The following is a 72,089-nucleotide window of genomic DNA, read 5'->3' on the forward strand; positions in this document are numbered from 1 at the left end:
AATAAAGTAAACATTCAAAAACCAAAACTAAATTCACATATATGTTTAGACAAAGAAAAGCAAACAAAATGTGCAAACCTCACAAGAGAAAACACTCCATGCTTTCTTGATTCTGTAGATGTGTCCTTTTGATGTGGATGTATGCTCAAGATGCTCAAAAGCTGCTTCAATGGAGGTGGGTAATGGAAAATTAGTAGCTTTGTGAGCTCTCAATTTGGCATTATAAGGGTAAGATTGATGGCTTTGATTCTCAAAATAGCATGGTAACTTTAGCTCAAAGATTGTTGATGAAATGGCTTGGGAGTTGATTCGATTTATAGGCTAAGGGCTTGAGGGATAGAGGGCTAAGATGCAAGGATGGAGAGATGGTTAAGGAGGGCTAAGATGCACTCAAAGGGGAGCACATGGATTGTGCTTGTTTAGCACCAATGGGAAGGTGACACTTGTAAGAAGGAGGATGAGTGTGAGAGGGTAGGGTAAGGGGTTGGTTAAAGGCATGATGAGTGGGGTTGAGTATGTAAGAGAGATGTAAAAGGAATGAGTGTGAAAGAGGGAAGAGTGTGGAAGATGGATGTAAGAGTCATGAGTGGGCTTGTAAGAGTCTTTTATAGTTTGTAAGAGCACTCATGACTTGGTGGTTGAGATTTTTGAGGGGAGACTTTGATTTGGTTTAGGAAAGTCTTAAACTTATTTAGGGAATGTGACAACATCAGGGGGTGGATTAGGCTTGGGTTTAGGATTAGATTAAGGATGTTAGAGATGTGCAAGTGGATGGCATTAATGAGGGTGGGTGAGTTAGTGGCTAAGCTAGGTTAGTATGGGTGGATGGGGTGGATTAGGCTAAATGGAGGATTAGAGATAAGTTAGGGGATTTTAGATTTGAGGATTTTATTTATCAAATAGATTTATTTAATAAATGGGGATTTTTGGAATTAGATAGGAGAAAAAGATTTAATTGATAAATAATAGGTTATTTGATTTATCAATTAGGACTATAGATGATTAATTAAATTAATCAGCTAGGGATGGCAAAGGATTAATTGAATAGGAATTTAATTAATGATACCTTTAGAGATAACTAAATAGGATTACCAAAGCAGTGTAACCAAATTTAGGTGTCTACATTTTGCCCCTCTTTGACATAGTGTTGAGACAACACTATTTCAAAGAAGTTCGAATGAAGACGACATGAGGAAGATGTTTTAGCAACAAGGTTGCCCCAGTCTCAGATAAGAAGAGGAGAGACTAGACTTAGACTTAGATGATGCCCCCTCAAGAAGGTGGCGAGGAGAGAAATGAGGCTCAACGACTTCTTGAAAAGTACAAGAATCTGAGATGAGCAAGGAGACTCAGATTGGCTAAGAGAAGGGGTTGAATTAGCTCAAACTCTCACTATGGGAGAATGATAAAGGGAAATTAGAGGCACAATAGTAAAGCAAGCTTAAGACTTTCTAAGATTGGGGGGAGGATGGAGGAGCGGAGTGCTATAAAAGGAATCCATGGAGGAGGGGAGGGATGATGGGATGATAAAGCTGATGCAACAAGATTTCAAAGAGTTAGATTGGCAGAAGATGGGTTTCGGAGATCCCTAGGACTAGGATTGTGGATCTCGAAAGATGAGGCTTGGTGGATTGATTTGATTGGTGGATCCCTAAGACTAGGATTGTGGATCCCTAAAGGTAAGCGTGAGGAGTGATTCAAAGAGATACTGATGCATAAGCTAAGGTAGGAGCAAAAGATGTAGGATATGGATGGGAGATAATGGAGATGAAGGGAATCCATTGAAGCTTTTTGAACGGGGGGATACTTCAAAGAGAAGTACCACCATGTAGTTGAGCACTAGATTTGCTATAGGACTGTTGGTTAATTGCCAAGGTTACCAAGAACATCAAGGCCTTTTCACCAACCGTCTAGAGGACTGACAAATTGACTCGAAACAAACACACAAGGATTGCCCCAGTATCACACATGAATCCTAGAGGAAGCAATGTGGAAATGATACTAGGTAACCCACAAGCAGAAAAAAAAAAAACAAGCAAAAGACATGATCAAGACCTTACACTCTAATTTTCATGACCCAAAAGGGAAGATCCCAAATGAAAAGAAAGAAAAAATCCAAAAGAGAACTGTTTGCCAACAAGACGGGTAGGAAAAGGTACTAAAAGACCAAGATCAGACATGAGAAAAGCTATATCCTACAAGGACCTATCGGAGAGAACCTAAGATGGTGGATTGGGATGAGTGATGCGTCTGGCAAGCTGAACTAAGAAGGATAACACTTTGGTGACAGGAAATCTAGCTAAAGGATGCATTGGAATAGCTAACCAAGGTGTGCGATGTGTGCAAGATGTTGACCAAGGATGAACTGACATGAAAGCTAGATAGATACAATGGTACTAAGCTAAAGAGGATGTACAAGCTGACAGACCAAGATATGTTACAAATGTACAAGTTTGTTTATGTTTTGGTTTTTGTGAGATGGAAATGTTTGTGAAGGATGGGATGTCTATAATAGTTGATAGGTGGATAGGTAGATGGTTTGCGAAAAGCTTAAGTGAAAATGGGGTTCTTTGTGTGTGCACGTGATAGGATACAAGCTTATTTACAAGCTAGAATTTGGTACAAGCTTTGGACAAGATTTGGATATACAAGGTATGGTACAAGATTTACAAGGTATAATACAAGTTTTGGTACAAGATTTACAAGCTAAGGTACAAGATTTACAAGCTGTACAAGAGGTATTTACAAGCTCCATTAGATTTTGGATATTTGGTTGGAACACCAGGGGAACAAGCAGGTGTGTTATGGGATGGTGGATGGATGGATGAGGGATAGGATAGTGATAGATAATGGATTAGTCTTAGTACACAAGGCACCTAAATTACCAGGTTTTCACCAAGGTACCTATCCAAGGCGCTTGAATTGCCAAGTTTTCACCATTGGATGCTTATTTCTCTTTACTATTTTTTTTTTGTATTTTTCAAAAGCTGGGTATACCAAGGATCTTCAAGCATAGAACTTCTTGAGATGAATGATGTTAGTGGGATCATTCAAGAGTTCTCCTTTCGGTGTAGATAACTGATAGGCTCTAGAGCTAAAGGAGGCGGTAACCACATAGGGACCAAGCCATGTAGGTTCAAACTTGCCTTTCTTTTCTCGATCTACTTGGACTTTCATGTTTTCTTTGAGGACCATGTCACCTGGCTGAAAGTGTCATGGGATGACCTTCTCTTTGAAATTCCTTTTGAGACAAGTTTGGTAGACTGTGAGATGGTCATAGGCTTGTTGTCTCTTCTCGTCTAAGAGATCTAGCTGGGTGAGCCGAGCTACTCTGTATTCTTCATCTGATATTTGCCCTCACAAATATATGCGTAGTGAGGGAAGTTCAACTTCTATAGGTAATATCACTTCGACACCATAGACTAGGGAGTATGGAGTTGTTCCTGTGGATGTATGAAAGGAGGTTCAATAGGCCCATAGAGCTAGATTTATTTGTAGGTGCCAATCATGGTCGGAATCATTGACAACTTTCTTTAGGATTTTGAGGAGGGTTTTGTTAGTTGCCTCTGCCTGGCCGTTACCTTGTGGGAAATATGGGTTGGAAAAGTGGTGATGGATGCAGAGAGAAGTGCATAATTCTTCCATGTTGAGATTTTCAAAGTTACCTCTGTGGTCAGTGAAGATGGTGGATGGGATGCCGAAGCAAAAAATAATGTGGTACAAGATGAACTTGGAGACCTGAACTCCTGTAGCTGAGACTAGGGGGACTGCTTCCACCCATTTAGTGAAATAGTCTATAGCTGTTATTATCCATTTATGTCCATCAGATGAGAGAGGCGTGATAGTTCCAACTAGATCAAGGCCCCAACAAGTGAAAGGCTAACGTGGTGCAATAGGCTGTAGATCCTGTGTTGGAGCGTGCACAAGATTTGCATGCTGTTGACATGGGAGACACTTCTTGACAAAGTCATAGGAGTCTTCTTCAATGGTAGGCCAATAGTAGCCTACTCTAAGGATTTGTTGTGCTAGGACAATACCACTCATGTGGGCACTGCAAAGTCCAGAGTGTACTTCTTTTAATGCCATCGCGGCCTCATTTTCATCTAAACATCGAGAGAGAGTATCGTGATAACCCTGACGATATAGGGTATTGGCTATGATAATATAGCGGGATGATTTTTGGATGAGGTTATGGCGTTGGGTACATGTGAGGTGAGGGGATATGATACCGTCGTTAAGGTAAGTGTGAATTTCATGGTACCAAGGGGATTGGGGACCAACCAAGATACAAAAATGGTTTGAATCCTCATTTGCATAGGCAGGTGTGAGGAGCTGCTCGACTAAAAACTCATATTGCGTAGCTTCTTGGGGAATTTCCAAGAGCGAGCTGATAGTGGCCATGGTGTCTGCTGCCTTGTTCTGCATTTGAGGCACTTGTGTAAACTGAAGCTTTGTAAAATGTTGGGTCAGTTGATCAACTAGCTCTTTGTAGGGTAATAGCTTTTCATCTTTGGTTTGATATTCATTTAGGACTTGCTTGATGATGAGCTGAGAATTGCCAAATATTTGTAACTCAGTGATGTTCCATTTGGATGCTATCTTTAATCCTACTATGAGAGCCTCATACTCTGCTATATTGTTGGTACTAGGGAATTGTAGCTTGAAGGCTTTTGGAATATAATCTCCTTGAGGTGTGACCAGCAATATTCCTGCCCCTAATCCATGAGATGTGTATGAACCATCAAAATAAAGCTTCCATGGGGGCTGTTCTTCAATTAGGCAGATATGCTCATCTAGAAATTTAGTGAGCAAAGGATATGCATCTACTAGAGGTGCATCAGATAGGTGATCTGCTATAGCTTTCCCTTTGATTGCCTTTCTATCCACATAATGGATGTCAAATTCACTTAGTACCATAACCCATTTTGCTAGACAACCTATGAGTGCTATTCTAGAGAGCATATACTTGAGAGGATCAATTTTGGAGACTAGTTGGATGGTATGACTTAGCATGTAGTGGCGAAGCTTTTGAGTTGAGAAAACAACTGCCAAACAAGCTTTTTCCATAGGAGTGTAATTGAGCTCATAACCAACTAGGGTTCTAATGATATAGTAGATGGCTCTTTCTCTGCTATAATCATCAAGCTGTGCTAGAAGTGACCCTAGAGCAGTAGGCATTGATAATATGTACAAAATCAAGGGACAACCAAGAACTGGTGGAATCAGGATAGGGGGATTGGTGAGATACTGCTTGAGCTGGTCGAAGCTGCACTGACATAAAGGATCCCACTTGAAGTTCTCATCCTTCTTTAGTAAATGTGAAAATGGTGTACACTTATTTGCAAGCTGGGAGATGAAGCGGCAGACAGATTGAAGCTTTCCCTGAAGAGAGCAAAGTTGTCGCAGTGTCTGTGGAGGAGGCATGTCTAAGATAGCCTTGACCTTTTTGGGGTCAATCTCTATACCTCGTTTAGAAACTATGAAGCCTAGAAGCTTGCCAGATGTGACCCCAAATACACACTTATTGGGATTTAGCATAAGATGATATTGGGCTAACCTATTAAAGACTTTCTCTAGGTCAGCAAGATGATCCATGAAGGTGTGAGATTTGACTAGGATATCATCTACATAATCTTCCAAAATGTTATGGATAAGATCATGGAAAATGGCTATCATAGCTCTTTGATAGGTAGCCCTAGCATTCTTTAGGCCAAAAGGCATCATGGTGTAGCAAAGGGTTCCCCAAGGGGTAGTGAATGCTATCTTATGCTGATCCTCTTCTACAATCTTGATCTGATTATAGCCAGAAAACCCATCCATAAGGGACAAAATCTCATGTCCAGCTATAAGATCTACAATCATATCTATGTTGGGTAAGGGAAAATCATCTTTCGGGCAAGCTTTGTTTAGATCTCTAAAATCAGTGCAGATTTTGATGTCACCGGAAGGCTTAGTGACAGGGACCATGTTGGAGATCCACTCTGAGTATTCAATAGGTGGGATAACCTTGGCAGCTAACATTCTTTCTAATTTAGCTTTGACCAGTAATGCCACCTTGGGGTGCATTTTTTTAAGCTTTTATCTGATGGGCTTGATCTTTGGATCAACTGCAAGATGGTGAACTACAAGCTTTGGATCCAACCCTAGCATTTTCTGGTATGACCATGCAAATTGGCCAATGTTCTCTCTTAAGACCTCAAAGAGGAGATCAACTTGGTCTTGTGATAGGGATGCAACAATATGAACAAGTCTAGGGATCTCTGAAGAAACGATGTTGACTTCTCTAGTATCCTCTATTAGAATAGATGACACCTCTAGTTGATTATCTTGAGGAGGCAATACTAAATCCTCATGTTTTTCTTGTGGCTCTAGATTCACCCAACAAGGTTCTCTTTGCTGCCTTAGCTAGTCCCGAATTCACCTTAGTTCCAGTTTTGGGTGTATCGAAACTAGGTTGGAGATTTTCTCCAAAATACCCCTTGGGATCTAGCTTATAGATATAGGTAGAATCTAGCTTTGTCTCCTTGTGAGGTGTTTCAGCTCCCATGAATCTTAGAAGCACTTCCTCTGATGCGAACTCATCAATGTGTATGATGCTTGGTTGGTCCCAATCTATGAGTTGTGGATGAGTGAGTGGTAGGTCAATGAGATGGATGGATAGTTCTCAGAGAATAGAGTCCCCTAGGAAGATTTGGTCTGGGATACCATCGTAGGCTCTCTTTTCAACTTCCTCAGGAATGTCTTCAATTTCGACAAGGTTGCGGTGGATGTTCGAAAAAGCATGACCGTTCTTGTTGGTGCCCCCAGTTGTGGGTATGCCAAAGCCAAGACCTGACTTCATTTCCCATTTATGTGCTTCAATGGGACATTGCATGCCCCTTTCTTCTGGTCCTAGTCCACCACCTTGATAGTTCCATTTTTCAATGATGAGCTTATGTTCTTGGGGATACTTCTGGCTGAAGTGATCAAGGTGTGCTTGATTTCTTGGAGGTGCATCCTTATGTAATCAATTGTTGATATCTAGAGTGAGCTCCTCATGAAGAGGGGTTTTTGAGGATACAAAGGTTGTTGGGCCAAACTTTTTGTATCGAGGAGGTGGAATCTCCTTAGCTTTGTGATATGTCGGTCTTCCATGGGTATGTGGATCAAGTGAGATTGCTCTGACAGCAAGCACATCTGACAGACTATATTCTCCATAGCCTTTTCTTTTAATCTTTACGACAGATAGGGTGGAGGTGAGGATGGTTTTTGCATCATTGCAAGTGTGAGATGAGCTGGCAATGGTTGTACCGATGTCTATTCTAGGGCAATGATTTGTATACAAGGCTTCAATCGCATTGCAGTAAGAAAAGGGTTTTGGATCGGCATGGATGGTTACCTCAGTGCCCTGATGTGGAAATTTGATGCACTGATGGTAGGTGGATGGAACGACCTTCATAGTGTGAATCCATGGGCGACTGAGGAGAATGTTAAATGGTAGGTTTAGATCAATAACATGGCAAACCGTCTCTTGGATGATCGGCCCAACCTTGATTGGTAGAAAAATAGTTCCTTCTGTGGTTCTTTCCAAGTTGTCATAAGCTTCGATGGTGATAACCTCACTAATCATATCTGCCTCATTATACCCAACTTGTTTTATGAATTTTAGGGTGCAAATATTCAAGGCTGATCCATTATCTATCATTACTCTTTTCATGGCGAAATTGGATACCATGATGGCTATGCGAAGTAGAAGGGTGTGATCTGGCTCAACCATGGGTATGTCGATGGGTTTGAAAGATAGAGCACATGAGGATGAAAGGTGTCCAAAAAGATTACGAAAATCGGTTGCATTGATATCAGAAGGGACACGGGATTCTATGAGGGCACTATCAAGGATGTCTTTGTACACAGGACTAGTGTGGAGAAGGTCTAAAATGGAGATTTGGGCTGGCATGTTCCCAAGGTGTTCCAAGATATTGTACTGGCTTTTTGATGGAGCTGATGGTGCTGATGAAACTGGTGGGCCTGCGATGTTAAATTGCGCTCTTCGAGTGGTGACTGCACACTCATTATCTGGTCCTCAGATATTGATAACATTGATAGAAGGCTCTTTCTTAGATATACAACCTATAAGGCTACCATAGTCTATATAGGATGACGTGTGGTCATTGTTCTTCCCATGCTGTTGGTTTGGATGGCAGTTGTTGGTGTTGTTTTAGATAGGTGCTTTTCCAGGATTTTGGTTGTTGTGTGGAGGAAAAGCATTTTGATAAATTTTTAAGCCTACACTGGGAGAGGTTTGGGCACCAACAGTGATTTCTTTCTGATCAATGAGGTCCTGCACATAATCCTTTAGTTTCATGCATCTGAGGGTGGTGTGACCATTTACCCTATGGAAATTGCAATACTCAGTTTCCTTGTACCATGGAGCTTTGGATTGGCTTGGATCAATTTGTTGGGTAGGAGGAAATTTGATGAGATTTTCCTTAGCCAATTTCTCAAAAATGACATCCAATGGCTCACCAAGGGGCGTATAGTTTTTAGGTGTAGGTTGGAATCTGGGTTTTTGCCCTGCAGCTACATTGATGGCATTATCTTGATTGTTAGACCATTGAAAGCTGGGTCTTGTATTGTGGTTTTGATAGCTTTGGTTATTCTATTGTTGGTAATTGATAGCTTGTTGGTTATTTGTTTGATATGGTGTTTTAGACTGGTTTTGAGAAGGACCAAGAATATTCATATGTCTGGTGTCAATAACCCCATCTGTTGCAACATGCTTGTTTTTGTTCCAATACCTAGACTTGTCATTGGAATGTGATTGATTTTTGTTGGCCTCTTTGTAAATCTTGACCACACCATCTTTAATGAGTCCTTGCTCAAGGATCATTCCTTTCTCTTTGATATCCTTATAGGTTTGCAGACAGTTCATGGTCATGTGGTGAGCCAAACTGGGATGGGCATTATCAATAAACATTTCCACCACATGGCATTCTGGCAAGGTGCAGGATATGCGGGTGGTAAGGGTTTTCCATCTTTGTAGGTATTTGGCAAGGCTTTCTCCACCTTTTTGCTTGGTGTGGACAAGATCAACTATTGATAGCTCTGTTTCAACAAGATGGGCATATTGGGCTATGAATGCCTCATATAATTCAGCAAAGTTTTTAATTGTGCCATAGGGGATTCTGTAAAACCATTCAAGAGCTGGTCCAGCCAAGCTTTTGGGAAAAAGGCGCAAGAGGAAGACATCATTGTATGCCACGTCCTGGCAGTGCATGTAAAATTCTTTGATATGTGTGACAGGGTCTCCATTTCCTCTGAATTTGTCAAATTTGGGTACCTCAAAGTGTTTGGGAAATGGTGTCATGGTAATGGCTCTGTCAAAAGGGTAAGGACACACATTCTCAAACTTGAATGTCTTTGGATCATTCCCTTCTTGGATGGCTTTCAGAGCTGTCTTCATTTGCTCCCATTCTGAATTGATAGGTGATGGCTGGGGTGCTCCCAATGTAGGAGTACCTTGAGGTAGGCATGCGCTAGATGGGGCCACTGAATATGGATGGTTGTGAGGGATTTGCTGATAGGGATTGTACATTGTTTGGGAAGCCACATGGTGGATGACAGGTTTCTGAGGGGGAGGTGGCGCATATTGCTGCATGTGCTGTGAGGCTTGCTGTTGATATGGGATTTGAGGTTTGGGATTGAGGAACATAAGCTGGCTGTGGGTTAAATGGATTGCTTTGTGGGGGTAAGGTATAAGATGGTTGTGAGGCTTGGGGAAGAGATTGGGGGGCTTTTGGGGTTTGACCAATATATGTGGGTTGTGCCCCCATTTGGGATGGTATCTGCAAATAATTAGTGGCTGGTTGGGGTGGTGGATTACCTCCCAGGAGTGGCATTGAAAAGTAGTTGGTAATAGGGGGTAATGGATTAGTTGGTGGTGGAGGTGGTGGGAATTGAAAGCTTGGGAATGGAACTGATGAGGTTTGATAGCTTTGTGGCTGGATTTGGAAGCTTGGTAGAGTGGTGGAGGGAGCTGGGGTCACTTGTGAGCTTGGCAGAAAATTGGCAGTAGCTTGTGGGATTTGATAGCTTTGTGGAGTGAGGGTAGTAGCTTGTGGATTTGCGGCTGATGGTATTGAGCTCCCAAGACCTAATGGAAATGATGGGATTGTGCTTTGGGTTGTGGTGAACAAGCTGGGGGTGATGAAAGGTTGATTACTTGGCCCCATGGGTTGCATCCTTGTTGTATATTGCTGAGTTTGGCCAAAGATGCTAGCACTAATTTGGGAGATGGGTGGATTTGGAAGGCTGGGTTGGGGAGTAGCAGCAACAATAGTGAAGGGAGTGAACGGTGAGGTGTTTTGGGTAAAGGGGGTTTGGAGTGGAGAGGTATGAACCAAAGATGGAGTGGTGGTGGCTAGGTTGGCTTGCGGCAAGGAGATTTCAACTTGGGTGGATGATGGTATGTTTGGGTCTGTTGGATCATATGGATTGGCTGGAGGCTCTTCTTTTGGCATATATTGAGGATAATTTGGATCATTAGAGCCTACGGGTGGTGGAAACTGCCCAAAAAATGGGTGAGATTGATGCAGGAGCATCCAGAGGTATAAGGGCAATCCTGTGTCACCCAAAAAAATGTACTTAGACTTAGTTTCTATTTTATGTCTTTACATTTTTGGATACCCATTTGGCTCAAATAAAGGTTCCAACTCTCATAGTTCAACTATCAGTGCATTTAAAAATACCGAAAAAATAGGAGCATGCAATTTGACCATCATTTTGGTGATCTAGAAGGTGTGACTTGGCCAGATGAATGTAATCAAGATTTAGAGCATTCCAAAAAAAGAATCAGGTCAAAAGGCCCCACGGTTTGAAAGTTATTGCAGTTTTTCGGGTTTTGGAGACCCCCTAAGAATGCTTCAAAGTCAGGTTTGGGGCATTAAATGACCTCAAAAAGGGTCGAAAAATGGGGGACGAGCAAATCTTGTCCATAGGGCTATAGAGCGCTTCGAGAGCTTTCCAAAAATGTAAACGGTTCGTCAATCGGAGTTACAGTTCAAAAGTTATGCCTCCCGGAAGTTCGGCTACCATTTCTAGATTCTTCTAGAATTGCACCGACTTCTAACACAACTTCCGGAACCTTCTATTTTGTCGGTGGATGCCTACTAGCACTTTCTAGAATGTACTCCTAGTCCTTAACCCTCTGGGGTCTATTTAAGGAGATTTCTAGCATTGTAAAAGGCAGTTCGGATTGGAGCTTGAGAGGAGGTGCTAAAAGGAGAAATATTCTCCAGATTTATGCTATTTAAGCCCGTAGGGCATGTTTTGAGTTTATTTTCTCTGTACTATTTGTACCAGCTTATATTGTCAGTTAATATAATTTCCCCTTTCTATTGTGACTATTCTTGTTGTTGGGTTGTGTCTCCATCAAGTGGTATCAGAGCGGGTTTTCCTGAGTGTGTAGACAGAGCGCCGATTGTGAGGCAGTTTGCACTAGGACTGTGTGGTTGTGGGTTCGAGTTAGAAGATGCCTCCACGAAGAGAGCGTGGTGGAAGGGCCAGAGCTGTTGATCTTGAAGAGGTTAGAGCCCTCCAGAGACAGGTACAAGCATTGCAAGAGGAGCTTCGTAGAGGAGCAAATATTGCCGCAGATGACAATAGTGAGGATGACAATGAAGAGGAAGTAATGGAAGTTGATGGGGAAGTTCTGAATCCTGTAGAGGAAAGGCTTTTTAGGGCCATTTCTAGGTTTGGGAAAAGACCTACAATTGAAGTGGGTATATTTTCAGGAAATTTGAAACCAGATGAGTTGATCGATTGGATCAATGAACTGGACGAATACTTTGAGTATGAGGATATAAGGGACCCAGATAGGGTTAAGTTTGCAAAGGTCAAACTAAAAGGCCATGCCAAAATCTGGTGGCAAGAGATTCAACTGGAAAGACTTAGAAGAGGAAAGGAGAAGATCACAAGATGGGATCGCATGGTGGACAAATTGAAGAAGCAGTTCATTCCTGTGGACTACGAGCTTGATCTGTTTAAGAAGATGCATGGGTTAAAGCAAGCAGGAAGATCAGTCCAAGAATATACAGAGGAGTTTTACCGACTCCTGATTAGAGCGGGGCATGCAGAAGCAAATAAGGAGAAGGTTGCTCGTTATATCAGTGGGTTGCGACCTAGCATCCAGGAGGAATTAAGTCTGGTAAGAATGACCAGTGTTGAAGAAGCATACCAGTTTGCCCTACAAGTTGAAGAGAAGTTGAGTAAAAGGTTTGAAGGAAGACAAAGAGGGCGTGGCCAAGGAGGAAGGGGAAGCGGTAGATCATCTGGAGGCCGCAATGAAACTCAAAAGAAAAATGAAGATGAGAATACTAGCAGGAACCAGAGGAATGAGGGTTTCAACCGCTCCTGCGATCAAGACTTTGGAAATCAAAGAGGAAGAGGTAGAGGACGTGGGCAAGGAAGAGGAGGCCTCCGTGGTACCTGTTTCCATTGCAATGAAGAAGGTCATCGTGCCTTTGAATGCCCTCAATGACAAGGAAGGATAGATAGGAGAGCTGAGGGCCAAGCTAGGGTTGCTCATGTGGATGAGGATGCACAATCAACACATTCAGAGGATGCAAAAAGAGGAGAGACCTTGGTAAATGAAAGAGTCCTACTAAGTGGTGAAAATGAACCAGGACAATTGAGGAGTTTGTTCCATACCAGATGCAAGTGTGAGGATAAATGTTGTGATGTGATCATGGATGGTGGTAGCACTGATAACTTGGTATCCGAAGAGATGGTCTCTAAGCTAAAGCTCAAGAGGGAGAAACATCCCCAGCCCTATCGGATTTCTTGGGTAAAAGATGATCATAAGGTCCTGGTAAGTGAACAATGTTTAGTAAAATTCAAAATTGGGAGTTACCATGATGAAGTTCTCTGTGATGTTATTTCGATGGATGTTTGCCATCTATTGTTGGGTAGACCATGGCAGTTTGATAGACATGCAATACATGATGGACATGCAAACACATACTCTCTGATAAAGGATGGAGTTCGCCACAAATTGAAGCCCATGAAAAAGGAAGGTGAAAAGTTATGTAGCAGTGCTAGGATTTGTCTTGTTGATGGAAGGAAGTTTTTAGATGGCATGAAACATTAGCGCATGTGCTATGCTTTGATTCCTAGAAAAGATAAAGAAGGTAGTAGTGAAATACCATTTGAAGTTTCAGATTTACTAGGAGAATTTGGAGATATTATCTCTGATAATGTTCCAGATGGATTGCCACCAGTAAGGCAAATCAGTCATCAAATAGATCTGATTCCAGGAGCTAGTTTTCCTAACAAGGCTGCTCACAAGATGACTCCTACTGAAACAGAGGAGCTAAATAGACAGGTTCAGGAGCTGTTGAGGAAGGGCTTGATTCGAGAGAGCCTGAGTCCATGTGCAGTACCTACAGTACTTGCACCAAAGAGGAATGGAGAGTGGAGGATGTGTATAGATTCTCGAGCTATAAATAGGATAACCATCAAGTACCGGTTTCCTTTACCAAGGATGGATGATCTTATGGACTGCTTGAGTGGAGCTCAGTACTTCACAAAGATAGATCTGAAGAGTGGCTATCATCAGATACGGATTCGAGAAGGAGATGAGTGGAAAATAGCCTTCAAGACCAAGGAGGGTCTTTATGAGTGGTTAGTCATGCCGTTTGGATTGACGAACACCCCAAGCACCTTCATGCGGCTCATGAATGAGGTACTTAAGAAGTTCTTGGGAAAATTTGTTACTGTCTATTTGGATGATATTTTAATTGTCAGCAAGACTTTGGAAGAACATTTACTTCATATTCGTAGTATCCTTTAAAGGCTAAGGGAAGAGAAAATGTTAATTAATCTAAAGAAGTGTGTCTTTGCAAAAAGGGAGTTAGTCTATTTGGGATTTGTTATATCACCTGAAGGTCTCAAAATGGATCCAGAGAAGGTAAAAGCCATCTTGGAATGGCCTACTCCAAGGTCTGCTACTGAGGTAAGATCATTTCATGGTCTGGTTAGTTTTTACAGAAAGTTTATTAAGAATTTCAGTGGCATATGTGCACCTCTAACTGATACAATAAGAGGGGATAGAAAAGAGTTCAAATGGACTACATCAGCTGCGAGAAGTTTTGAATTGCTGAAGAAGAAGGTGACTGAACAGCCTGTGTTGGCACTTCCAGATTTTAGAAAAGTATTCCAGGTGGATTGTGATGCTAGTGGTAGCGCTATTGGGGCTGTATTAAGCCAAGAAGGTAAGCCTATTGCATATTTTAGTGAAAAATTGAATGATGCAAAGAAGAAGTATTCTGTTTATGATCAAGAATTCTATGCAATAGTTCAGGCCTTAAAGAAATGGAGGCATTATTTATTGCCAAAGGAATTTGTTTTGTATACTGATCATCAGGCATTACAGTACCTAAATAGCCAAGGTAAATTGAATCAAAGGCATATGAAGTGGGTAGAATTTTTGCAGAGTTATACATTTGTGTTAAAGCATAGAAGTGGAAAATCTAACAGGGTTGCAGATGCATTAAGTAGGAGGCAGTTGTTGCTTACAACAATGCAGGTTGAAGTAGTTGGGTTTGATGAACTCAAGAATTTGTACCCCGAGGATTCTGATTTTGCTGAAGCATGGAAAGCTTGTAAAGAACCTGTGGCTGTAGATAGAACCAAGTGGTTAGACTATTTGATTCAGGATGGCATGTTGTTCAAAGGTAGTCAATTGTGCATTCCAAGGAGTTCCATGAGGGAAAATCTGATTAAGGAGAAACACAGTGGAGGGATGGCAGGACATTTTGGTCGGGATAAGACCATTGCCATTCTTAGAGAACATTATTTTTGGCCTCAAATTACACAGGATGTGAAGAAGTTTGTATAGAGTTGCCAGGTTTGTCAAGTTGCCAAGGGGTTTAGTCAAAATACTGGCCTATATCAGCCATTACCTGTTCCATCAAGGCCATGGGAGGACATAAGTATGGATTTTGTTCTTGGATTACCAAGGACACAAAGGGGTAATGACTCAGTATTCGTGGTGGTTGATAGGTTCTCCAAAATGGCACATTTCATTCCATGCCACAAAACTCATGATGCTGTCCATATTGCAGACTTGTTTTTCAAAGAGGTGGTAAGACTACATGGTCTTCCAAGGAGTATAGTTTCTGACCGAGATACTAAATTTGTGGGGTATTTCTGGAGGACATTGTGGAAGAAGTTGAGAACAGACTTGAAATTCAGTTCCACGCATCACCCACAAACTGATGGCCAAACAGAAGTGGTAAATAGAAGTCTGGGCAATTTGCTGAGATGTTTAGTTGGAGATAAGCCCAAGGGATGGGATTTGATTCTACCACAGGCAGAGTTTGCTTATAATAACTCTGTAAATAGGAGTACTGGAAAATCACCATTTCAAATTGTATATGGAAATAGCCCAAGGACTGCACCAGAATTGAGGAAGATAGAACAAGGGGAGAGAACAAATGCTGAAGCTGAGGATTTTGCTGAACACATCAAGTGTCTACATGAGGAGGTCCAAGCACACATTATCAAGATGAATCAAGAGTATAAAGCTAGGGCTGATCAAAGGAGAAGACATAAGGAATTCCAAGTAGGGGATCTTGTCATGGTGCACTTACGAAAAGAAAGATTTCCAGTTGGTACTTACAACAAGCTGAAAATGAAGAAATTTGGCCCCTGCAAGGTTTTGAAGAAACATAACTCAGGAAATGCATATGAGGTGGAGCTGCCAGATGGTATTCACATTTCTCCCATTTTCAACATTGCAGATTTAACAGAGTATCATGATGATGGTGCAGATGAGGAGCTGGTTTTAGAGCCATGCCCAATTCCTGCTTCTAAGAAGGAGGAGATAGAAGACATTCTAGATCATCGTGTGGGTAGGAGTACCAGAAACAGGCAGTATGAAGAGTATTTGATCAAATGGAAAGGATGACCGATCGAAGAATCAACTTGGATTTCAGCAGCTGAGGTTTCCCATTTGGGATTTCCTCTACCATCCATAAAGTGACAGGGTCACTTTTCAATCTACCCTGGGTGTCTGATGCAGGAGCATCCAGAGGTATAAGGGCAATCCTGTGTCACCCAAAAAAATGTACTTAGACTTAGTTTCTATTTTATGTCTTTACATTTTTGGATACCCATTTGGCTCAAATAAAGGTTCCAACTCTCATAGTTCAACTATCAGTGCATTTAAAAATCCTGAAAAAATAGGAGCATGCAATTTGACCATCATTTTGGTGACCTAGAAGGTGTGACTTGGCCAAATGAATGTAATCGAGATTTAGAGCATTCCAGAAAAAGAATCAGGTCAAAAGGCCCCACGGTTTGAAAGTTATTGTAGTTTTTCGGGTTTTGGAGACCCCCTAAGAATGCTTCAAAGTCAGGTTTGGGGCATTAAATGACCTTGAAAAGGGTCGAAAAATGGGGGACAAGCAAAGCTTGTCCATAGGGCTATAGAGTGCTTCGAGAGCTTTCCGAAAATGTAAACGGTTCGTCAATCGGAGTTACGGTTCAAAAGTTATGCCTCCCGGAAGTTCGGCTACTGTTTCTGGATTCTTCTAGAATTGCGCCGACTTCTAACACAGCTTTCGGAACCTTCTATTTTGTCGGTGGATGCCTACTAGCACTTTCTAGAATGTACTCCTAGTCCTTAACCCTCCGAGGTCTATTTAAGGAGATTTTTGGCATTGTAAAAGGCAGTTCGGATTGGAGCTTGAGAGGAGGTGCTAAAAGGAGAAATATTCTCCAGATTTATGCTATTGTAAGCCCGCAGGGCATGTTTTGAGTTTATTTTCTCTGTACTGTTTGTACCAGCTTATATTGTCAGTTAATATAATTTCCCCTTTCTATTGTGACTATTCTGGTTGTTGGGTTGTGTCTCCATCAGAGATGGATCTGATAATGGAGGGGGTCTTCCAAAGTCAAAGGTTCCTACATTGTCCCTTCGAAAATTAGCCATGATTGTTTCTTTGTTCTTGTCTATAATGGCATTTACCAATACTGCATTTCCTGGTTGGTTCATGAAAGCTTCAATGTTAGTAGGTGATGGAATAGATTTCTCTGGGCTAAAGGATGGCCGAATGCTCAAGGGGGGTGAGGCTATTCGATCCAAATGATAGGGCTCCATTGTTTCTTTCTTCTTGGCTAAGCGAGTGACGGGTGGGATGAAAATGCTCCTAGGGATGAGATGCAACAAATGCTGGTGGATGCAAAAGGGGGGAAGGGTTTTCTATGAAAATGATTTCCTAGGTTGAGTCAAAGCTATATGATAAAACCTAAGGAGGATTGGGTTGGGGATTCTAACTTCAAAGATATGTTGCCAAAGCACGAAAGGTCTGCTATCCTATGTGCAAGCTTGGTGGTGATTGTGTCAACTTAAGGATAGACTGATGATCCTTTAGGAAGAACACGAGATTGACCACTTGTGGATCCCAACCTTTAGCTCAAGGTGATGAGGGATAACAAGTGACAAAGCTAGATTACCCTAGACAAAGCTCTGTCAAAGGGATAACCTTGGTGAGATTGGTGGATTTGAAAGATTTTAGGAATGGAAAACTTTTGGCAAGGTGACAACAATTTTGAAGGCTTGGATGCAAATGTTTTTGGATTGCTAGCTAGATGGTTTGATTCTAAATGAGATGGATGAGCTAATAATGCTTAAGGGGATAACCTAAGATGGTTGGCTTTTGTAAAAAGATGACTCTAAAGTGAAGCTTATCCAAGAAGATGTGGGGAAACAAGGGTGTCTAATTATAGAAATCATACCTAGTGGGTAAGGCATAAGCGGGATTGACTCTTGGATGTTGGCTAAATTTGATGGTGCGCTCTAACTAGGCCTCTTGAAGTGCTTCATCGGCAGCTTTGTCCTTTTCTTTGTGGAGTTTGGCAACTCGCGGGCTTGGTGTTATTTCTTTTCTCTTGGCTGAAAGTTCTTGGTCTGCCAGAGATGGCTTGATTTTGACTTTGTGAAACTTCTATTTGGGTTTGGGTTGTTTTGACATAAATTCCTGAATTTGCTTGGCTTTGGGAGATTCTAGTTGTTTTGCTTCACCTTCTTCAACTTTTAAAATAGGCAGTGACTACGCTAAGTGTGCCCTAAGCTAGGATTGACCAAGTTTGGCAAACATTCATTCAACAAGTAAAATAAAATCAAGCAATAGATAGGAACACCCAGATAGAAGTTTTTGGTTCTTAGAATGTGATACTTGCGCCAAGGAGTGTGTATGTTCTACAAATGTTTCAATCAGTCACTCCAAACACATTAACACCCTAAATGGTTTTCTGCAAGGCTAACAGTTGGTTTAGCTAGGGCGTCCTCGATATATGCAAGGTACGTGATGCCCAAATCCATAGATGAGATCAAAAAGATGTCACACAGCCGAGAGGAGCGGTAACCTACTTCTCCTCTTTCACTTCTCAAGGGTATAAAGTTCCTTGAGGCTTAGCTCGAGTGACAAAATCTTGATCTCAAGAGAGGTGTCTTTTGATTCACCTCCCGATTTTTATACTCCACCGGAATGCTAGAGTTGAGGTCATCCAAGGGGTGATGAAATCCCCAAGCATGCCTCCTAAAAAGAAACAAAGTTTTGGATCGTAATCTTATGCGCCCAAGATGGCCTCGAAAGATGACAAGGGGAGAGAAGACTTGGATGACCTTGGGCTAAAAAAAACGCTTGTTCTTTTACCAACTGACTCTTATGTGTGCTAATCTAGAATTTGCAAGCACTCATGTTTAAGAGATAATGTTCAATTCCAACTTGAAGTGCCAAAAAAAGTAAATCGATTGAAGAATGCAAACAAGAAGAAGAGTTAGGGTTAACAAAAGAAAACTCACGCGCTCGGAGGCCCTCCACGTCAAGTATTGATTAATTTTCTTTAAGGCATTCAAGATTGAGTGTGAGTTTGTTTTAAGCCCAAAACAAAAGTGTGTGAGATTTGATTTCAAGCGCGCGCTTGGAGGCTCTCCACGTCAATTGTTGTTCAATTTTAGTGCCCAAACTTGAAGTGTGATCGATTTAATCTAGAGTTTTGGTCATTTAAGAATTTTGATAAAGTTAAAGCAAACGTTCAAAGACCAAGTGAGTTAGTTAGATTGTGGAACATTTAACACCTTTTTCAAGTAGACCCATCCCCATAAATGGTGCTGAGATTGCAACCAATGGTTGAATTGATGGGTGATTAGAAAAGAGCTGAGTCCAAGGAACTACTCAAATTGATTTTTGAAAATTTGTATTTAACTTAACAAAGTTTCTTAATTGTCCAAAAATCAAACTTTGCCTAAGTTGCATGCAAAAGAGAGATTTGTTTGTTCTTTTTAATGCACCAAAAATTGAAGTGTGAGATATTGCTTTGATTCATTAATCCTTTGCATTCAAGATTGAGTTTTTTTGTTTTAAGCATGCATTCCAAGGAAAATTGATTTTAATCCATGGTATTCAAGAGTGTGTTTTGAGCAACATTCATTCAATGGAAAATGTGTTTAAGCATTCAAGTTCATTTTAGCAACATGCATTCAAAGACAAATGATTAAACATTCAAGTTCATTTTAGCAACATGCATTCAAAGACAAATGATTAAACATTCAAGTCCATTTTTTAGCAACATGAGAACCTGCAAGAAACATGGTTAGTGGTTTCATATGTGCTCCAACCTGCAATGAGACAAAAAAAGCAATTTAGTTAGTCACCCAAAATCTTCAAAAATGAAAGCTTAACTATGGGAAAAAAATTTTTAACTGCAGAGAGGCTGATCTGCGGAGATGCTAATCTATGGAGACGCTAATCTACTGAGATGATGACGGCAACAAAGATGACAGTTTAGGTTGCGGAGATGACAGAGTAGTCGAAAAAGGTGTTGATCTGCGGAGACGACAGTCCAGGATGTGTAGACGACAGTCGGAGATGCCAAACTACGCAGATGACAATTTGGTTGCAGAGATGACAGAGTAGTTGGCAGAGACGACAGTTTGCAGGCACATACGCCAAACTGTGGAGACGAAACTGCGCGAAAAAAGAGAGCTGAAAAATGCGGATTTTTTCTAGAATTTAAAAAAAAAAAAAAAATTTGTTATTTTTGGATTTTTTGAGGGTATATCTTCTTCCTAAGTGCGTTCTTTAACCTGCAAAAATAAGAAAAACACCCTACAACTCACTCAAACAACAAGAAACATTAGATTGTTAGAAAAACAACATATAGATAGAAATTGATGATTAAATGACCCATAGTGGGGTCCCACCGGGCGTGCCAAAATGTAGAACAAGATTTAATATGCAAAGAACATTAACAAATAAAGTAAACATTCACAAACCAAAACTAAATTCACATATATGTTTAGACAAAGAAAAGCAAACAAAAAGTGCAAACCTCACAAGAGAAAACACTCCATGCTTTCTTGATTCTGTAGATGTGTCCTTTTGATGTGGATGTATGCTCAAGATGCTCAAAAGCTGCTTCAATGGAGGTGGGTAATGGAAAATTGGTAGCTTTGTGAGCTCTCAATTTGGCATTATAAGGGTAATATTGATGGCTTTGGTTCTCAAAATAGCATGGTAACTTTAGCTCAAAGATTGTTGATGAAATAGCTTGGGAGGGGATTCAATTTATAGGCTAAGGGCTTGAGGGATGGAGGGCTAAGATGCAAGGATGGAGAGATGGTTAAGGAGGGCTAAGATGCACTCAAAGGGAGCACATGGATTGTGCTTGTTTAGCACCAATGGGAAGGTGACACTTGTCAGAAGGAGGATGAGTGTGAGAGGGTAGGGTAAGGGGTTGGTTAAAGGCATGATGAGTGGGGTTGAGTATGTAAGAGAGATGTAAGAGGAATGAGTGTGGAAGAGGGAAGAGTGTGGAAGATGGATGTAAGAGTCATGAGTGGGCTTGTAAGAGTCTTTTATAGTTTGTAAGAGCACTCATGACTTGGTGGTTGGGATTTTTGAGGGGAGACTTTGATTTGGTTTAGGAAAGTCTTAAACTTGTTTAGGGAATGTGACAACATTAGGGGTGGATTAGGCTTGGGTTTAGTATTAGATTAAGGATGTTAGAGATGTGCAAGTGGATGGCATTAATGAGGGTGGGTGAGTTAGTGGCTAAGCTAGGTTAGTATGGGTGGATGCGGTGGATTAGGCTAAATGGAGGATTAGGGATAAATTAGGGGATTTTAGATTTGAGGATTTTATTTATCAAATAGATTTATTTAATAAATGGGGATTTTTGGAATTAGATAGGAGAAAAAGATTTAATTGATAAATAATAGGTTATTTGATTTATCAATTAGGACTATAGATGATTAATTAAATTAATCAGCTAGGGATGGTAAAGGATTAATTAAATAGGAATTTAATTAATGATGCCTTTAGAGATAACTAAATAGGATTACCAAAGCGGTGTAATCAAATTTAGGTGTCTACACAAAGAATTTTGAAGATGAGATTATAATAACTAATATAGAGGGTAATAAGAGAACGATGGAAATAAGCGAAGTAGAAATGGTACTCTTAGATAGAGAAGCCAAATCAAAAGGAATGCAGATGAACACTCAAAGAGAATTTCCTTTAGAAAATTCTAAAGCCATACTTTTAAATGACAAAAAATACAAATCATAGATAATAAAATCTATAGATAAAGGCAATGAAGTAAAGTCAAAAGAAGGAATATTTAGTGATAAAGATCTTCATAAATAAAAGAGAAGAAGCCAATCTTCAGGAAATTAAGTTTGATTCAAGAAATGAAGAAAACGAAGAATTATTTAACGGAAAAAGTTGGTTAATTGAAAGAATTATGGAAATGGATAAGGAATATTATGTAGACAAGGATGCAAAGATTAATACATAAAATCTCAATCCTATTAATATTAAGGGTACCGGTGAGCCAAAGTCAGATACAGTTGTAAGGATAGGAGAAGATATCCAACTAATCTCAATACTTTCAAAAGACCAATATAAATGTTGAAAATAGATTAATACAAGTATGAGAATATGTTTCAATAATTTTTTTGTCATTGGTGTCTAACCTGCTATGTTGGTAAGATAATTTCTTAAATGGTTTGAGTATTATCATTTGTTTGGTTGATAAAGAGCTAGGATTTGATCAAATAAGATAAAAAGAACACCTAGAGGAAAGGTTGAGTTATGATAAAGAAAAGAAGTGCAAAGACCAGTTAAGACATTGATATTATAGTGTATTGATTATCTACTTAAGGTTGCAAAGGTTGGATACATTGACAATGTCTAGAAGAACAAGTAAGAAAAATAGAGTCTACCAAGCTTGACTAAGTAGATGGTAGGTGCCGAGAAAAGTTAGTGAAAACTGAGCAAAAAATCAATTGGAGTTGAGAAAAGTGAAATTTCAATGTATGCTAACTGATACAATGTAAGCCGATTATAGTTTAGTTGATGCTAAGTACCAATAAACTTTAGTCTGTGCTAAGTAATTTGATAGTGGATGTTGTGCAATGAAGTATGTGCCAAGCATCATAAGAAAGTTAATATTGAGTGCCAACATTATGAGAAATATCATGAATTTGATGAATTTGAGCTGACAAGTTTGATTTTTTGAATTTTGTGAAGCATGTGGAAGATAAGTTTCATGAGTTGGTGGCATAGAGTTAATGATAAACCATTTTGAGGTGAATTCAAAGAGGATTTGGGAGAATTTTATAGAAGGGACTAAAACAAAAAGATGGGTAGATTCTTTGAGTCCTACCTAATCCTATCTCACCCTAAAATGGGCGATTAAGGATGAATGAAAAATGATCTAAGTTCTCTTAATAAGGGGATAAAAGGCATGAAATAGTGGTTGGCATGTGCAAGAACCCAAGTAAGAAAAGGAGTCTATGGTGTTGTTTCATATGTTGGAAAACTATAGAGTCTACATTTGGCATGCAAAGTAAAATGATTTAAGAGGATGAGTTCTTGAAGGGTGAACAAGCTATCAAATATGAAGTGAATGAAGCCAAGTAGATTGGAAGACTAAAGTGAGATCTATAATCTGCAAACTAAGTTGTATTTCATTATCAGATCAAACCTTACTGTTACTCTCTAATAATTGTATCAGTTTAGGTAAAATCCTTTGGATTAAGGTTGACCTAACAGTCGTTTGTAAAAACTTTAATTGGATAAAATTCTAATGGAATGGCCTAATGTCCTCTAACAAAGCTCAATCATAATAGGGTGATTGAAATACTTTAACTAAGTCACATTTGATAATGCACATTATAACCTTTAACAAGGTTGGCCTTTCATAGGGCATCACTTCAGAAGAGCGAGAATGCATAGCATGTTACTAGTGGTTTTTTAAAAATTGGGTCTCCACATAAAATCATTGTGTCAAATGTGTTATCAAATCTATTATGTCTTAAGCTTATATTTCTATAAAGTTGATTTGATAGTAACCTATAAGTTTAAGAGTTTAATGATCTAATGCATGCATGCATGTTGAATATATTTTATGGATATGGGTTCATTAAGCAGTGAAAAGTTTTATTGGTACATCTGGACCTTGGATAACTTATCCCCCTCCCCCCCCCCCCCCCCTTCACTCTTAGTTACTCTAAAGAATTCCAATAATTGGTATAAGAGCATTCTACTTAAGAGGACTAGTTTGAAGGTACTAGAAGAAAAAGATCAAGATGTCAAAAAGAGAGCTACCCAAGCTTAATAGAGATAACTTTCCTACATTGAAAAGTTTGATGAAGCTACACCTAGGAATTCTCGGAGACCATGTACAATCTACCATCATCACTGAGCATGTTGATCCTGCTAGATGAAGGTCTAAAAAAGAAGAAAGAACATAATCAAGCAATGTTGGAGATTTCCTTTACCCTGTTGGTGTCTGAAACTACTGAGCAACAAAATGCTCAATACCATAATGATAATACTCAAATAATCCAAAGATTAGCCAATTCCTATAATCAATTACACAAGTAGATCATCTGGACCCAACTTCAATGAAACCAAGGATGGTTTCCTACTCTTTAGGCTCTACTAGACCAAGGTGTGTATACCCAGGGATAACTCTAATGCAAAATGATGTATTACAACTATCTTAGTTTCATTCTTATTTTCATCCTTTATCCTCATGCACATACATAGTTTACCAATTTTTTGAATGCTTTCAAGTCCATATGCATCCCCTATAAGCAAATCTGGTTCTAATTCTCCTAGAATTTACAAGTGTTTCTAGGAATGGTAGGTACCTATGACTCAAAAATCTAAATGTAGATGAGTGACGACTAGTATTACAACCTTGTACAAAATAGAATATGAATGATTTTGAATTTATAATAGTTTTAACATGTAGAGGTGGAATTGAACTGTACTGATTTATTGAAGCATTTACATAATTCATTGAATTAAAAGAAACAATATAACCAGTACACACCCAATCCAAAATGCATTCAATCAAATGAACATTATCCAAATGATCTCAAAATTGATAAAATCATGAAAAGGAGACAAAAATGATGACACAAATTTAGTGTAAATACCCCTTTGTATTATCCTTTTTGCTGACTAATACAACAACCAATAGGAACTCAATAAAGAACCCAAAAGATCATACTGGTTCTGGATTTCTATTTGTCATAAAAAAAGTACATCATTGAAAATAAAATCAAAACAACTACATATGACTAGACTAAATCTATTTTCTATTTGTCATCAGAAAAGTCTCATATTTGTACCAGTATTCCCTAACCATGCTAAAGCTTTATTTCTATGTTCAAGGATCCTTAATAACTCAGACAAAGGAACTTTGATAGTGATTTGTGATAACATTATAGTCATATCTATAAAAGAACCAGATGAGTTATCAATGACTATACTGATAAGTAGGAGATAATTTCCACAGCAAGTCAAATTATGATATTGCTATCAGGATTTAACTATGTAATTTTTGAGTCAAACTCATTGACCCATATTTCATGAGTAGTGATTCAACATGAATCCATCTCTCATGAGAATAAATGGAACACTTAGCACTCATTGGATCTAGGTGATGCTCATAGGGGTGAAGCACCGGGACTTCCCAGTTGGTCACCCATCCCAGTACTACTCCAGCCTGAGCGCGCTTAACTATAGAGTTTCCTCCATAGTTAAACCCAAAGCTTGCAACCCTATTTGAAAAACCTTCACCAAGTGTTGTGCCTTATGAACCATTCATCAGAAATCCCCTTAAGCTCATTAACTGATAATTAGGAGATAATTTCCACAGCAAGTCAAATTATGATATTGCTATCAGGATTTAACTGTGTGATTTTTGAGTCAAACTCATTGACCCATATTTCATGAGTAGTGATTCAAAATGAATCTATCTCTCATGAGAATAAATGGAACACTTAACACTCATTGGATCTAGGTAATGCTCATAGGGGTGAAGCACAAGGACTTCCCAGGAGGTCACCCATCCCAGTACTACTCTAGCCTAAGTGCGCTTAACTATAGAGTTTCCTCCATAGTTAAAACCAAAGCTTGCGAACCCATTTGAAAAACCTTCACCAAGTGTTGTGCCTTATGAACCATTCATTAGAAAGCCCCTTAATCTCATCAATTGATAAGTAGGAGATAATTTCCACAACAAGTCAAATTATGATATTGCTATCAGGATTTAACTGTGTGATTTTTGAGTCAAACTCATTGAGAGATAGATTCATGTTGAATCACTACTCATGAAATATGGGTCAATGAGTTTGATTCAAAAATGACTATACTTCATCTTATCATGATTCTTATAAAAAATACTTACCTCACCTTGGTGATTCTTATCACTTGTAATGATTGCTTTTGGTGTCTTCTCATCTAACTTCTTCAAAACACTATTTGGGGACTCACAAACTTTAGGATTATTTTCCTTGTTTGGTTCCCATTTTTTATTTGTAATCTTAATCTTCTTAGTAGGGATCTCTTTGGACTTCATAGGTTCCTTTTTTTTAGGATTAACTCCCTCTATAAACATGCTAGCCACCTTATCATTGCCTTCTCTTTTAGCAATGTTTCTAGTTTGTACTTGAGCTATCATGTTTGTAGTAATTTGGTCAATCTCTTCCCTAGAGGGCTTCCTTAAAGTGATTTATTCTTTGGAACTTACCATGTTACACACACTGTCTTCAACATCACTCTCGTCAAAGAACACTTGTTGTTGTACTTTATTTTAAAACTGCCTTTTCTCATTTACATCTCTGTCATGATCCTAACAGTTAGAATAATCATAATGTGATTCAAACATGTTACACACTACATACTCTTGGTCTTCTTGATGTTCTTGAATAATAATGTGATTCAAACATGTTACACCCTACATACTCTTGGTCTTCTTAATGTTCTTGAAATTTTTCTACTACATTCTGGTTTCCAGGGAAAGATAAAGCTACTACACAAGATTTAGGAGCATGGGGCAATTGACACACAAAACACCATATAGGTTCAGCAGTAATTTCAGGTTCATCTACTAAATTCACAAAATTTTTAGATAAGGAATTAGGGGTGACCTTGTTGTTAATATTCTTGGGGGAAGGGACATTAGGTTGACCATCTTTCCAAGCGGTAGTATAAGGGAAATTTTGCAACCTCTTTTGTTTATTGAAATTTGATTGATAAATGACCCTATTTTTAGTAGGATTCCTATCATTTTTTGCCTAAGGGATATTTAGCCTCTTTATAGCATTTAGAACTTGAGCTATCTCACTAGCCTCTTGCTTCTTCCCACCTACACCTTTGTTATCCTCCTTTCTATTTCCCTTACTTCCAAACAATCTAGGGTCATCTCTCTTACTTTCAAACCTTCCTAAAATTCTCAAATTATTTCCCACATTTATGACAATTCTGAAAGCATCTCTTAAAGTCCTAGGCTCTTTATCCCTAAGTTGGTATGCCATTTTACCATCAAAAGCATTCAAATAAGTAAAAAAGCATACCTTATCATCTAATCACATGGTCTGCATTAGCTTGTACATCTTCTTTTGGAATCTAATGTTAAATTTAGTGATAGATTCATTAGGTAACCTCTTAATATTATTGAATTCACTCAAAATGTAGCTTTGATTTTTCTTGTCACCATACTATTCCTTGAAATAGTATTCAATATCCTTCCAATCAACAATAGATAATTCAGGAAGTCTCTCAAACCATTCTCTAGAATCTTAAGTTAAGGACTGTACAAACAACTTCATAATAACATCCTTAGCCTCAACCTCAGAATCACTCATCATATCAAGAAAACTCCTCAAATGGTCTTCACAAGTTATAGCATTGTTCCCAGCAAATTTAGGCAACCTTTTTCTCATTTCTTGTGGAATAGGATTAGGGTAGCCATGAATTCCATCAAAACATATTTGCCTATAGCCTTCTAAATGGACAGGTCTTCTGTGTAAATCAAGCTTAGGATGATGGTCAATATCTTTCTCTGTGTTACCCACAATATTACTAGTGCTAGCATCACCAAAAAATTTGTTAAGATCTACTTTATTTGAAAATGAGGATAAAAAAGGGAGAGGTACATTAGCAGTATATTGATTTACATCATTAGATCCACCATCATCTTTAGGGATAGCTACAGATTTCTTTTTAGCATTCTCGAAGAATTTGATCTTATTGTTTATTTTAGCTATGGCTGCTTCATTTTCTGCAATCTCCAATTTCTTAACCCAGGCATCCTTTTCTTTTCTTCTCTTCTCCAACTCAATATCTAAAAGTGACATGGAATCATGGATTTGAACAATTTTTGCTAGTTCATTAATCTTAACACCAATCTCCATTTTTTTCCCCTTATCTTTAACCTCAATAGTATGCCCTATATCCTTTGCTTTGTTTTTGTTAGCTTCTAGAGCACTATATTTTTTAATCTGTTGTATTACAAGTTCTTCTAGGGTCAGTTTCTGAGTTCCCAACAACTTTTGTTCTTTTATTTTAAGCTATTCAACTTTACTTATAATCTCTAGTTGCCATGCCTTTGTTGCTATTTCATTTTTCTTCTTTAGGGTAGCAATTTTCCTAAGTAATGTCTATTTTTCTTCAAAGGCTTTTGTAATATTTTCCTCCCTTTCCTTTTGTAATTTTTTATTTATGGCTTCTTACTTAGCAAGTTGCATTCTCAGGACTTCAATCTCATGAGGATATGGGATAGTAAACTCAAAACTAGCAATATTTTCATCATTGAAACTATCAAGATCTAGATGTTTTTGTGATATGTCTCCTTGAGAATAGTCAAACAAGAAAAGGTTCATACTTTGTTGAAAAAGATTATTTCTATTCCTTTTGTCTAAACTGGGTGTATTATGTAGCTCTATAGTTTCTGGGCATATCACTTTGGGTGTGCTAAAAAAGTCATCATCATATAGTCCAGGATGGGATCTAGAACTTTGACAAGATGATTCCCTTTCCATAGTAAAAAAATGAACATTCTCTCCCCTTATTACTTGCTCTTGGGGATGGTCTTCTCTATGCAGTTGAGATCTTTTCACAGCCCAATTCTGTCTTCCCCTAGGAGGGAGATCAGTTTGTAATTTGATTCCTGGATTTTTCCTCACATTTGCTTGTGTGTTTCTATTGTTTTCCATGATTTTGAGAAAACAAATATTCTAAATAATGACACTGGCTAAAACCTTATGAGTCGCCACCCACCCTATCAGAATGGGAAATTTTTTTGAATGGATCATAATTCTTTCACTAAATTCCACAGACAAAATACAAATAACCCTCAAGATCACAGAAAGACTCTCAATAAAAACATCTACCTCAGACTCTACCCAAGGGAAACACATATCTTAAATGATACACTAGTTTATGACACATAAAGTGTTATTGCCCAGTAGAGTCACCATTTTGTTGGTGTCTGAAACTACTGAGCAACAAAATGCTCAATACCATAATGATAATACTCAAATTATCTAAAGATTAGCCAATTCCTATGATCAATTACACAAGTAGATCATCTGGACCCAATTTCAATGAAACTAGGGATGGTTTCCTACTCTTTAGGCTCTACTAGACCAAGGTGGGTGTACCTAGGGATAACTCTAATGCAAACTAATGTATTACAACTATCTTAGTTTCATTCTGATTTTTGTCCTTTATCCTCATGCACATACATAGTTTACCCATTTTTTGAATGCTTTCAAGTCCATATGCATCCCCTATAAGCAGATCTAGTTCTAATTCTCCTAGAATTTACAAGTGTTTCTTGGAATAGTAGCTACCTATTAGTGAAAAAACTAAATGTAAATGAGTGATGACCAGCATTACAACCTTGTACAATATAAAATATGAATGATTTTGAATTTATAATAGTTTTAACATGTAGAGGCAAAATTTATTCTCAATCATCAGCCTCCCCTCTTGCTACTATGTTGGCAATTAAGTCCTCTACAGGGATTGGCTTACTTGGAGGTAGGATGTATCCCTTAATATCCTTGACCTTATTGGTAATGTAGTTTTTAGGGTCATACATCCTATAGGGCCCATTAGAAAATTTGTACTGGCCTAGGTACTCACTCAACTCCTCATCTTCATTATTTCCTATCTCAAAATCTCCCACTTTAAAGGTTCTACAAACAAAAGTAGGCTTGTGCAAAGAAGGAGGGATCATTTCTTTATTCATCAATAAAAATTGCCAAAAGAATTCAATACTAGCCAACCTAGGGGGTAAATATTTAGGTAGAAGGTGAGGAGGTTGTGGGCATGCATAGACTCTCATCAGTGTGCACTCTTTGAATAAAAAGATGCTTCCTCAGTTATGATCTAATTTGGTTTTCTCACCTAAGAATGAGGGCCTAAGAAAAGTCTTCAAAATATTTGGTGCCCTAAAGATAGTATGGTCTAATTGGCTAATGATAACATAACTGAATAAATTGCAAAACACAATTGCATTTGAATAATGAAAGTTTTTATCCCAAATTCTAGTCCATAGTTGCACAAGTAACTCACCAAATTCATCAGAGGTTTGATCAATTGAGTCTGAGCTGATGTAACCAATGTTGTGATAAAGAATAAGGTGCATTAGCAGTGAGTAATGGTGAAACTTGAAATTCTTCATTTCTCCGTTCTTTGCACTGATAAGCTGATCATGCATGTTGTCAATGATAAAGGCTACATAGTCATACTCCTTTGTAAGGAAACTCAGGTGTGGAAACAACTTCCTACACTAATCTCATAGGAAAGTATGATGTAAATCCTATTAAAATCTTCTACACTTATGAGATTAGTGTAGGAAGCTGTTTCTGCACCTAAGTTTCCTTACAAGTGTTATCAGAGCTTGATCAACTTTTGATCCTAGTTGTTGGGTAGGGTTTTTTGAGATAATCTCAAGTTGAGTGGGAGTCTTGTGCAGAGCATCCTAAATCTTATTTGTAGATTGAGATGGTGAGTTCATCATATGGAAGAATGGAGGTGGAGAAATTTAATGGCACTAATTTCGATTTGTGGAAACTCAAGATGGAAGACATGTTGGAAGATTGTGACCTATGGGAAGTGACTACAAGTGCTACAAGACCAGCAACTATAGCTCAAGAAAATTGGGATATCAAAGACCATAAAGCTAAGGGTCTCATAAGACTCTGTTTAATCGATGCAGTCCTTCTAAATGTTCTAGATGAGAAAACCGCATTTAGTTTGTGGGAGAGACTTGGGGTTGTGTATCAGGCCAAATCTTTGGTGAACAAGTTGTTCCTGAGGAATAAGTTGTATTCTCTATGAATGGAGGAAGGTGGATCCTTAATGGATCATTTAAATGCATTTAATTTTCTAGCTGTATAGTTGACATCAGCTGGTTTCAAGTTAGAGGAGGAGGATCGTTGTTACACACTTTTGTGTTCTTTACCAGATTCATGGGACCATATTGTGATGGCTCTTGAAAGAAAATTAGTCACTTTCAAAATGGATGATGTGGTGTCTTCATTGCTATTAGAGGAGATGTGGAGAAAGGCTTCCATTTCAGAAAAAGAAGCCCTTGCTGTTCGTGGGAGATCCATGGAAAGAGGAAAAAAAAATGACAATAAGTCTGACAATAAGGGTAGATCCAAATCTCGTGGGAAGTCAAAGACTTCCAATAAGTCCAAGGAAAAATGTTGGAAATATGATAAGACTGGGCACTTCTGTAAAGACTATAAAGAGCCTAAGAAGAAGAAGAAAGCCTTAGATTCTAGTTCTAAAAAATCTCAAGAAGATGGCGATGCATTCATCATAGCTTTAGCAGCCCATGCATTTGATGATGTGTGGTTGGTTGACTCGGGTGCATCTTTTCACATGACCTCTCATCGAAACTGGTTCTCAAAATATGAATAGTTCGATGGTGGAAAGGTGTACTTGGGTGATGATTCTCACCTAAAGATAGTTGGATGTGGAAGGGTCACTATCAAATTTCTTTATGAACGAGTAAAGGGAATCAATGGAGTTATGCACATTCCAAGTTTGGCATGAAACCTATTATCTATAAGTATGTTGAATGATGTAGGTGTGCAAGTTTTTTTTTCTAAATATGGATGTAAGATGATGAGAGGAGCTATGGTGCTTGCTAAGGGTACTAGGAGAGGTACTTTGTTTCATCTTGATGCATACATTTCTCAGTGTAATAGTTCTTCTGTTTCAAAGAAGAGAGCAACTATCACTTCATCCCCACCATCTGAACGAGTAGTAAAGAAGACTGTGGTTAGTGGTTCTGATGGTAGTGCAACAGGTGTACCTAAGGGTGCAAACACTTTGGAAGGAAAGCTTCCTGTAGAAAATACAATGTTGTGGCATATGAGATTTGACCACATTGGTGAGACGGGTCTCAAAACCCTAAAAAATAAAAATCTCATTGAGGGGTTAAATGATTACAATCTTGAGTTTGACTTCTATGAACATTGTGTATATGGTAAACAAAATTGTGTTCAATTTTACTCTAGTTCTCACAAATCTTCTAATGTTTTTGATCTTATTCATTCTGATGTATTTGGTCCTATAAAAGTTCCTTCAATCTCTAAGTTTGTATTTTTTGTATCTTTCATAGATGATTATAGTAGAAGGACATGGATTTATTTCCTTAAAAGTAAGATACAAGTCTTTAGTCGATTCAAGGAATTTAAAGCCCTTGTAGAGAATCAGACTAGTAAGAAGATTAAGTGTGTGAGAACTGACAATGGTGGTGAGTTTTGCTCAGAAGAGTTTGAATAGTTCTATAAAGAACAAGGCATCAAGAGGCATGAGACAACTCCTTATACCCTGGAGCAAAATGGAGTTGCAGAGAGAATGAACAGGACACTGATTGAAAAGGCTAGGAGTATGCTTAGTGGAGCTAGTTTAGAACAAAGGTTTTGGGCCGAAGCTATGGCCACTGCTTGCTATCTAGTTAACAGATCTCCTACATCAGCCCTTGTTGGTAAGACACCCATGGAGGTGTGGTCTGGTAAGAAGCCTTCAATTAGACATCGTAATGTTTTTGGTTGTGAAGCTTATGCACATGTTCCAAAGGAGAAAACATCTAAGTTGGAAAACAAAGCTGTTAAATGTATTTTCATCAGGTACAGTGCTGGTGTGAAAGGATACAAGCTTTGGGATCCTGTGACTAGTAAGGTGTTGTATAGTAGAAATGTTATTTTTAGAGAGCTAACATCTTCTCCTATTGTGCTACAACCAAATGAAAAAGAAAAGGAAAAAGATGTTGTTCAGTTGCCTCCTACCCCTGAGAAGACTGAACAAAGAGACCATGTTGGGTCTAATGATGAGGAGAGCTCTAGCAGCTCTGATAGTTCAGAAGAAGAGGAAGAACAACCTCAACCTCAGCCCTTGAGGAGATCCATGAGAGAAAGAAAGCAACTAGAAAGGTTTGGTTATTCTATGTTAGATTCCAAATGTGCTTTTGCTTTGATTACTAACACTTATGAGCCTAGATCTATGAAAGAGGCTTTGGGCATGGAAGATGCAGGTTCTTGGATTGAGGCTATGGATGATGAGATGGCTTCATTAGAGAAAAACAAAACATGGGACCTTGTACCTTTTCCTAAAGGGAGAAAATCTGTTGGCTGTAAATGGGTGTTCAAGAAATTTTTTTGTGCAAATGGTAGTGTTGAAAGGTACAAAGCTAGATTGGTTGCAAAGGGGTATTCACAGGTAGAGGGAATAGATTATGGTGAAATATTCTCTCCTGTTGCAAAGTTGACATCCATTAGATTTCTGTTATCTCTTGATGCATCATATGATTTAGAGATAGAATAGATGGATGTGAAGACAACTTTCCTTCATGGTGCTTTGGAGGAAGAGATTTATATGTCACAACGTGAGCATTACATTGTTAAAGGTAAAGAATCCTTAGTTTGTAGATTAAAGAAATCTCTATATGGTTTGAAGCAATCTGCTAGGATGTGGTACCTTAAGTTTGATGCCTTTGTGTTGTCAATTGGATTTGTAAGATCGAAATCAGATCATTGTGTTTATTTTAAAATTGAAAATGATCACCTTCTTATTGTTGCATTATATGTTGATGATATGTTGCTGTTTGGGAAGGGTAAGGGTATGATTTCTAATTTTAAATCTCAGTTGTCAGCACAGTTTGAGATGAAAGATCTTGGGGCTGCTAGGTAAATCTTGGGTATGGAAATCAATAGAGACAGGTCTAACAGAAAACTTTGGTTGAGTCAGAGTAAGTATGTGAAGTTTGTGTTGGATAGGTTTAGCATGGCAGATTGTAGACCACTATGTGTTCCTATTCCTGTGAGAACAAAGTTACCTGTAGATGATTGTCCAAAATCTCCTAGTGAGGTGGAGGACATGAGTAGAGTACCTTATGCTAGTGCAGTTGGAAGTCTTATGTATGCTATGGTCTGTACTAGACTAGACATTGCCCAAGCAGTGGGAGTCCTGAGTCGATTTATGGCTAATCTTGGACAGATACATTGGGATGCAGTTAAGTGAGTATTTAGATATTTGAGGGGTACATCAGATTACTCCATATGTTATCATGGTAACTCTTCTGGATCTTTGCATTCAGTCTGTATTCATGGGTTTGTGGATTCAGATTGGGTAGGTGATATTGACCACAGGAGATCCACCAGTGCTTATGTGTTCACTATGTTTGGTGGTGCCATCAGTTGGATGAGAAAGCGACAACCTGTGTTTGCTTTGTCCACTATAGAAGCTGAGTACATGGCTGCTACTCATGCTAGTCAGAAAGCCATTTGGCTTAAGAGATTGTGTTCTGATGTTGGTGTTGATGAAGAACAGATTACTATTTGGTGTGACAGTCAGAGTGCTATTTGCCTTGCAAAGAATCCAACTTTCCATGCCAGAACGAAGCACATTGATGTGCAGTATCACTTTGTGAGAGATATGGTGGAAGATGGAAAGGTAAAATTGGAAAAGGTAGATATTGTGAAGAATGTTGCAGATGCATTAATGAAACCAATGGGCATTGAGAAGTTCAGATGGTGTTTAGAGTCTATGGGCCTTTCAGCCTATAGTGGTTAGTTCCTGTTATGTTCCTGTTGCTCTTACAAGGTGTTCAACAAGTGGGAGAATGTTAGGAATAAGGTGTCTCAACCTTGTATAATTCCTATTCTTATTATTTGTTTTATAAAATGTATTTCTTGCAAATAATGGTGATGTGTCGACATCTTGAATTGTGTGTAAGGAGATCATGACTAAAACAGTTATGACAGATTCCTATGACATGCAAGAGCTATGTTAGGAAGATTCAATGATAGATGAAGACATGTGGCAACTAAGATATTTGAGTACTATACAGTCTACCCCAATAGTGCGGTTTGGGGCATCGCCTCAAATTTTTTTTTGGGGTTCCTATTTTCTCGAAGAATGGTAAAACCCTATTACGATTTACCTTTGGGAGTAACCCTAAAGTGAAGTGCATGTTATAAGTGTTTTTAGGGTTGCAAAGAGATGTGATGCAAAAAAGGTGTATTTTTGGTACTGTGAGTAGCTACTAGAGTCTTCTGTTGTTGATGTTGAACTTGCATTGCAAGTGTATTGTAACCTTGTGTTGAAGATAATACATTGTGCAAGTTCTGAAGGGGTGGGGTTGTTTTACCGAAAGGTTTTTCCCCACCAGAAAATTCTTGTGTTATGTGTTTCTTTCTCTATCTATTTTTGTATGCATGGTTGGCTGCAATATTGTTGTTTACATGATATTGAATCTGTAAGTGTAGAAGATTTTAATAGGATTTACATCATACTTTCCTTATGAGATTAGTGTAGGAAGCTATTTCCGCACCTAAGTTTCCTTACATCCTTATGGTGGAAAGGGTCTTGTATATCACATGCCATCAAGAATAGGGAACCATAAACACAATCCTCTGCACCATCACTCCCTTGAACTTTGTATAGCCCATATACTATGTTCTTGAAATAGTTCTTGAATCTGCTTAAGGGAAAAAAATCCACCACTTTCCTTGGAATCATTCCCACCTTCTTTGCACTATAAGGGATGTGGGGTAACATGAAATTTTTTACAAAGTAGGTCTTATTACTCCCAAATTTCCTCTTCAAGTCTTCAAGATCTATAGACACATCCATCTGCCCTTCCAATCCAAAAGCTTCTGCAAAAGAAGTTCTATCTAGTGTGCACAAAAAACTCCCATTGTGCCTTTGAAATGTCCTAGTAACTACATTGTAAGAATTTATCAATGCTTTCAATAGGTCTAGATCAACCAATACCTCTAGAAATATCAGTTTTGCATGTTTCTATTCCATGGGCTATAGACTAGCACCTTTTCTATTCTGTTCTAGTAAAAATAAAAAAACAAGTTGAAACCATCAATTCTAGGGCACTGTGCATCCCTAACCAAAAAAAAGGGTCTCTAAAGATGTGGTCGTTAGCTGAGATAGCATTTGACAACCCTAGAAGAAGTTTCAACTAATCTTCAGCATGCTCGTTGGGCTTCCTAACCCTTGATTTCTTCTTAGTCTTAGCAGTACTCTTCTTTCTTTTACCTCTTGTTGTGACTTCTACCACATCATCTCCTTCATCTTCAACCTCAACCTCTTCTTTTGGAACCTCTTGAACTTCCCTGTTAGCCATCTTTTGTACAAATTGAACTTTTGAAATTTTTGCATAGTAGCACATAAATCATGGGGCTATGGATGCTTGGATAAAATTTTTAGAGAAAGAACACAATTTCTTTAGAGTGGCAATATTATGGACGTTCAATCAAATATTTATGTTTTTAATGATTCAATCCACCAGGTTTTTAATTAATTTTGCATGCACGAGCATTTAATACCACCTTCGTAGGCTGACAGTAAGGGATATAAACCATGAAATTCGATCCTGATGTCCTTTTCAAAGTTTTATTTTACTTGGCTATGGTGATTTTTTCCTTTTTTGAACTAGTATGACACTTTAGTAGGTTTGTTTTCAAATTCTAGTCTTCTATTCTTACACTGAGTCAAAATCTCCAATCTTTGTAACCCTAGAGACACCCCTAGCTAGCCTTTACACTCCTTTTGTGAGGCTTTAAAACATCCCAAGTGTAGAAGTGTTAGGGCTTTTTAAACATTGCATTGAAATATCCTTTACGCCTATACACAACCCTTTACACCATAGAGTCTCAAACCTTCACAACTGACATCTTCACTCTTACTACTACCTTCTATTTACCCTTTATTCTCATATGCACATGTATCAGCAGAAAGCTTGAAAAATTCCTTTACATTGCTTTGGTAACGTTGATACCTGGGACATCATAACTCTTTAAACACCCATCTTCCTATCATATGCTTAAGGCTTTACTCATGGCACTATAATGCCTCTTATCATTTCTTTATTCCTCCTTTACATTCACACGAGTTTCCTTATCCTCGTAACATTGGAAAGCTTGTACAAATGGCATCCCGCTCTTACATTTTCCTTTCTTGTATAAGCGTAAAGCCTTGTATTCATTCCTTCAATTTACCTTGTACGCTTATATGCTTAAAATTAACTCGTAACCACAGAGAAAGGATGCAACAACTCTTCATTCCTATGCTTATCTTGTAAGTGTAAAGGCGTAATGATAAAATTTCACCTTTCACTGATCAATGACCCAGATTACAACATGAACAAATAAAAAATAACATCACCATTGATTTTTAGCACATGCAAAATTAAGAACCTTAGTTGTCTGCCATGCGGGTTAGGCCCATCTAATGGTTGTGATGTGTCACCATTTGATTTTCTTATAGATGGCCTATCTAACAACTCAACAGGTCTCGCGTTGAAATGATCACTGTTATAATCTACCTTTATGGTTATCCATGAGCCTAAATAATGTATGTACATAAACACAACTGCATCTCACCTTCACTCCTACGAATTCCCTTTATCTATAGAATTGTAAAACATTTTGTGCATTCTTACAAACCATTCCTTTATGCCATGTCGAGGTATTACACTCTTACACCATTCATTAGAATGTAGATGTGTAAATCACAACTCAACACCTCTCCACCCTTTTTCTCAACTGCTTACTAGTATTCCTATAAAGTGGCACAACACATATCTTTCAAAACCTTTTATTTTATCACATGCCCAAAACTATATCATATGACTAGGAATACCTTTTCAAACCTCTTCCACTCACCTGTTCAACTGTTCACTATAAAGTGGTAAAACTACTTTTAAAGCATAAAAATCCTTTATGTTTCTTCTCTTAAAGACCAAACATATGATTGAGGAGACTCTAAATGAACTATTCAGCTATTACAAAAGACAAAAGTATATGCCCATACAACAAAACTTCTTTACACTCTTATGCTACACTATAAAATGCAACCACAGAAAATAGAGGAAAAAGGTATTGCGCTCTTACATGAAGCCCTACACCGTAAGACTGTAAAGGGCAAATTTTTAAGTGCTTTTCAAATCTTTTCAAAAATTTGAAAGGAGACCTAGGGTTTTTCACACTTAGGGTATTATAATGGCTATGTTGAGAGACAAACCTTGAGAATTTAATAGATTTCAACAACGCATGAATCAGGGCATGACTAGGATAACCTAAAATTATGAAAATTATGAGGAATGAAACCCTAATTTGCAAAATGCAATGACCTAACTAATTTTTTGCCTAACTTTTTAGACCTTTTTCTGCACTATGAAAAATTGGACCAATAGTGGCTCTGTCTGGGGATGATAGACTACTTGAGTCTATGCAAGAATTCAAAATCTATGGAAGATCAGACCACATACTTGACTTCTAAATGAAAACTTACTCAGAGAGCACAGAGCAACACACAAAAACAAGAAACTAGACTGTATGGAGAAATTTACAAGGATCTACAAAATATACACAATGTATAAGAACACAAGGAAAACCTAAATTACTATTCATGGAAAAGTAGACAGCTTAAGAAAAGTATCTATTCAAGAATTGTCCATGAACTAGCAATTCAAAAATATTTCCAGTTAGATCTCTCAAGAAATATAAATCTTCTCCATTTTTATCACAAATGTTATTTGGGCCAGGCCAAATTGGGTCAAATTTGCCATGCTTTCCTTTATCTTCCAACCTAGCATTCCACATTAGTACCGTGTCACCTATTTCAAATTTCCTCTCAATGGCTCTTTTGTCATATAAGTGCTTCATTTGTGATTGTAACTTGGCATTTTGAATAGAAGACTCTCTGCTCACTTCCTCTGGTTGTAAAATGTCATCCATTCTGAGTCACATCTCATCAATGATATCATCTTCATACAATTGAACAAATTTATACATCTCTTTTAAGTTATTCTATGGAAGTCTAGCCTATATACCATAAACCAAGTCAAATGGAGCACATCCAATGGCCTTTTTCACAGTAACCCTATCAGCCCATAGAGCTAATTTTAATTTTAAATCCCAAGCCTTCCTATTTTCTCCTAAGATCCTCTTGATGATTTTTAATATACTCTTATTACTTGATTCTGCCTAACCATTTCCTTGGGGATGATAGGGTGATGATTTGTACTCTATAATGCCATACTTGTTACAAAAAAATTTATACTCCTCTGATTTGAAACACATAGCATTATTAGTTACAATCCTCTGTGGGCATCCAAATCTGGTCACAATATTATTTAGAATTAAATTAATCACCACCTTACTTGTTGCATTCTTAGTAGGGACTGCCTCAACCCACTTGGTGAAATAATCAGTGGCTACTAAGATCCATGAATGTCCACCACTAGATTTATTTGTGATCTCACCTATAAAATCAACTCCCCATTGTTGAAATGGTGCCTGCACTTCAACTTGTCTTAATGGTAATTTCCCAAAAAAATTTAACTTTCTACTGAACCTTTGACAAGAATCACACACTTTTATAAACTCATGAGTATCTCTAAAAAGTGTGGCCACCAAAAACTGGCCCTAAGAATTTTATGAGTAGTATTTTTAGCCATATAATGACCACCACACATGCCTTCATGCATATCTTTCAAAATTATTTTAGATTCAATCTCATCCACACACTTTAAAAGTACCACTTCCATATTTCTCCACCACAATTGACCCTACACTATAACATACCTTATGGCTTACAACTTGAGGGATCTCTTCTAGTTATCTATTAGCTTTGATGGAGATTTCATGTTTTGCAAAAATTAAATTACATCTTTGTACCATTCAAAGGTATCCATATCACAAAGATTATCCTTGCAACTATCATCAAGTTGATTAATTTGTTTTGCCTCTAGATTGGCTTCTATCATCAATTTGGGAAAACCCTGACCCCTAACCAGTTTGGTAATCTGAATATCAATATTAAACTCTTGTATCCTATTATTCCATCTACACCTCCTGCCAAATACCTCTTGTTGTGAAAAGATCTCCTTCATAGATGTAGATAGAACAAAGGCAATGAAAATAGCTCCTATTAAGTAACATCTAAAAGCCTTGACTCCTTTCACCAGTGCATATGCCTATTTTTTGTTGATGTCATACTTAAGTTCTACTGCTTGCAAAGACTTGTTGAAGAATGTAATGGACTACTCATAATCTTCTTCATTTTTCTGTAACAATACTATAGCAACCGTGTGAAATGAGGCAAAAGAAAATATATGCATTGGTTTATCATAATTTGGAGCTCTAAGAACAGGGGCATCTTTAATAGCTTGCTTGATTTGCTAAAATGCAATACTAGGTTCACCATCCCATTTTATCTCAGATCCTTTCTTTAGCATCCTTGATATAGGCCTACTAATTTCTACAAAAATTTTCACAAATCTTCTAAGAAAGTTGATCTGTCCAAATAATGACTGAATGCCTTTAACACTTTTGGGTTTCTAAATCTTGTCTATTGATTCTACCCTTTCAGGGTGAATCCTTACTCCATGCTTGCCAACTAAATCTCCTAACAACTTTCCTTCAGTAACACCAAAGCTACATTTCCTTGGATTTAAAGATATTCCATATTTAAGGGCTCTAATAAATACCTTTTCAAGGTGCATGCAATGATCATTTTCATCCTTGGAATAAGTAGTGAGGTCATCTTGATACACAACTAGAAATTTGTCAATAATATCAGCAAAAGCCACATGCATAGCCCTTTGAAAAGTAGCTCCAACATTAGTAAGCCCAAAAGGCATCCTGACATAAACATAAGTACCCCATGGAGTAGTGAAAGTAGTCTTGAGCTATTCTGATTCATTAACAACCACTTGATTGTAGCTTGAAAATCCATCCATCATAGACATTAGTTTAGAACCAGTAACCCTTTGTAACACAACCTCCATGTTTGGTAGACCATAATTATCTTTTAATGAAGATATATTAAGATTTCTGAAGTCAACACATAACCTTATGTCTCCATTTTTCTTCCTGATAGGAACTAAATTAGATATCCAAGAAGAATGTCTAATAGGCTTTATGATTCCTATGTCTCTCAATTTGATTAGTTCCTCTTGCATTTTGGGAGCCAAAGTTGGATTTATTGGTCTTTGTTTCTGCCTAAAAGGTTTGGCATCTAGTTTCAAAGGGATTTCATGCTGAAAAAGATCCTCCCTATAGGCCTTTAGGTCATCATATGACCATGCAAACACATGTCTATACTTCTTTAGAAGGCCTATCAAATCTTTCTTGATTTTAGGAGGAAATTTCATACCAATATACACCTTTTTAGGTGTTTCTTGAGTTCCCAAGTTCACCTCCTCCAAATCTTTGGCATTGTATTCATTAATATTCATTTGTGACTTGTCCTAGTTGTCAAAAACTATTTCCAAAACAACTAGACCCTTAGGGATTTTATTTGTCTTCAATTGCACAACTTCTTGCCCAAAAAAAATATCTTTTCCATCTATATTCTCTAAATAAGCTGCACAATCAATTTCTTGTCCTGACAACATACTATCACAATTCAAAAATCTCAGGATATCCTTATCATCTTCAAACACTTGCCAATTCTGAACATTATCAGGGACAAAAGGTCTAGTTTGAATCTCAATCTTAGACACAATGGTAAATATAATATCATTAGGTTTTATTGCTATGTTTTCCAATAAGTCTGTCATCTTATTATTTGTCCTATCTTTCCAAATTATTCCAAATGCATCAAAACATTTAATCATGTTCCATACTGCATTTCTATACCATTTTAATGTTTTATTCTTCGACACATAAGCATTTCTTACTTGGGATACCACCAATTTAGAATCTCCTACAACATGTAAACACTTTATCCCATGCTTATGAGCTAATCTAAGACCTAACAATAAAGCCTCATACTCTACTATATTCTTAATACAAGGGAAACTTAAAGTAAAGGAGAATTTGTATGTTGCCCCTGCTAGAGATATCAGCAAAATGCCTGCACTAGATTGATCTTTGAAGCATTCGTGCCATTAAAAAACATAGTCCATAGATCACCCTTGTCTATTTTTGTGTCACCTTCCATTTCCATCTAAGACTTATGCCTTGATTTCTTCAAAGTCAAAACTTCAACTCTAAATGCATTAATATCTGTATCCACAAAATTTGTCATATTGTCTTCTATATCTTCCTCTATCATGTATATACTTTTAGGCTTCCTATTGAATTTTATAAAATTCCCCTCAATATTAAATGTAGCAAATGACAAATCACATTGTAGATTCCCACCCATGGCAGCACTACACTTTCTTGATAACAACATGCCATACTAAGGTGGAATGTCAACAACCAATACACGAATAGTAATTTCTTTTTTAGGATAGGTTGTTAATCTTAATGGACAAGAATTAATAGTGCCTATGACTATAACTTCTCTTTTATCTAGAGCACAACATCTTCCTTGAGTAGTATCCACCTTTAAGCCTAATTTCTTCATTATTTCAAAAGTCATCATAGTATTGGAAGCACCAAAGTCAATCGTGCAATTTTTTAATGTTTTACCATTTATTAAAATGCTCAAGAAAAATGGTTCAACATTTCCCTAACAGTAATTTACAGAATTATACAAAAACATATGAGGAATTTGAGACATAATTACTTCAGTGTCATTGTCCTTTATTTTTTCTTTACTACTCTCTTTGGGGTTGTGGTTTTCATTGCACTCAAGTCTCACATTTGTACCAGTATTCCCTAACCATGCTAAAGCTTTATTTCTATGTTCAAGGATTCTTAATAATTCAGACAAAGGAACTTTGACACTAATTTGTGATAACATTGTAGTCATATCTATAAAAGAACCAGATGAGCTGTCAATGACTATACTCCTCTTATCATGATTCTTATCAAAATACTTACCTCACCTTGGTGATTCTTATCACTTGTAATGATTGCTTTTGGTATCTTCTCATCTAACTTCTTCGGAACACTATTTGGGGACTCACAAACTTTAGAATTATTTTCCTTGTTTGGTTCCCATTTTTTATTTGCAATCTTAACCTTCTTAGTAGGGATCTCTTTAGTCTTCATAGCTTCCTCCATTTTAGGATTAACTCCCTCTATAAACATGCTAGCCACCTTATCATTGCCTTCCCTTTTAGCCATGTCTCTAGCCTATACTTGAGCTATCATGTTTGCAGTAATTTGGTCAATCTCTTCCCTAGAGGGCTTCCTTAAAGTGATTTCTTCTTTGGAACTTACTATGTTGCACACAGTGCCTTCAACATCACTCTTGTCAGAGAAAACTTAATGTTGCACTTTATTTTGAAACTACCTATGCTCATTTACATCTCTATCATGATCCTTATAGTCAAAATAATCATAATGTGATTCAAACATGTTACACCCTACATCCTCTTGGTCTTCTCGATGTTCTTGAAATTTTTCTACTACATTCTAGTTTCCAGGGAAAGATAAAGCTACTGCACAAGATTTAGGAGAATGGGGCAATTAACACACAAAACACCATATAGGTTCAATAGTAATTTTAGGTTCATCTACTACATTCATAGAATTTTTAGATAAGGGATTAGGGGTGACCTTGTTGTTAATATTCTTGGGGGAAGGGACATTAGGTTGACCATCTTTCCAAGTGGTAGTATAAGAGAAATTTTGCAACCTATTTTGCCTATTGAAATTTGATTGATAAGGGGCCCTATTTTTAGTGGGATTCCTATCATTTTTTCTTAAGGTATATTTAGACTCTTTATAGCATTTAGAGCTTGAGCTATCTCACTAGCCTCTTGCTTCTTCCCACCTACACCTTTCTTATCCTCCTTTATGTTTCCCTTACATCTAAACAATCTAGGGTCATCTCTCTTACTTTCAAGCCTTCCTAAAATTCTCAAATTATTTTCCACATTTATGGCAATTTTGAAAGCATCTCTTAAAGTCCTAGGCTCTTTATCCCTAAGTGGGTATACCATTTTACCATCAAAAGAATTCAAATAAGTAATCAAGAATACCTTGTCATCTAATCACATGGCATGCATTAGCTTTTACATCCTCTTCTAGAATCTAATGTTAAATTCAGTGATAGATTCATTAGGTAACCTCTTAATATTATTGAATTCACTCAAAACGTAGCTTTTATTTTGCTTGTCACCATATTGTTCCTTGAAATAGTATTCAATATCCTTCCAATCAAAAATAGATAATTCAAGAAGTCTCTTGACCCATTCTCTAGCATCTTCAGTGAAGGACTATACAAACAACTTCATAATAACATCCTTAGCCTCAACCCCATAATCACTCATCATATCAAGAAAACTCCTCAAATGGTCTTCACAAGTTATAGCATTGTTCCCAGCAAATTTAGGCAATCTTTTTCTCATTTCTTGTGGAATAAGATTAGGGTGGCCATGAATTCCATCAAAACATATTTTCCTATAGCCTTCTAACTGGACAAGTCTTCTGTGTAAATCAAGCTTAGGATGATGGTCAATATCTTTCCCCATGTTACCCACAGTATTATGAGTGCTAGCATCACCAATAGATTTGTTAAGATCTACTTTAAGTGAAAACGAGGATAAGAAAGGGAGAGATACCTTAGTAGTATATTGATTTGAATAATTAGATCCACCATCATCTTTAGGCATAGCTGTAGATTGCTTTTTAGCATTCTCCAAGAATTTGATCTTATTGTTTATTTCAGCTATGGATGCTTCATTTTTTGCAATCTTCAATTTCTTAACCAAGTCATCCTTTTCTTTTCTTTTCTTCTCCAACTCAATATCTAAAAGTGACATGGAATCATGGATCTGAACAATTTTTGCTGGTTCATTAATCTTAACACCAATCTCCTTTTTTTCCCCCTTATCTTTAACCTCAATAGCATGCCCTATATCCTTTGCTTTGCTATTGTTAGCTTCTAGAGCACTATAGTTTTTAATCTGTTGTATTACAGGTTCTTCTAGGTTCAGGTTCTGAGTTTCCAACAACTTTTATTCTTGTATTTTATGCTATTCAACTTGACCTATAATCTCTAGTTGCCATGCCTTAGCTGCTATTTCATTTTTCTTCTTTAGGGTAGCAATTTTCCTAAGTAATGTCTATTCTTCTTCAAAGGCTTTTGTAATCTTTTCATCCCTTTCCTTTTGTAATTTTTTATTTATGGCTTCTTTCTCAACAAGTTGCAATCTGAGGACTTCAATCTCATGAGGATCTAGGATAGTAAACTCAAAACTAGAAGTTTTTTCATCATTGAAACTCTCAGGATCTAGATGTTTTGGTGCTATTTCCCCTTGAGAATAGTCAAACAAGAAAGGGTTCATACTTCATTGAAAAAGATTATTGCTATTTCTTTTGTCTAAACTGGGTGTATTATGCAGCTCTATAGTTTCTTGGCATATCACTTTGGGTGTGCTAAAAAATTCATCACCATATAGTCCAGGATGGGATCTAGAACTTTGACAAGTTGATTCACTTTCCATAGCAGAAAAATGAACATTCTCTCCCCTTATTACTTGCTCTTGGGGATGGTCTTCTCTATGCATATGAGATCTTTTCATAGCCCAATTCTGTCTTCCCCTAGGAGAGAGATCAGTTTGTAATTTGATTCTTGGGTTTTTCCTCACATTTGCTTGTGTGTTTCTATTGTTTTCCATTATTTTGAGATAAAAAATATTCTAAATAATGACACTGGTTAAAACCTTATGAGTCACCACCCACCCTATCAGAATGGGAAAAAATTTTGAATGGATCACAATTCTTTCACTAAATTCCACAAACAAAATATGAATAACCCTCAAGATCACAGAAAGGCTTGCAATAAAAACATCTACCTCAAACTCTACCCAAGGGAAACATAGATCTTAAATGATACACTGGTTTAAGACACATAAAGCAGTATTCCCTAGTAGAGTCATCATTTTGTTGGTGTCTGAAACTACTGAGCAAAAAAATGCTCAATACCATAATGATAATACTCAAATAATCTAAAGATTAACCAATTCCTATGATCAATTACACAAGTAGATCATTTGGACCCAACTTCAACAAAACTAGGGATGGTTTCCTACTCTTTAGGCTCTACTAGACCAAGGTGGGTATACCCAGGGATAACTCTAATGCAAACTGATGTATTACAACTATCTTAGTTTCATTCTAATTTTTGTCCTTTATCCTCATGCACATACATAGTTTACCCATTTTTTGAATGCTTTCAAGTCCATATGCATCCTCTATAACCAAATCTGGTTCTAATTCTCCTAGAATTTACAAGTGTTTCTAGGAATAGTAGCTACCCATTACTCAAAAAACTAAATGTAAATGAGTGATGACCAGCATTTAAACCTTGTACAAAATAGAATATGAATGATTTTTAATTTATAATAGTTTTAACATGTAGAGGCAGAATTTATTCTCAATCATCTCTTATCTATAAGACCAGTGCCTTTTCCATTTGGCACAAAGAATCACTTATTGGTAGGAGACCTTGTTCAATTAACTTGTAATTGATTTTGTCAACTATAATCACCTATTTCCATTCTTACATGATATCCTCTTCATAAACTCATGAATTCTACTAATTTATTGAAGCATTTACATAATTCATTGAATTAAAAGCAACAATATAACCAGTACACATCCCATCCAGAATGCATTCAATCAAATGAACATTAACCAAATGATCTCAATACTAATAAACTCATGAGAAGGAGATAAAAATGATCACATAGATTTAGTGTAAATACCCCTTTGTATTATCCTTTTTATTGACTAATACAACAACCAATAGGAACTTAGTAATGAACCAAAAAGATCATATTGGTTCTACATTTCTATTTGTCATCAGAAAAGTACATCACTGAAAATCAACTCAAAACAACTACATATGACTGGACCGAATCTATTTTCTTGAAAGACTAAAAACATACAAATTTTTTTAGACCATCACAATTCCTTGAAAACTCATTTATATAACATGAGTTGCAACAAGAAAAGGTTAATTGTGATTGACAGGTGCCTTTTTACAACAATTAGTATAACAACCTTTTCCAAAATATCTGGACAACATTTTTCAAAAAGAAACAAAGAAATATAGTTACAAATGATAGGTGGAGCATAAAATCTTCAACTTTATCCTTTTCTCTAACTGGTTCCTATTCGTAGGGCCTTGATTTCTATGATTGCTTCCTAGACAATATATTCTCTTTTGGCGGGCCACTCGCACGTCTTGGTTATTGCTAACTCACCAACAGATTTTTGCCATCTGGCATCAGTAATCACCTTTTCTTCTATAGTAAACCTATTCATTTAAGTTTCAATATTGAATAGGGTGTCAATAAGTTCATTAAAAACACACTCATCAATATCATCTTGGAAAATGGATGCCACCTATGGCAAGTCTACAATATGGTCAAAAGAACTAGACCATTCATTTAAATCTCTCATTTTGCTATCAGAATCAAGAACAAAAAGAATCAAAGAATGAAAACCACTTGTTAATACTTATATTTTATTTTGCATGGCTGCCAGTTTCCCTATGAAAAATTTCAATAGGTCTTTTACCTTGTCCATACCCTCCTTTACAACAATAACTTTATCTGGGAGAACTGGCTTTTTGGCTAACAAGGGTATCAATCTATCAAAGAATTGCATATATATATGGTCCCCATTGTTGAAAAATTGGCTCAAGCCATCCAATTGCATCCTTGCATGCCAGCTCTACAGATTGTAGACTTATGAATGCATTATAAGAATCTTCAGATATTCTTTTCAAAGTACTTATTCTATGGCTTAACATATTTATCATAACACTTTTCTTAGTTATATTGTCAGATTTAGGAGCCTTTGTTTCCACATTTACTATAGGTATTGGCATTGTTACCCCTATAGGTATCTCCTCTATTTGGGCCTCTACCTCTATAGTGTGCCTTTCTTCTTCTATCTGCCTAGGTGCATGTATTGCCTTAGCTATTGCCTTGAGTTGCTCCTTGAAGGATATTATTTCTACTTCAAAATTTTGAATTTCCCCCTCCAACTCTTCTATTCTCTATTTTTGTACATGGCTCATTTTGAGCTCTCCTTCATACAATTTGCTATTGTCAAGACACTCATTTTACACTACAGCTAGCTTATCCTCAATTTCATCCACCTTTACCTCATTCATGAGAGCAAAGTGTTTAACCAAGCTAGATATCTCTTTCCTAGTAATGTTCTCTAATGTCCACACAATCATATTGCCTTGTGTAGTTTCCTACATATCCATCATTTTGGGCTTTTTGGCATCTGGGGCCACACTCCATATTGCTAGGGTTTTTGTGTCTATGTTAAATCCTGACCCTTTCTTTAATCCTTCACTGCTAGTGGCTTCATAACTTATGGCCTTGTCTTGTCTTGTCATTTGGTCAAGAACAAAAGCCCTCTCAATATCCTGATGTGGTATTAGAATCATACCACTCCTATGTACCAACTCCTTGGCTTCTGCAGAGGTCATTGTTTCACTCTCAGGATCATAGGCTAATAGTTTTTCAACTAACTCCTTGTTCTTCTCTAGGTCCTCTTTGGGCATGAGACTCAATGTGAGTTCATTTTTTTTTATTTTGTAGAGAATTTTTTTTAACTCTGATGATTTAATAAAATCATCATCTTACATAAAATTTTTAGATTGAATGAACCTGTCATCCAATCTTGATGCTACAATCTAGAAATTAGTAGAAGCTTTCCCTTCATCTATAGCCCTTTGATGTAAATAATTTTGGCTAATATTAGAAAAAATATTCACTATTTCCTGGCATCACCTATAAGGCTCTGCTTACTACCCTCTCCGGGATGCACATTATTTTTTGCCTTTTATTTCCTTTGGGCACCTAGGCTAAAGTTAATGGTTGCTCCTCTTCCAACTCAATCTTCAACTGCACATCTGGCTCAAGGGATTATCTATTTATAGTTGCTTCCTCTCCCTTTTTCTTATGTGACATTTGTGACATGATATAATCAAAATTATCCACCATTTTCCTCAAGTTACTAGGGTATGGAACCTCTTTTTAAAAACCCTTAAAGGTAGGGTTGGTCCTTTTCAAGGCCTCCTCTACTTTCCTTATTTCTTCATATTTCCTTAATAGCTCATTAGCCTCCCCTGTTGCTACTATGTTGGAAATTAAGTCCTCTATAGGGATTGGCTTGCTTGGAGGCAACATGTATCCCCTAATAGACTTGACCTCATTGGTAGTGTAGTTGTTAGGTTCATACATCCTATAGGGCCTAGTAGCAATTTTTTACTGGCCTAGGTACTCACTCAACTCCTCATATGCATTCTTTCCAATCTCAAAATCTCCCACTTTAAAGGTTCTACAGACAAAAGTAGGCTTGTGCAGAGAAGGAGGGATCATTTCTTTATTCATCAATAAAAACTGCCAAAAAAATTGAATAATAACCAACCTCAGGGGGTAAATATTTAGGTACAAGGTGAGGAGGCTGTGGTCATGCATAGACTCTCATTAGTGTGTACTCTTTGAATAAAAAAATGCTTCCCCAATTATGATCTAATTTGGTTTTATCATATAAGAATGAGGGCCTAAGCAAAGTCTTCAAAATATTTGTTGCCCTAAAGAGAGTATGGTCTAATTGCCTCATGATAACAGAATTGAATAAATTGAAAAACACAAGTGCATTTGAATAATGAAAGTTTTTATCCCAAATTATAGTCCATAGTTGCATAGGCAACTCACCAAATTCATTAAAGGTTTGATCAATAAAGTTTGGGCTGATGTAACCAATGTTGTGATACATAATAAGGTGCATCAACAGTGAGTAATGGTGAAATGTGAAATTCTTCATTTCTCCCTTCTTTGTATTGACAAGCTGATCGTGCATGTTGTCGATGATAAAGGATACATAGTCATACTCCTTATGGTGGAAAGGGTCCTATATATCACATGCCATCAAGAATAGGGACCCATAAACACAATTCTCTACACCATTACTCCCTAGAACTTTGTGTAGCTCATATATTGTGTTCTTGAAATAGTTCTTGAATTTGATTAATGGCAAAAAATCCCTCGCTTTCCTTGGAATCATTCCTACCTTCTTCAAACTATAAGGGATGTGGGAAAACATGACATTGTTTACAAAGTAGGTCTTATTACTCCCAAATTTCCTCTTCAGGTCTTCAAGATCAATAGGCACATCCATTTGTCCTTCCAATCCAAAAGCTTCTATAAAAGAAGTTCTATCTAGTGTGCACAAAAAACTCCCATTGTGCCTTTGAAATGTCCTAGTAACTATATTGTAAGAATTTATCAATGCTTTCAACAAGTCTACATCAACAAATACCTTTGGAAATATTAGTTTTGCCATGTTTCTATTCCATGGGTTATAGACTAGCACCTTTTCTATTCTATTCTAGTAAAAATATAAAAACAATTTGAAACCATCAATTCTAGGGAATTGTGCATCCCTAATCAAGAAATAAGGGTCTCTAAAGACGTGGTTGTTAGCTAAGATAGCATTCGATGACCCTCGAAGAATTTTCAACAAATCTTCAACATGCTTGTTGGGCTTCCTAACCCTTGATTTCTTCTCAATCTTAGCAGCACTCTTCTTTCTTTTACCTTCTACTTTGACTTCTACCACATCATCTCCTTCATTTTCAACCTCATCCTCTTCTTCAGGAACCTCTTCGACTTCCTTGTCAACCATCTTTTTTGCAGATTGTACTTTTGAAATTTTTGCATAGTAATGCAGAAACCACAGGGCTATGGATGCTTGGATAAAAAATTTATAGCAAGAACACAATATCTTCAGAGTGGCAATATTATGGACATTCAATCAAATATTTATGTTTGTAATGATTCAATCCACTAGCTTTTTAATTAATTCTAAATGCACAAGCATTTAATAGCACCTTTGTAGGCTAACAACAAGGGATATCGACCATAAAATTCAATCCTGATGTCCTTTTTAATGTTTTATTTTACTTGGCTATGGTGATATTGTCCTTTTCTGAACTAATATGACACTTCAATAGCTTTCTTTTCAAATTCTGGTCTTTTGTTCTTATGCTGAGCCAAAATTTCCAATCTTTGTAACCTCAAAGACTCCCTTGGCTAGCCTTTACACTCCTTCTATGAGGCTTTACAACATTCCAAGTGTAGAAGCATTAGGGCTTTTAAAACATTGCATTGAAATTTCCTTTACGCCTATACATGACCCTTTACACCATAGAGTCTCAAACCTTCGCAACTGACATCTTTGCTCTTATGCATCAAACATTCTTCATATGAGCTTAAAATCCTTGTTGCTACCTTCTCTTTACCCTTTACACTCATACACACACGTATCAATAGAAAGCTTGAAAGATTCCTTTACGTTGCTTTACTAACTTTGATACTTGGGACATCGTAACTCTTTAAACACCCATCTTCCAGCCATATGCTTAAGGCTTTACTCGTGGCACTGTAATGCCTCTCATCTTTTCTTTATTCCTCCTTTACATTTGCACGAGTTTCCTTATCCTCATAACACTAAAAAGCTTCTATAGATGGCATCCTACTCTTACATTTTCCTTTCTCATATAAGCATAAAGTCTTGTATTCTTTCCTTCACTTCACCTTTTACACTTATATGCTTAAAATTAACTCATAACCATGGAGAAAGGATGCAATAGCTCTTTGTTCATATGCTTATCTTGTAAGCGTAAAGGTGTAATGATAAAATTTCACCTTTCATTGATCAACGACCTAGATTATAGCATGAACAAATAGAAAATAACATCACTGTTGATTTTTAGCACATGCAAAATTAAGAACCTAAGTTGTCTGCCATGTAGGTTAGGCCCATCTAATGTTTGTGATGTGTCACCATTTGATTCACTTACACAAGGCCCTTCTAACAACTCAATAGGTCCCACGTTGAATTGATCATTGTTATAATCTAGCTTTACAGTTGTCCGTGAGCCCAAAGAACATATGCACATAAACACAACTTCATCTCATGTTCACTCCTACAAATTCACTTTATCCATAGAATTGTAAGACATTTTGTGCATTCTTACAAACCATTCCTTTATGCCATGCTAGAGTATTATGCCCTTACACCATTATTAGAATGTAGATGTGTAAATCACAACTCAACACCTCTCTACCCTTTTGCTCAACTGCTTACTTGTATTCTCGTAAAGCGACACAACACATATCTTTCAACACCTTTTACAATCACATGCTCAACACTATATCATATGACTAGGAATACCTCTTCAAACCTCTTCCGCTCACTTGTTCACCGTAAAGCCATAAAACTGCTTTTAAAGCATAAAAAACCTTTACATTTCTTCACTTAAAGACCAAGCATATGATCGGGGAGACTATAAATGAATTGTTCCACTATTATGAAAGACAAAAGTGTATGCTCGTAAAATAAAACTTCTTTATGCTCTTACACTACACTATAAAACATGACCACAAAAACAAGAGGAAAAAGGTATTTCTCTCTTACATGAAACCCTACACCGTAAGACCATAAATGGCAAAATTTTAAGTGCTTTTCAAATCTTTTCAAAAATTTGAAGGGAGACCTAGGGTTTTTCACACTTAGGGTATGATAATGGTTGTGTTGAGAGACAAACCTTCCTAATTTAATAGATTTCAACAAAAAATGAATTAGGGCATGGCTAGGGTAACCTAAAATTATGAAAATTATGAGGAATGAAACCCTATTCTACAAAATGTAATGACCTAACTAATTTTTCACCTAACATTTTAGACCTTTTTCTACACTGTGAAAAATCAGACCAACATGCCCTAAGTCATGTCAAGTTTGATGACATCAAGGGTTGTGATAGTCCAAAGAAGATGTGGGATGCTCTTCACACCATATATGGAGGTGATGCAAATGTTTGAAGAGCCAAATATGAAAGTCTTAAAGGTAAGTTCAATGATATGAGAATGCAAGAAGGTGAGAGTGTTGCCCAATATTGCTCTAGGATAAAAGATGTTGTTAATGTCATAAGAGGAGCCACTGGTAAGATAGATGATGAGACTATATTAAGAAAAGTTTTGAGAATAGTGTTGCCTATCTATGCTATTAGATTTTTTGCAATACAAGAATTGGGATGTATATTAGGCTCTAATCTAACTCTTGAAGGTCTGGTAGGTAGGCTCACTACTTTTGAGCTATCTAGTTTTGATAACTTCAAGTTTGACAATGTAGAATATGCTATTAAAGCTTAGTTTTCATTAAAATAACCTAATGAGAAGAAGAAAATGGTAAAATATGTTTCCAATGATAGTGATACAAATGAGGAAGATGTGGAATAGCTTGAAGCATTGTTTGAGAGGAGATTTCATAGAGGTAAAGGAAAATTAAAATGTAAGTTACATATCATGTGTTTAAATTGTAATGAGGTTGGTCATATTGTTGCTAGATGTTGAGAGAAGAAGGACTATAGAGGTGGAGACAAGTAGAAAAGTAAGAGAGATGAAGGTAGCAACAATTACAATGACAAAGGAAAGAATTGAAAAAGAGGAAATCAAAGATGGATCAGATGAACATGATGATGAACTGGTGTATGTTGCAATGAAGGATGAATTTGATGAGGATGAGCAAATTGCTCTAGTGTCTTGTATGAAAAAAAATGATAGATGGATGATAGATAGTGAGTGTTCACATCACATGAATGGAGATAAAAGTAAGTTCATTACCGTGAATTATTATGATGAAAATAGTGTAAGGTTTGTAACTATGCACCATGTTTAATAAAAGGAAAAGGTTCTATCAAACTCACATAAAATATTTTATGTGAAAATGCTTATTATGTTGAAGGAATTAACTATAATTTGTTAAGTGTGTCACAATTTAATAGTTTACGCTGCAAGGTTGAGTTTGAAAATAAGATTGCTAAGATATATGACACTGATAGAAAGCTAATTGGAAAATGTGATCAAACAAGAGGTGATATATTCTTGATATGAATGATGCTACTTGTCTAGTTGTAGAATTTTATGATGTGTGGGTATGGAACAAGAGGTTATATCATGTTAATTTTGATAACTTGGTTAGTATTAGTAACATGAGAACAGTAAGAGGTTTTCCTAAGTTGAAGAAACTTGACAATATAATTTAGAAACAATGTCAGTTAGGCAAAATGACTAAGTCAAATTTTAAGAGTGAGACTCATACCTCTAAAGGAATTTTGGAGATTTTTCATATTGACCTGTGTAGAAAAATTGATGTGCAAAGCTACAAAGGTGATAAGTACATTTTTTTTTTTGATGAATATTCTAGTATGATGACAGTTATGTCTTCGAAAAAAATATTTGATGCATTTCAAATGTTTAAGTGGTACTTTGCAAGAGCTAAGAAGGAAACAGGTAAAATTATGAAATGTTTGAGATCTAACAGAGGACTAGAATTTACCTTAAATGAGTTTGAGATGTTTTTTAATGATAGAGGAATCAAAAGATAGGCATCTACCCTTAGGACCCCTCCATAAAATTGAATTGATAAAAAGAGGAACTTATATGTAATGGACTATTCTAGGACACTCATGATGGAGAAGAATTTTGCTTTGAAATACTGGAGGGAGGCTATAAGTATAGTTGTCTATACCTTGAACCATGTGCAAATTAAGAAAGGTACTCATTTAACACCTTTTGAACTATGGTATGGATACTCACCCAATGTAAAATATTTTAAGGTATCTAGAAGCAAGTATTATATTCTCAAAGATTACAAGAATAGTTAATTATATGAAAAAAAGTTAAGAAGGTATATTCCTTGGCTATTCCATGAGAAGTAAAGCTTATAAGTGTTTAAATACTAACGCTAACAAAGTTGTGGAAAGTGCAAATGTGAAATTTGATGAATATATAGAAGTACATGAGGTTGAACCTATGAAGGAACTAGAGGAGTACAAATCATTTGTATACTTTTATGAAGGTATATTTACTGATGAAGATGTTGTAAATCAAGTTGCAAGTCAAAAAAAAAAATATCGACTACTGAGTCACATATAATGAATGCCAAGTTGCATTCATGAACCGAGATATAATCAGGTGCCGAGTTATAGAAATAAGTTGAGGCACATTCTAATTCTAAGATTAGTGTACATGAAAGAGATGTTGAAGTAGCTGATAGAGAAGTACATAGTGATTTAGAATTTGAGAGACCAAATGAAAAAAATAGAGAAGAACCTAGATTGTCAAAGTATGTCAAGAGACATCACCTTGCTACACAAATCAATGGAGATAAAGATGCACGACCAATGACAAGGAACAAGCTAAGAAATGATACATGTTTTCTTAGCATGCATGAACCTAATGTTGAAATATGATTGAAAAGATCACTATTAAAGAAAGGAGAATGTTAAGAAGAAAATAAATTGTTGGTAAAGAATGTTTTCAATCATTATTTTGTCACTGATGTCAAACCCACTATTTCTTGGAATGAAAATTGCTTATAAGATCCAAGTAATATCACTTAGTTGATTGACGAGGAGGATTTAATCAATAAGATGTAACAAAAGCACCTAAGGGGAAGGTTGAGTTATGGTTTTGTAATGAAGTACAAGGATCGGTTAAGACAATGGTAAAATGATATATTGATAATACACTTGAAGATACAGAGGTTGGCTACACTTAGAAACTCTAGAAGAATAAGTTGTAACAAAGTTGTCTGCAAAGCTTGACTAAATTCATTAGTGAGTGCCAAGCAAGTTAGTTCATGTCGAGCAGATTATCAGTAAGTGTTGAGCAAATGTAAAATCTAGTGTGTGCCAAGTGAGACAGAAGGTGCTAAGCAAGTTCAGCTGCTGAGCTAGTAATAGGTTTCAAGCATCAGTAAAATTTAGTTGATGCTGAGTGAATCCATAGTAGGTGTCGAGCATCAAAAAGACTTAGTTGATGTCGAGTAACATAGTATGTATTGAGCATCAAAAATTCAATAGTGCCGAGTTGCTGCATTATTTGAAAAGTCAAAGAGTAGCTAGATTTGAGCCAACAACTTCATTACCTTGAATTTTGTGAACCAGATGGAAGATAAGGATGATGAGCTAGTGGCACAGAATTTTAGGTAAACCATTTTAGTTGAATATAGGTGGATTCTACATGATATTTCTAAAAGAAATAAGATAAGGGGTAGATTCATTGAATCTTACCTAATCCATTTGAACCAAAAATAAAAGTGGGAAGACTTGAGCAGGAAAATTATTCTAGACTTCTATTTAAGGAGTTATAGGTCAAGAAGCAAGAGTGGTTGGAGAGAGTATGTGGTGTCAAGGAGAAGGCATCGAAAGGGAGGAACAAAGTACAGGGACTCTACTTTGATAGGTGACCATAGAGGTGATTGCACTGGCACAATGAGCATGGAGACTCAAAGAGACAAAGCTTGAAAGGAGGACAAGCTGTCAAAGCTGTAGAGACTGAAGGCCAAGAAAATTTGTGAGCTGAATTGAGATTTGAAATCTGCAAGTTATGTTGTGATTTGTATCAGATCAAAAGCCCTTATTATTACTCTCTAGCAATTTATCAGTTAGGAAAAATCCTATGGACTTATGTTGGTTTAATAGCCATATTGTAAATCCTTTAATAGGGTGACAATCCAAGTGAATTTTTTTAAGTCCTTTAACCAGGCCCACTTCTAATAGGGTGGTTGAAATCCTTTAATAGGGTCACATTTAACAGTGTATTTTGTAGCCTTTGATAGGGCATGTATTTCATAGGGCATCACTTTAGAAGAGTGAGAAAGGAATAGCATGCTATTGGTGATTTTTTCCAAATTGGGTTTCCACGTAAATCACTGAGTTGTGTGTCTATCTTTTGTGTTTCATTCTTGCATGTTGATTTTTTCAGTAACTTTCTAAAATAACTAAGTAGCTTGGATGCATGGTTGGTTTGGATGGGCTCACTATTATTAGTGAAATTTTTTTATTAGGATATCTGGACCTTGAATAACTAATTCACCCCCCCTCTCAGTTATTCTAAAGCATTTCTAATACCTAAAATACTGAAAGATGCCTTAGAAAGTGTGGATTGGAGAAAAGCCATGAAAGAAGAGATTGAATAAATTGAAAATAACAAGACATGGACTCTAGTTCCTAAACAAAAAATAAAAATTTGATTGACACCAATTAGGTATATAGGAACAAGTTAGATGAAAATGGTGAAGTGATAAGGAATAAAGAAAGATTAGTTTGCAAGGGGTATGCACAAGAAGAATGGATAGACTATGGTGAAACATTTTCTCCTATTGCAAGATTGGAAGGAGTAAGAATTTTTCTTTCTTACTCTGCATACAAAGGTTTCAAAGCTTATCAAATGGATGTCAAATTTGTATTCCTAAATGATATTTTAGAAGAAGAGGTTTACATAGAACAACCAGAAGTATATGTTGATGTTGATAACAAAAACATGGTATGTAGACTACACAAAGCTTTATATGGTTTGAAGCAAGCACCAAGACCATGGTATGAAAGGCTTCACAATTATCTTGTGAAGATTGGATTTGAGAGGACTAGTGATAACACTATACTTGAAGATAGAGAAAAGAAAATGTATTTTACTATCTAAAATTTTTGTTGATTATATCATATTTGAAGGTCAAGATACTTTATGTAAAGCTTTTACAAATGAAATGAAGAGTGAATTTGAGACGTATATGTTTGGAGACATCAAGTTCTTTGTGGGTTTGCAAGTACATAAGATGAAATATGGTATATACACCACTCAGTCAAAATATGTCAAGGAGATACTGAAAACTTTTGGATTGGAAGATTCCAAGCTAGTAAGCACACCTATGGTGATAGGACATAAATTATCAAAGAATGATGGTTCAACTGAGGTGAATCAAACATTGTACAAGTCTATGATTGGAAAATTCCAAAGTGTAGCACACAGTAGACTTGATATTAAATTATCTGTTGGGATAGTTGAAAGATTCTATGCTAATCCTAGGGAGAATCATTTGAAGGTCATTAAGAGGATAATGAGATATCTAAAAGGAATAGAGGATTATGGTCTACATGACAAGAAAAATGGGATGTTTGAGTTAAGAGCCTACATTGATGGTGATTGGGTTGGAAATATTGATGACAGAAAGAGTACTAGTGGAGAAGAATTTTTCTTAGGAAAGATGGTGTTTACATGGAACAACAAGAATAAAAAACATATCTCTCATTCTATCATTGAAGGTAAATATGTTGTTGATGCATTAAATTGTACAAATATTGTATGAATCAAACAACTACTAAAATGTACGAAGGAGGAAATCAATGAACCTATGATACTTTATTGTGATAATACAAGTGCTATATATATATCAAAGAAACATGTGATGCATACAAAGACTAAGCACATCACAATCAAGTATTATTATTTGAATGAATTATTTCAAGACAAAGAGGTGAAGACAAAATATGTAAATAAAAAAGAGAAAATTGTTGATATCTTGACAAAAGCATTACCTAAGGATGCTCATGAGTATATAAGAGGTAAACTAGGGGTGATACCTCTATCCAGGGCTATCTAAGAAGCATGATAAGTGCCCTACATCAAATGAGATGATTGACATATGTTACATATTGATGCAGTGGATCTTAATTTAAGAGCTTCCTAAAGTAATCAAAGAGCTAGAGTTACAGATCTGTCACAAGCTAAGTGACAGAAGGAGAAATTGAAAATGTTGATATCTACATGATAAGATGACAAGTCTTTGGCATTTATTGCAAAGAGGGAGATAGTGATATTATACAAAAAGGGAGAAATACAAAAAGAAATATCTACTCAGAGGGAGATAGTGTACCTAATGATTAAAAGACACATACATCTACCTAGTAAGACACATACATCTACCTAGTAAGAGGGAGATAGTGCCAAGGGAGATATAAGAATAGAGATAAATACCTAAAAATGAAATGATCAGGGGGGAGTAATAGGGATGAGTTGATTATCTATTGATCAAAACATAATTGTGTAACCTATACAAAAGATGAAAACTATTGATAAAGGGAGAGATTTCAATACAAGGAATTACTTTCTTTTTGGTATTATTTTTTGTTGTACTAGTTATACTAGTTTTCCATAAATGCCAAAGAGGGAGATTGTTGAAAATAGATTGATACTAGTATGAGAATATGTTTCAATCATTTCTTTGTCACTGATGTCAAATGTGTTATGTTGGTAAGATAATTGCTTAAATGATTTGAGTACTATCATTTGTATGATTGATGAATATGATTTGATCAAATAAGATAACAAGAACACTTAGAGGAAAGGTTGAGTTATGATAAAGAAAAGAAGTAAAAAGACTAGTTAAGAAAATGATATTATAGTGCATTGATTATCTACTTAAGGTTGCAAAGGTTGGACACTGACAAAGTCTAGAAGAACAAGTAAGAAAAATTTAGTCTTCGAAGCTTGACCATGTAGGTAGTAGGTGCTGATGAAAGATAGTGCAAGCTGAGCAAAAAATTAGTTGGAGCCAAGCAAAGTGAAATTTCAGTATATGCCAAGTGATACAATGTAAGCTAAGTAAACTTTAGTTGATATCATGCACTAGTAAACTTTAGTTTGTGTTGAGTGATTTGATAGTGGATGTCATGTAACATAGTATATGTCGAGCATCAGAAGAAATTTAATACCAAGTGCCAACATTATGAGAAAGATTTTGAATTCAATGAATCTGAGCCAACGCGTTTGATTTCTTAAATTTTGTGAAGCATGTGAAAAATAAGATTGATGAGCTAGTGGAAAAGAATTTAGGATAAACCATTTTGAGGTGAATTCAAAGAGGATTGAAGGAGAAGTTTCTAAAAGGGATGAAAATGAAAAGGTGGGTGGATTCATTGAATCCTACCTAATTCTATCTACCCCTAAAATGGACGATGGAGGACGAATGATGAATGATCTAAATTTTCTTTATAAGGAGATATGTAAGAATTTGTCTAAGGGAAAAATTTACCCAAGAACTAAGAACTCAAACAAAAGTACAATTATAGACTAGAAAGAGAGAGTACGATCAGAATGATGATATATTTATTCAATATGCCATTAGAGTATACTAGGAGTGCTTGTATCCAAAGGCCTCTGAGATGCATCTAGAATGCCCCAGAATCAGCTACATGATAAGTCATGCAACTAGGCACATGTCCACCAGATATGGGTTTTCCTCCATTAAGCACAAAAGTAAGTGCGATCATGAGAGGATAAGCCTACAAGGGTGTAACAGGAAAATCAATGTTGTAGACACCATGTGCTAAAAAGGGAGTGTGAATGACTGTGTTGTCTACATGACAACTCAGTGAATGATGCAAACTCCAGTGTTGTAGACACCATGTGCTGAAATAGAGCTGCATACTTCTGTATTGTCAACATGAAAACTCAAAAAGGTGCACAAACTCCTAAGTGTCTCACAAAATAAAATAATAAAATAATGCATTAACCTAAGTAAACTTAAATGTAAATAGTAAATACATATTTACACCAACACCCCCCCTTAAGTGCAACTTAGGGGACTGCCCTTAAGCTTACAAAAACTAGGATGAAGATGCAAGATGGGTCCTAGCTATGAGGCCATGTAAGGTACCCATGTACATAATGAAAATGCAATCTCTCATAAAGCAGAGAAAGAGGGAAAACCTCATGGGAAAAACCCTCCCCCCAAAAGAGAGATGAATAAGGTTGCATGGATGGATGGATGAAGTAATCAAGAACACCCCCCCCCATTAGGAAATACATCTAGTAATTACAATAGTGAAGAAGGAGAAGAACAAAACCTTATAAGAGGAAAATGCCCCCCCATAAGACAGACAAAGAAGGGAGACAAGGAAGTCCCCCCCTCCCCCCCAAATGAAGAATGCCTATTAGTAAAAGCTGCTCCAAGAAAGAAGTTGGTCCAAGAATGCAGAATGATGTTCCTCCCCTTTGGAAGAAACAAATGCAAAGGTACAATCCCAAAGATGTATGGTCATCCTCAAACCTCCTCAAGTATCTCTGTGTTGATACTGATGGTTGCCCCTTCCAACTATGCTAAAAAGAATAAATGCAGATCTAGCAAGGATGTCTGTTAAACCTATTCCAATAAACCATCTATCTCCTCAACTAATAAAGATACCTTCGAAAATTATTTTTCATAAGGATCCATAATCATGCCAACCTATATAGATTGATCATGTAAAGAATGGACATGAGGGTCAGAGTGAGCCCTCGCAATAATTGTAGAAGGATTGTCATCATCAATGAAAAGATGCAAATCATCAAGGTTATCTCCCAAGTCTGCGGTGTGTGACTCCATGAACAAAATTGCAATGTCTGCGATGTAGTCATCAACTAAAGCTAGAGCTAGAAGACAATATGTACCATGTTGTGCTAGACCTTTCACTGTGGCAATATAAACATGTGGGCTAGATTGATGATGTGACCTTTATTGCAACTGTCGATAGAACCCCACATGTTTGAATCTATTGAAGCACTATTGCTGGTGTCACTCTTAGTTTCCACTATGTAGGAAGTGTGGAGAGGAATGTGAACTTTCCTCAAAGTGAACATCCTTCTCCACAAAATTATTGTGAGTCTTTGGATCCATAAGTCTGTATGCCTTTGGATTGTCTTCATATCCTATGAAAGTACAAGGCCTAGGTGCCTTGCATCCCCTGGAAGTTAGGTTAGCCCATGCTGGACAACTAAAGACTCTAGAGTGACTCACAACTAGTTTTCTACTGCACCATGCCTCAAAAGAAGTCTTCCCATTTAAGGCAATATGAGGAGAGGAGACCTGTTAAGTATCTGAGTGGCACTACTAATAGCTTCAACTTCTAATGTAGGATCAAGAGACTTGGCCTTTATCATGCAACTTGCTATGGATTTGAGAGTCCTAATCCTTAGTCCTACACCATCTATCTTATGTGGACTGAATGCTGATGGGTTTTAAAGATCAATTCCCTCAAGCTTGCAAAAGTCCCTAAGTCTTCGATCCACATATTTGTTCTCATTGTCCACTCGTAAAACCTTGATGGCTTTCCTTGATTTGCATTCAACATGAGTCTTAAAGGCATGAAGATTATGAACCACTTCACTCTTGTGATGAAGGAAGTAGACCCATGTGAATCTTGAAAAATTATCAACAAAAGTAAGGATGTAGCAGCCTTGGCTAACTAAAGTCACTGCAAAAGGACTTGCTAAAACCATGTGAACCAACTGGAGAACAACTGGTGCTCTAGAAGATTTCCCTTTATCATACTTCTCCTCAATATGTATATCTAGTGAACATGATGAACACTCTCCCTTATAAAAGTTCATGTTAGGTAGACCTTTGACCATGTGTTTTGAGAAAACTTGCTGAAGAGAGAAAAAGTCAAGATTACCAAAATGCTCATGCTATAATGTGGTTTGTGAAGGGGAGTGAGTCAACAAGGCTCAAAAGGAGACTTAGGCACAAAGTGGGAGAAGGAATAAAGCCTCTTGTCATCATTAAATTTCTCCACTACAACCATGAATCATCTCTAAGACTGCACACCATCACTGAATCTGGAAGGAACTCAACTTTATGACCATCTCCAAGGTGAGTGATTTGGTAAACTGAGAGGAGATTAGAGCTAAGGTTTGGAACATAGAGAAAATATTTCAATACCCCATTGTTCATTTCTACATGTCCTTTCCCTTAAACTTCTATTTTAGTATCATCTCCAAAAAAAATGTGTGGTACCTTTGACTGCTTCAATGAATAAAAGTCTCCCTTTGAAGAAACCATATGGTAAGAGGCACCTAAGTCAAGTATCCATTCTAAAGAAGAACTTGTATTTTCCATAAGTGCTTTCTCTTTACCCTTTGAAGAGGTTGGAGTTGTATCCTTGGAAAAACCTAGCACTTGAATCTTTTTCTTCCTGAATAGATTTTCTAACTCATCGATTCTTTTAGTTTTACAAATGATGCCCATCATGATTTGGCTTCTTGCAGTATGTGCAAAATTTTTTTTCCTTCTTTTCATTACTTCCCTTCTTTTTGGAAGAAGATTTGTGTTGCTGCAAGGAGGACTATTGTGTCCTAGATTGTGATTTCTACTTCCATTGCTTCTTATTGTTGTTTCTTTTCCCTCCTTGACTTGATTGGTGCTCATCACTAGCCACCAAGGATGAGAAGTCCTAAATCCATCAAGTGAGATTGTTCAATAGTCAACATATCTATGAATGCATCAAATGAAGGCTTCTAGTAAGAAGTTCCCATGGTCAACCTATGAGTATTAAAAGTTGAAACAAACAAAGCATACTCTAAAGGTAGCCTCTTCAGGATGTGATGAATCAACTTGTCATCCTTAATGGGATTTCTACAATCTTTAAGAAGTGCCCTATACTCATTGGCTTTGTTGATGTAATCTTGAATTGTGTCAAAATTCTTTGGATCCAAGAGAAGTAGATCATCCTTAATTTGAAATCCCTTTTCTTCATCCACCACACCATACAATGATTCAAGCTTATCCCAAGCTAGTTTGGATTCTGTACAACTAACAATGTGAAAGATGAGATCTCTATGTACACAACTCATGATAATTCCTAAAGCCTATTTGTCTTTTTTTTTCCATTCAATGAGTTCTTTAGCATCATTAGGTTTGGTAATTGTACCATCAATATAAAGACTATTTCCTTTTTTCATTAATCTACTCCATACAATATTTTTCCATGTAGAATAATTGCATGAAGTTAGAGGTGGACATTTAAATGAACCCATGATGTAGAAAATATAAAGAACAAATAAGAGAGACATAAAAAACACAATACACACCTTGCCTTTTTCACTCAATCAAAAGACCCCCCCAAAAAAGATGCTTTTCACACTTTATAAGTAGTGTGTGTACAATGGGTCACTTGTCAAAATGAACAAAGTGGAATTTCTAATTTTTCTTTTACAACTACCTTTTGAGGCCCAAATTTTTCATTAAGCATTGTAGCTGAAATGTACAAAAATTCTAAAAAGTAATCAAAGCTTTACAATGCAAAAAAGTCCTAGTTCTAAAAGCGAGAATTTTGTCCACACAACCCTAGAATCTAACTACAAATTTGGACAGTAGACAAAAAATAATGCACTTTCAAAAAAATTAAAACTAAAAAATGTGACCAGATGAGCCCGTACAGAGTGTTTAAAGTTGAAAAATATAGGATTAAGTAGGTACAGTCACCAAAAAATGTAATTTCTAAAACATCCTTGCACTAAAACCAAAAAAAACACCACCACTAGAAAGTTTAGGAAATTCTACCCAATTTCTTTAAAAAATTACACCTAAATTGGAGTCCAGATGATGAAGTTATGGGCTCGCAAAGTCAAGCTGCCAAATAAAAAAGCAATCGGGAGAGGGGTCTAGAAGAAAAATTGCATGATTAAATTTGATAGTCAAATGACCATTGCAACAGTTATAAATGGCTAGGTTTTGATGATCAAACAGTCATCAAATTTAACCTAGTGACTGGCTGACGTCAGCAAAAAAAGCCTCCTTGGTGATGTGGCAAGGTCATCCACTAATGTGGCACTCGTACGGATGATGTAGTAGGTGATGTGTCAAATATGTATGTTAACATGTGTTGACTATGTAGTCTATATTGCAATCTTTGTACATGTGGCATAGATGTATCAAGCAGAACTAACGTGTGGTGTCAGAGACTTCACTGTCAATGGTCGCTAGAAAATAGTCATGTCAGTCAGAACACAAAACATGTTAGAGATTGAAACAAAAGGTGCCAAAGTCAAAAAATGTGTACCAAAAATGAAACCACGTGCTGGGAACTGAGCACATTGGTTGCAATTTTAAAATTGTGACCGAAAAGTTTGAAATCCGCCGGTGGTCAGAGATTGCTCATGTGTGGGACTAGACTGTTATTTGGAATTGTTAGTAGATTATACTATAGTGTCAGAATTCACTTTGATGCCACTAATTTTTAGTGGTTATTATCCCATATCGATAGTGGGATGGCCCCTTGCATGGTTTAAAAATAAACTGCTGCAAGGTTTACAATAAAAGGTTGTCGGTGACTTGGGTTCGTTGTCGGGTTTGTTTACTGGTACCATGGACTTGGATGTCAATGAAGTTCGGCAATTGACAGATTATTCAGTGTGATGCTAAAAATTATATAATATCTTGCTACAATAAATACTATCCATACCAGAGGAATCTTCCTCTGTGTAGGGTCGGGATCTGACAACCTAGCACTTGCAAATAAAATTCTCTACTACCGGCCTGAAGGGAAATTTTAATTTTGAAATACCCAAATAAAAAAAAATGTAGAGATTTAAAAATTAGATATGAATTAAAATAAAATTGTAGATCTAAGAATGACCATACCTGAACTACAAATCGGGGCCTCTAGGTGTCAATTTGCAAAAAAAAAATTGTCTCGCGGTTGACTTTAGGCCAAGGTAGCCAAGTTTATAGTTGATCTTCACCAAATCAACATTCCAGATGTAATGACAAAGTCAAATCAAGCTCTAGATGCTCCCAATTTCTATAGTACTCTAGATTCGCGTTGAGGTGCTGAAGCAACAATGGTCTCAAATGACTATGTGATGAGAAAATCTCCAAGCTCTGATATCATGTAAGAATTTTCTTGAGGGTAAAATTCACCCAAGAACTAAGAACTCAAACACAAGCACAACTGTAGACCAGAAAGAGAGGGTATGATTAGAATGACAATATATTCATTCAATATGCCATTAGAGTACACTAGAAGTGCCTGTATATAAATGCCTCTGAGATGCATCTAGAATACCTCAGAATTAGCTACATGATAAGTCATACAACTAGACACATGTCCACTAGATATAGGTTATCCTCCATTAAGCAGAGAAGTAAGTGCAATGATGAGAGGATAAGCCTACAAGGGCGTATCATGCATGTTAGTGTTGTAGAAAACATGTGCTAAAAAAGGAGTGTGAATAACTATGTTGTCTACATGAAAACTCAATGAATGATGCAAAGTCTAGTATTGTAGACATCATGTGCTGAAATAGAGTTGCATACTTCTGTGTTGTCAACATGACAACTCAAAAAGGTGCACAAACTCCTAAGTATCTCACAAAATAAAATAATAAAGTAATGCAAAATAATAAAATAATGCATTAACCTAAGTAAACTTAAGTAAGTGTAAATAGTAAATACATATTTACACCAACAAGATACAAGGCATGAAACAACAGTTAGCATGTGTGAGAGCCCAAGTAAGACAAGGAGTCTAGGGTGTTGTTTCATATGGTGGCCAAACTATAAAGTCTGCATTTGGCATGAAAAGTAAAAGAACTTAAGAGGATGAATTCTTGAAGGGTGAACAAGCCATCAAAGATGAAGTAAATGAAGCCAAGTAGAATGGAGGACTAAACTGAGATCTGTAATCTGCAAAGTGAGTTGTATTTTACTATCATATCAAGCCTTATTGTTACTCTCTAATAATTGTATCAATTTAGGTAAAATCCTTTGGATTAAGGTTGACCTAATAGTCATTTTTAAATCTTTTAATTGGGTGGCATTCTAATGGAATGGCCTAAAGCCCTCTAACAAGGTTCACTTCTAACAGGGTGATTGAAATTCTTTAACTAGGTCACATTTGACACTGTGTATTGGAACCTTTAATATAGTTGGCCTTTCATAGGGCATCACTTCAAAAGAGTGAGAATGAGTAGCATGTCACGGGTATTTTTTCCCAAATTGGGTTTCCATGTAAAATCATTTTGTCAAATGTGTTATTGAATCTATTATGTCTTATGCTTACATTTCTGCAAAGTTGATTTGACAGTAACCTACAAGTTTAAGAGTTGTATGATATAATGGATGCATGCATGTTGAATATGTTTTATGGATATGGGTTCACTAAGAAATGATTTTTTTATATTTGTACATATAGACCTTGGATAATTGATTCACCCCCCCTCTTAGTTATTCTAAAGAATTCCAACAATAAACTCAAGAAAAATGATTCATACTCTATTTTAGATCATAAAGGAAATGCAGAATTAGGAACTAAAACTTGTAATTTTATTCCTATAGAGGTAGATATATTTTTAAAAGAATCAAAGTTATCAAATCAAGAAGAAGACTTAGATAATGGGAGTTTGGATAAATTAGAAAAGGATAAATTTAAAAGTCAAAATTGGGAAGAGTTTGGGATTATGAATTTGGAAGTATTTCAACAAAATAAGGATAGTATAAATGGAGTAAATTATCGAACTTCAAAATAAATAAATAGAGAAGTGGTAGGAAAAGATAAAGAAATAATTAGCAAACTTATGTAAGAATTAGAAAAGTATTATTTAGATAAAGATGAAGATGATTCTATTGCTAAAAGTGTAGAGAATGCAAATAATAATCTAGCTAACCTATAGATTAAAGCTATCATACAAGGATTAGTTCAACAAAAATGTGGTAAGAAAAGAAATAAAAAAGGTAGAAAATCCATGACTAAACTTAGAGAAGCTACAAGTCTAGCTGGCAACCAGAAAAAGATTAACAATCTGTTGAATGTAGAAAAGAGGAAGCTCTCTTCTACTTAATCATGAAGATAACAACCTAGAATATAAGGGGTCTTAATTTCCCTAGTAAAAAAGATTTACTTAAATGCAACTTTTCATTATTTGAATAAGATATATTTTCATTCAAGAAATGAAAATAAAGAAGGAGAGAAACTTAGAAAAAAAAAAATGTGGTTTGGAAAATAGAATTGGTTGAATAAGTTGGGGCCTCTGGGTGGATAGATATTATATGGGATCCTAGGATGATATAATTTAATCCACTCATTTCAAGAAGTGATTGGATGGGGGTGGGGGGTAGTTAAAAGGCTTTAAAATTGAAACTCAATTTATTCTAACAAATGTATATAGACCAACTCCAACATTGAATAGGAAATAATTATGGATCAAAACGAGTAATTATCTAGAAACAAATCCTTTAGAGGATATTTTTATTAGGGGATATTTTAATGCTATCCTAGACTTTGGAGAAAAATAGGTGGAATCTCAACCATTTTTCAAGTTAGGCTAGACTTCAAAGATTGGTTTGCAAAAGATTTTTTTATAGATATTCCAACAAATAATGAAACTTTCACTTGGATCAATAGATGAGTGGGTTTTTGTAATATATCAAAAAGATTGGATATAATTACATTTGATGCAGGAGCATCTTGGGTGTAAAGGCAATCTTGCATCACCCAAAAAAATATTTTATTTTCAGCCTTTTCTATTTTAATAGGGACTAGTAGTTAGGGTGGTTACTATTTATGGGAACTTGCTATTTTTAGTAAGTTTTTCATACGAGCTTAGAATATTCTCATTTTCTACAAGAGGTTCATTTTAGAGATATAATCCTACCATAAAAATCCCATTGCTCCAACTTAAGTATCAGAGAAATTATTGTAGATTTTCGATGGAAAAATTTGCAAAAAAATCTTTAGGCTCACCGTTGGAGGCCTTAGATTGCCTAGATGAGGTCTGAAAACTCGAAAAATGGATGCAAGCATGATTTTGAGCTTGTAGATTAGGGGCTGACATTTTTGAAAAATGGTAATAGCCAATCGAAATAACGGTTCATGAGTTATGGCCTTCGAAAGTTGGGCTACCAAAATTTCTAAAATAATTTGTCAAAGATGTATTTGGCCAACTCTATGTGTATTGTTAGGGTCTGTTGACCCTAGGTATTAAGTTTGAGCATCTAGAACCTTCTTGGGTGGCATAAAACTACCTATTTAAGAAAGACCCAAACATTGTCTAGGACAACTCGGGGTGAGAGTTTGCACTATCTTGCAGATTATTGTAATGAAGGCATCCATTTGGGTTAGCATATTGTAATTGAGAAATCTATAATTCCAAAGTTGTGGCAATAATAAGAAGTTCATATTTTGTTCTCACATTTGTTGTTTCTATTATGAGTTTATGATATTAAGGGCAGTCCCCTACATCAATATTCTAAGGAAACTTAATTTTGTTTAATCACCCTTTTGGTATAGTCATTCTTTGTAATGTAGGATCTAATCATTACCCAGTTAGGCTAGAAATAGGTGAACCACATAAAAAATTAAGAAATCCTTTTAAATGTGAAAATATGTGGTTTTTAGAAAAGGATTTTATCAATAACATTAGGCAATGGTGGAATGAAGAGGATTTTGAAGGATCACCAATGTTCTGTTTTATATCAAAACTGAAATCTTTAAAAATAAAAATAAAAATAAAAAAGAATATAGAATACATTAATGACATTTTTACAAATAAATTAGAGAACAAAGAAGAATTGAGAAATTTAAATGAAGAAGTTATCAATGGAGGAATGAACAATGATAAATTCATCAAACAAAAAGAACTTTTAGCTAAACAAGAAAATATTCTAACAAGAGAAGAAATATTTTGGAAATAAAAATTGAGAAAAACTTGGTTGTTAGAAGGAGATAGGAATACAGTTTTTTTTCATAATAGTACTATCAATAGAAGGAATATAAATATTATAGTAAAAGTCAATGGTCATGTAGGTAGGGTAATAGAAACCCCTAATGAGATAGCATAAACTAATGTTAAATATTATACCAAAATTCTTATTAGGCCCATAGCTTTATGTAATACAACTTACAAGATTCTCTTAAAAGTGTTAGCCAATAGACTTAATAAAGTTATCCAAAAACTCATTCAAAGGAATAGATAGATTTTTCTCCCAATAAGTCAAGCTTCAATGGTATTTGTTGAAAGGAGATTATTGAAGTGAAGAAGATTGATGAAACCTATCATGGAAATATCATTATTTTGTCACTGATGTCAAACTTGCTACTTGTTGGTGAGAGAATTGCTTACTTTGGTCTGAATGCTATCATTTGATTGATTGATGAAGATGATTTAAAAAGAAAGGACAACAAGAGAACCTAGATAAAGGTTGAGTTATATGGTGTAGAAAAGGATCTCTAAGACCAAGCAAGACATTGATGATATAGTGTGTTGTTTATCTACTTAAGGCTATAATGAAAGGGTACTTGAGAAAAGACTAGAAGAAGGCTAAGTAAAGAAATATGTTTGCCAAGCCTGATCGAGCCATAATGGAAGTCGAGCAAGTCAGTGTAGGTTGAATAGTAAGTTCAGTATGTGTTGAGGAAAGAGAAATCTAGTAGCTTCCAAGTGAAGAAATCTTAGTATGTGCCATGCATCAGAAGATGACGGTAGTGACCAAGGAAAACTTAGTGTATGCTAAGAAAAATAGTGTTGGTCGAGCATTAGAAGACAATAGTTGCTGAGAAAACATGTTATTATCAAGTGCCAATAAAATGAGTTTGATCAAAGATTTGATGAATCTGAGTTGACACAGTTGATTTATTGAACTGTGGGAAGTTTTTGGAAGAATATTATGATGAGTAGGTGGCACAGAATTCAAGATAAACCATTTTGAGAAGAATTCAAAGAGGTTTGTAAGAGAAGTTTCTATAAAGGAATAAAATGGAAAGATGCGAAGATTAAATGAGTCTGACCTAAACCTAAAATGGATGATTATGGTTAAGTAGAAAAAAATCTAAATTCTCTATATAAAGATATATCAGGCCAGAAGAAATAAGGTCAAGAGTACAAATCTAAGAAAGATAAGAAGTCTAGGGTGTTGCTTCATAAGGTGGCCAAATGAAAGAGTTTGCAGTTGGCACACTAAGAAAGAAGGCTTAAGGAGATGAATACTTGAAGGGTAAACAAGATATTAGAGATGAAGATGATGAATTTCAAGTAGAATGGAGGACTAAACAAGTGATCTGTAATCTCAAAGTGAGTTGTTTTTGTTATCAGATCAAGTCCTGCTATTACTTTTTAACAATTGTATTAGTCTGGATAAATCCTTTGGACTAAGGTTGACCTAACAGTCATGAGTAAATACTTTAACATGGTGACATTCTAATGGAATGTTCTAAAGTCCTCTAAAAGGGCTCACTCCTAACAACGTGATTGAAATCCTTTACCAGATCACAATTAACAATGTGTATGATAACCTTTAATAGGGTTGGATCCTCATAGGGCTCACTTTAGAAGAGTGAAAATTGCTAGCATGTTACTAGTGGTTTTTTCCAAATTGGGGTTCCACGTAAAATCCTTGTATGAAAATGTGGGATTGATTTTGTGGTATGTCATGTTTACATTTTTGCAAAGTTATTTTTACTTAGGATAGCAATATGCAAAAGTTTAAGATATTGAATGATCAATGCATGCATAAGTATAAGTTGAAGTACTGAAAAGTTTTATTTATATATTTGGACCTTGGATAACTGATTCACCCCCCCTCTCAGGTATTCTAAACATTCCAAAAATTGGTACCAGGGTACCAAGTGCTTGTTGTTAGGATAAACCATGGACAGAAATAAAAACTACATGCAAATATAACCAATAATAGAAAATAATAGAACACACAGAAATGAACACAAGGCACCAAGATTTAACATGGTTCACCCAATCCCTAGGCTACGTCCACCAAACAGCAAGTCCGATCTTATTACAATCCAGTGATTACAACTTGATTACAATCCGTAATCCCTTACAGCTCAATACCGCCGCAAGAACCAATTTCGTATCACCACATATGAAAAATACCCAACCCTAAGCCCTTTTTATACAAGTATTAAACCGCTTTAGGGTTATAACATGTCGGCCATATGTCGGCCATAATATGTCGGCTACCATGTCGGCTACTTCCAAAAAAAATTTTTTTTCGGGCTGATGCCCCGAACCCCACTATTTATGAAGTATGTACAGTACTTTCCTGATCAGTCACCACAATCTAACAATCTCCCACTTGGGGACTAATCAGGCTCCACACTAAACAACAATCTCCCACTTGGAGACTGATCTTGTAGCAATACAGCTACCGCATGGGGCTCCCACTGGATCAAACCACCCTGGACTCTGCTGTTCTTTTATTCACATTTATTCTAAAAGACCAACTGAAGTTGAAGAGGAGTTTAGCTTCTCCCTTGTTACAACCTTTGTCAACATATCTGCTAGATTTTCATTGGTATGTATCTTCTCCAACTTTAACTATCCATCCTCCAAAACTGACCGAATGAAATGGTACCGCAACTGTATGTGTTTGGTCTTAGAATGCAGAGCTGAATTCTTAGCAAGATGAATGGCACTCTGACTATCTGTGAACAAATAATGATCCTTCTGAGGATGTCCCAATTATTCCAAGAAGAACTGAAGCCATATCATCTCTTTGGCTGCCTCTGTAGCAACAACATACTCTGCCTCTGTAGTGGAGAGAGCATTAATCTTCTGTAGTCTAGAAACCCAGCTCATGGCTGCCCCACCAATAGTAAAGACATAACTTGTAGTACTCCGCCTGGTATCAATATCCCCAGCCAAATCTGAGT

The sequence above is a fragment of the Cupressus sempervirens genome, chromosome 1, assembly GCF_028749045.1.
Source record: "Cupressus sempervirens isolate cs-2001-9-10 chromosome 1, ASM2874904v1, whole genome shotgun sequence".
In the NCBI taxonomy this organism is placed as follows: Eukaryota; Viridiplantae; Streptophyta; class Pinopsida; order Cupressales; family Cupressaceae; genus Cupressus; species Cupressus sempervirens.